General features: G+C 40.0%; 1 protein-coding gene across 1 annotated transcript; it reads right to left on the bottom strand.

Moving 5' to 3' along the window:
• Nucleotides 1-25,147: 25,147 nt before the first annotated feature.
• LOC132822093 (NUAK family SNF1-like kinase 1) lies at nt 25,148-63,297 on the bottom strand. Its single transcript, XM_060835118.1, has 7 exons — nt 62,614-63,297; nt 36,488-36,608; nt 35,135-35,286; nt 34,007-34,072; nt 28,625-28,744; nt 27,989-28,121; nt 25,148-26,298 (listed from the first exon to the last, which is right to left on the bottom strand). The coding sequence occupies exons 1-7, from the start codon at nt 62,833-62,835 to the stop codon at nt 25,190-25,192; spliced, it is 1,923 nt and encodes a 640-aa protein (XP_060691101.1). The 5' UTR covers nt 62,836-63,297; the 3' UTR covers nt 25,148-25,189.
• Nucleotides 63,298-72,089: the final 8,792 nt, after the last annotated feature.

Genomic DNA, 72,089 nt, shown 5'->3' with positions numbered 1-72,089 from the left:
TGTGGCTTGATGTCAAATACTGCTTTATAACTACATGTGAAGTGCCTTGAGTTTTTGTTCATTACATTAAAACTGCTACATAAATCCTAGCTGTTGAATACCTGAAACTAGCAGAGTATCTAGGACATTAATTTTGAATAAAGAATTGAACAGTTTCACAACTTGGGTGTCTTAAGGGAGATTTTCTGCTTCAGTACATGCATGCCATGATTGTAATCCACTAATCAGAGCAGACAGCAGATCATGGGCTGAAGTGTGAGATTTTCAATTGATACTGTAGGTATTGAAGTGGAAAATCATCTCGAGTGTTAACACAAGTAGAAATTAATTCCAGCCCCTGAATTTGGCTCTAAGGTAGGATTTAATAAGAGGAGAGGTTGCAAATGGGCACCTTGTTATCCTTCCATCTCAGGTAGGTCCCATGTGATAAAGTTCAAGAATTACCTCCCTGCCCTGACACCAATTGAGATTCTTATGTATACAATTAGTGTTCTATTAAGGGGTTCATACTGGCTTTTAACTGGCAACAAGTGAGGGAATCGTGATTCAGGGATCCCAATAAGCAAGCTCTTTTATGGTTGCTTGCAGGCTCCTAGTTGGGTGCCTTGCCCAGTACTCTGTGCCTGATTAAAGGATCTGGCATCAAAAAGTGGAAACCCACCGAGAGCCATTTTTTTTTTAAACCCTCCTCCCCCTACCCCGCTCACTCAAACCAGTAACCTCCTTCCACATTTATGGACCAGACCAAACCACCTCAAAATATATTCAGAAGAGAGGGTTTAGACCCTAACTTTTTTGAAAGGCAAGGAAGGTAATGTGGCCCAGATGCACTTCGGCTGGTCAACTACCAGATTTGAAGCAAAATTTTATTCATACACTTTGGTTAAAATACAAAAGAATGAGGAAATTGGAATAATTTCACTCTATTGGAAAACCTAACAGAATAATAGATTATTTAACTACTAAACTTTAACTGTTTCAATATAGTAATGTCTCATAAACACACCATTGGCAAAAGGGAAGTTCAGAAAAATAGATTGTCTCACAGAAAATTCTCTAGTCCAGCAGGATAAAACATAATGAGAAAATCCTGAGTGTGTGTGTAACAGAGAGAGATGTCGTGCAGCTTCCAAACCCTGCTGAGGCCCTAGCAAAAACTGCTACTGAAAGTTAAGACTAAAAATCCTGGTTTGATGGGAGCTTGCCCCATACATTCAGGCTGCTTTTGTTACTCCTACTTTTTAAGAAAAAAACCAAGCTCTCTCAAGCTGTTTACATTATTGGATCCAAATAGACAGCTCTTTACCTGTCTTATAACCTCTCTTCAAAAGAAACCAAGGTCAAATTGAATCTGTCAAAAAGTATTGTCATACATGGTACTCCCATTCTACCCTCACTGCTCTATGGCTTCAGCCCTCACAGATCCTGGATTTTTAATAGGCATATTGCCAATAGCCATGACCACTTTCTCAGTTGCATTGAGTATTGGCCCTCAATCCCATGGAACACTCATCAATGGTCACTTAAGTGCCTAATTGGTATTTAATACAATGACATTCCTTAGTGGGGGAACATGACACTGCTGCCTTTCCAGCTTGTGAATGAGATCCCAATGCCTGCATTAAATTCTACACAAAGTATATTGTCAGAAACATTGAGTATCAACTTCTACCTCTGTTTCAGATACTCCCTAAAATTAGATACCAAAACTCCCACAAATAAGATACTGTTTGGCCAAGAACTTGATGTTTTCTCTAATTTCTCCTCATAAGAACTTGCATCAAACTTTGTGAATGGTCCTGTGAAGAACCTTAAAAACATAAATAGTAGCAGAAGTAGGCCATTCATCCATTCAAGCCTACCACCATTCAATAGGATCGTGGGTGATCTGTCCTGGCCCTCACCTCTTTTGTGCCAGCTCCTCATAGACCTCAAGTGCTATGTTTCAAAACTCTATCTCCCTCCTGTTTAAACATTTTCTGTGGTCTAGCACTTTGATTATCTGGTATCTTTGGGATATTCATAGTGGCTTCCACTGTGAAATTTGATGCAAATTATTGGTTTAAATTAGCTGTAATTTCTGGGTCCCCTATTACTGATTCCGCAGTTGCATCCTCCACTTGTGTTAGCTACTCTTTTTCTCTACCTATTGAAGCTCTTGATATTTGTTCTTGTATTCCTTGCCAATTTATTTTTATACTCAATTTTCTCTACCTTTATTAGCTGTTTAGATATCCAGCTCTGGTTCCTAAAAGAAAAAGTCACTCCTCTGGTCTACCAATAGTTTTCATCATTTTGTATGCCTTACTTTTGATTAATTATTCTCCTTGAATGCCTTGTTCACCATGAGTGGTTCATCTTTCTCATTGAGACCTTTTTGATCAAATTAATTTTTTGTTAAAACTTATAACATGTTTGCTTAAATGTCTGCCAATGCTCATCTCCTGACTGCTTCCTCATCTATTTTTCCAGACCACTTGCGACACCTTTTTTCACATCTCCTATAATTATCCTTATTTAATTTGAGGATTCCAGAATGTCACAAATCCTTGAATATTGGATTCACAGTCTTAGTCACCCTGCAACCATATCTCTGCTTTAGCTATCAAGTTATATTCACTTATTTCTATTTGTGCTAATAACTCATCTAACTTATAGAAAATGTTGCATGCATTCAGATTAAGAGCTTAACCTTTTATCATTATTACTTACTCTGGTTCTAATTTCTGCTACACTCTTGTGCTGTATTTCTTCTATGTTCTATTTTTTTTCTACCCACCCTATCAGATTTTGATCATTGTTCACCTCTTCAATACTTGTACATTTGCTCTCATTGCATTTTAATTTTTTAAAACTTATTCTTCAATTAAACCCTCCCCCACCCCCTCACTGGTTAATTTAAAGCCTTATCTACAATCCTCTATTATTTACCAGGACTCTGGTCCCAGCATGACTCAAATTAAGCCTCATCCAAAGGAACAGCTCTTTTCCTTAGTATTGGTGCCAATGTATCATAAATTAGAATCCATTCTTCCCCACCAATATTTGAACCACACATTTACCTCTCTAATCTTTTATACAAATTTGCATATGGCTCAGGTAGTAATCTGGAGTAATTTGTGGTTGTGTTTTTTAATTTAGCCCCGAGATGCGAGAGATCCCTTAGCAGAACTCTTTTTTAGGCCTATCTCTATCATTGGTAACTTCATGATCTATGACAACTGGATCCTTCCCCTCTCCTTCCAATGTCGTCTCTAGCCTACAAGAAATGTCCTGAACCTTGACACCAGGAAGGCAATATGTTTTCAGGCACCCTGTCTTTGTTGCTGAGAGCAGGATCTATTCCCCTAACTAAGCTTTTCTTTATTACGATTATGTATCTTTTTTCTCCCCCATTTGAATGGCTCTCTGGACAATGGTACTGTGGTCAGTTCACTTATTCTCCCTGCGGCCTGCAACCTTGTCCACACCAGGAACCAGAGTCTAGTACCTATGGACAAAGACACTGGCTGAGGCTTCTCCAAAGGTAAATACCTACCTCATTCATAGTCACTCCCTCCTATCTCTGATCATAGATGACATTTGATGTAATTAATATAATGGTTGCAACTGCCTCCTAATACAGTGTCCATGTACCTTCCCCTCTCTAAACTGTTACAATGTCCACAGCCCAGACTCCAGCTCATCAATTTTGAGCTGAATTTCCTTTAGCAGCGAACACTTGCTGTATATCATCACAGATCACACCAGCATCTACTGGCTTCTGCATACAGGTAGTTCTCTTTAATGTAGTAGTTGCGCTCCAGTGCGACACCATGTTATAGAAAATTGTGTCATTTTAACAAGGCCTACGAGAAAAAGAGGTTTAGGAAATTGAACAAAAAATAGTTAGCCTAACTCAAATGATAGCGCAGTTCAAGTATATTTTTAAAATCAAATATTTTCATGAAATAATACAGTAAATTTAACACTTTAACATTAAAAACACTGACTACAGCACTGTTCCTTTCCTGAACCTTCACCAGAAAATGTGCAAACTGACTGACCACGTGATGCTGACATGGAAGTCCAGTCCTTCTCAAGATTCTGTCCCAGTTTGAGATAAAGTTCTTTCTAAATGAGGCTACAGTTCCCAGGTTCAAGGTAAGTTTCAAGACTTGCAGAGCTGACTGCATTTCCTGTTTTAACTCAACACACCGAATTTGCATTTTGCAGACAGAGGATCCGGAGGCTGGGTTTTGTTGTTCAGTTAGTGCCGGGGATGGAATCATCTAACAGCAAACAGGAGTTAACTTTATAAAAATAAAGTCAACATTTCATGAATTGCGCTACAACCAAATTGTGTTTCATAAATGCACGTTATAGGAGAATTATCTGTACTACAAAAGTAATGCCTTGCCTGCCATGCTGTCTCTGTTCTATTTCATTAATTTGCACGTTGAATATTTTACAAGTCATTTTTTAACTGTACTCTTCTGATGCAGTAACATCTGATTTAAACCACTTGGCTAATCAAGAGAGACATAAAAGAAATACCCATCTGTTTTCCTGTGATGTAGCACTTCAGCTGTGACAAGTTGAAATGAGTTAAAGGGCTCTCCTTATTTCTCACCACTGCTGCCTTTCTAAGGCACACATGCTGTTTTCTTTATGTAGCTGCTGTCCCCATGTGCTTTTGTGCTCTTTGAAGCTGCTATCTCCACTCTCACCATATCAAAAACAGGTGTTGGGTGCTGTTTGTTGGTGAGTGCAGAGTATGCAGTGCTCAGCGAAGCACTCAGCCAGTGACACCTCCCCTCAGCCTAACTGGTGACAGACAATGCAGCTTCTAGCATAACCTTAGCCTGAGAGTACTGCATGTGATTATGTTTCTTTTAGTGTGTTACAAATTGGTTGTTATTTGTAAAACATTTGAGTGAGTACCATACCCATGTTTTGAGATTCTGGTGAAGACTATTGTCAGGTCGGCCAAATTGTTTGTCACCTGGCTATAATGTTTAAAAGACATTTGGATAACTGTATAAGAAATGTTTGGAAGTATATAGGTCAAGTGCAGGCAGGTGGGTCTAGTTTAATTTGGGATTATGGCCACCATGTATTGTTTGAACCGAAGGGTCTGTTTCTGTGCTGTATGACTCTATGACCCTACTAAAAATTAACAGAAATTGATAACCCAAGCATGTTCTTTTTAATACTTAGGAAATCAAGATGATGATCTTAATACCTTGAAAGACCATCCTTAATTAATTCACACATAAAAAATAGGATCAGGAGTAGACAATATGGTCTATTGAGCCTGTTCCTTCACTCATTATGCTTATGGCTGATCCTCAGTTCCAGTTGCACTTTCCTGCACACCCCTTCATATACCTGTGTTCTCTGAGGCACCAAAAATCTGTCTATTTTAGTCTTAAATGTATTTAACAAGGGAGAATTCCAAAGATTCACTACTCTTTGAGGAAATTTCTTCTCGTCTCAAAGCTGCCACCCAAGTTGATAGAGTTGTCAAGAAAGTGTATGGTGTATTGGCTTTCATTAGCAGGGGATTGAGTTTAAGAGCTGCAAGGTTACGCTGCAGTTCTATACAGCCCTGGTTAGACCACACTTGGAATATTATGTTCAGTTCTGGTTGCCTCATTATAGGAAGGATGTGGAAGCTTTAGAGAGGATGCAGAGGACCAAAATTGCACACAGTGCTGTAGGTGTTGCCCCACCTGGTACAATAAATGGAAGACATCAATCCCCTTGCACCAAAAGCCAATATACAATTTGTCTTCCTAGTTCCTGTTGTTTCTGCATGCTAACCTTTGACATACCTTGCATAAGCACACCCAAATGTCTTTGCACCTAATTACTTACAGGCTTAACACTTCGAAAAAGGTATTCTACTTCTCTGTTTATATGACCAAAGTGAATAATTTCGCACTTTCGTACATAATAAACCATTTGTCATCTTGTTGCCTACTCACCTAACTTGTTCATCTCTTTTTGCAGTTTCTTGATATTCTCCTCAGCTTACCTTTCCAATTTTCTATCATCAGCAAACATAGATTCTTTGTCGTTCCAAATAAGTCATTCATATATAAATTACTGAGACCTCAACACTGACCATTGTGGCACTCCCTTGTCACTTTCTGCCAAGTTAAGAACGCTCTGTTTATGCCAGATATTTGCTTTTTATCTGTCAACCAAACCCCATCCCATACTAATATATTACTTCTACCTTGAGATTTCTTTTTACCTGTTAACCTTTTGCATAGCACCTTACCGAATACCTTTGGAATCCTGGTATATACACCTACGGGTTTCCCTTTATGTACTTTACTAGTTACAGCTTCAGAATTCCAATAGGTTTATCAAACATGATTTTCTTTTAGTAAAACTATACTGACATATTCTAATAGTCCTATGGTTTTTAAGTGCTTTTTCAAGACTTCCTTAACAACAAATTCTAGCATTTTCTCATCAATAATAAGCCCGTAGTTCTCTGTTTTTTCTCTACGTCCTTTCTTGAAAAACAGTGTACAATTTCCCAACTTTCAATCTAATGGGACCATTCCTGAATATGTGGAATTTTGTAAAATTGTGGCTAGTGCATCCACCATTCCTGCAGCCATCTTTTCTAGAGCTTTTTTAGGCCACTGTGTCCCAGGGACTTGTTGGATTTCAGCTTTTAAGTTTCTCCAGTACTTTTTCTGTGATATTAATTTCCTCATTTTCTTTTTAGCCCTCAGGCTACCATCAATTTCTTAAACTAAGCATTTTCTGCTCTAAAGACAAACACAAAGTATTTGTTCAATGTAGCCTTTTTGCTGTTTTCTAAAATCCTCCCAATCCTTAGACTTTTTTTGTTATAGTACAGGTCTGTCTCTTTAAGTTTCTCAGCGAGCCACATGAGTCTTTCTTGATGAATCATAACTTTTTCTTCAAAGGAATTTACTTTTGAACATATTGAATTGTTCAGTTAAATGTTTCCTACTGTTCATTTCAGACATAGCTTTTAGTCTGTATACCCAACTTACCTTAGTCAGTTTTCTTCCCATACCTGTAGTTGGCTTTGTTTAAGTATGATTGTTGTTTGTATTTGGAGTATGTCACTTTCAAACTTAACATGGAATTCAATGGTTATCAGGATCACTGTTTCCCAGAGGATTTTGTTTTCCTATAATGTTACCAATTAATCCTCGACCTAATATAGTATCATCCCTAGTTAGTTATATATGTTCCAATAAATTGTCATGAAAGCTTTCTAACAATTCATCTTATACAACACTGTTATCAATTTGATTGTCACAGTAAAAGATTGAATTATCACTTTGCTTTTGGTTCAAGCTCCAATAATTTCTTGGTCAATGCTCTGTCCAGCATTATAATTACTATTAGAGGGTACTCCCACCAATGGTGTCTGGCTCTTGCTATTCCTAATTTCTAACAAACCTATGGTTTCCTAAGTGTTCTTTTGCTTAGCATTGTGACTGATACTCATTCTACTTCACAATCTTCCAAGGCCAGATCCTTTCCAACTAATGCCTTCATATCATCCTTTACTACTTCTCCTCCTTTGCTTTTTTGCATTTTTCCCTGAAATATTGTGAACCATGGAATATTTACTTCCTATTCTTGATCATTTTGTAACCATGTCTCTGTAATGACAGTTAGGTATACATAATTTATGCCTACATGTGCCATTAGTTTATTTTATTGCAAATATTTCATACATTCAAATAAAGAACTTTTATTCTTTTGTCTTTACAATGATCTCATTTACTAATGTACAATTTCTGTTAAACATTTTGTTCCATCCTGTCACACTCCACTTATCCTTTCATACATCCATATACTGTTCCAATATTTTGGCCTTTCTGGATTTCAGAATCTCTCTTTAAAGTTGAAAAGAAGTTTAGAAAATGTTGAAGATTATGATGCTGGTAAGGTGGAGTGGGAGGATGTCTGATAGTTGACTACAATCTTTCTACTCCCTTGTAGAATAAAATGTATCATACAGACAAAACTATTGAAGCAAACCTAATCAATAATTGCGAAAAGCTCAACAGAATCAATGGTAACTGTGGACTGACTTGTGAACAGAAGGCTCTCATTAGTAAATAAGACATTGAGTATTACAGTGCAGTCATATTTTTAATTCGCAAACATTTGTCAGTCATAATCCCTCAGCATAATCTGAATTTCCGGACTTTGTTACCTTTGTTTTGGTAGTTCTTGTTTTTTCCACTTACAATGATTTCCTTAGAGCAGAGAAGGTTAAGAGGAGAATTGATAGAAGTTTTTAAAATGATTAAAGATCTGGATTGAGTAGATAGGGAAAAGCTATTCTTGTTCATAAAGGATCAGGAGTGAAAAGACACCATTTCAAACTGTGATGTGAGTAACAAATCTTTTCACCTTTGCAAAGAGTTAAGATAAGGAATGCACTGCTCAAAGTACGGTGTGGATAGATTCAATTGAGGCATTGAAAAAGATATTAGATAACTATTTGAAGAGAAACAATGTGCAAAGATAGAGAGAAAAGAAAGAAGAATGGCATTAAATCATGATGCTCATTTAGAGAGCTGGTGTAGACATTGAGTCAAATGTCCTTCTGTACCACAACCATTCTGTGATTCTGTAATATGTTTTTCTTACAATATTGATTGAAGTATAAATGTTAGCTTACTACAGATAGTCATTTTGTTGTTTAAAATAATGCACCAAAATCTTTTATGCCCAGCAGCAAGAGATGACAGGGTCGTAATTAACGATTCTTTAATAATGCAACCCTCTCATAGTATTACAGTAAATGTCAGTATTGATTTTTGTACAAAGTTGTGAATTGGAACTTGAACCCAGAACATTGTGACTCAGGCTACTGAGTGCTACTTTATGTTACAAATTCATGAGCTTTGGATATTGCACAAATGTGACATTAGTTTCCAGATTTATCCTCAGTTACTGCTATATCAGTTTATATTTGATCATCTGGAAAGTGATGGAAAGGGTAGTTGATAGTACAATCAAGTGGCATTTGCAAAGAAAAACCTATTCACTGGTGCTTAGTTTGGATTCCACCAGGGCTATTCATTTGACCTCATTACAGCCTCGATTCAAATATGGAGAGAGGTGTGAAGTTGCAGTGGTGAAGTAAGAATGACTGCCGTTGACATCAAGGCAGCATTTGAATCAGTATGATATTAAGAAGCCCTCACAAAACTGAAGTCAGTGGGAATTGGGGAAAATTCTTGCTGCTTGGAGTCATTACTAGCAAAGTAAAATGATTGTGGTTATTAGCGGTTAGTCATCTCAGACCAAGGACATCACTGCAAGACAACCTCAGGTAGTGTCCTAGGCCCAAGTACCTTCAGCTTTTTTGTCAATGATCTACCATCCATAATAAGGTCAGAAGTTGGGATGTTTTCTTAATGTTTAGCGTTATTTGAAACTTCCTCAGATATTAAAGCAATTGTATCCATATGCAGCAAGACCTAGATAACATTCAGACTTGAGCTCACAAGTTGCAAGTAATGTTCTTGTTGCACAGTGCCAGGCAATGACCGTTTGTAATAAAACAAAATCTAACTATTTCCTATTATTGTTCAATGGCAGAACCATCACTGATTTCCTCACTATCAACACTCTGGTGATTGCCATTCAGTAGAAATTGAACTGGACCAGCCATATAAATACTGTGGCTTCAAAAGCTGGGTAGAGGCAAGGAATTCTGTGGTAACTCACTTCCTGTCTCATCATCTACAAAGCACAAGTTAGGAGTACTCTATTGCAGTGTTTCACCAGACACGCAACACGAACTGTTAGGGGCCAAACAAAGAAAAGGCTTTAGCTGCCATATATATGGGGATACAGCTTGAGAGAAACTGTTTGCTGTATGCCAATGGTCATGTGATCATAATAGTATGAAAAAATTACAGTATTGATGTCTCATTTGCAGGCTGGATATGTCCCCATTTAAAATAAATGCTTTGCATTGTAAAGTTAATCACATTTCCACTGTGCCCACGACCAGTGACCATGTCTCCTTGAAAATGCAAACAGATTCCCATTTACAGCAATAATCTATTTGTGTTGTTAGACAGTTTGTACTTTTACATATTATTGTGATTATGTATCTTTGTATAGCTAAATGACTCATCCATGTTCGTGCAGCCATTAACTAAGCTTGCATTCAGTGTGTTTTTCTTTAACGCCTGAGGCACCAACAAGGATTACCTTACACCAACCTCCCAGCCTGTCATAAAGCTATATAGGCACTACATATTGATCTAGATGTCGAACTATTTCTGTATCAAATGGTTACCCACACTCTCCACTTGCCTGGGTCAGTGCACCTCCAACAATACTCAAGATGTTTGACTTATTTAGGAGCCTGCTTGATTGCCAACTCATCCACTCCTTCAACATTCACTCCTTTTTCTGTCATTGCACATTGGCATCAGTTTGTACTGTGAACAGGATGCATTGAAATAACTCACCAAACTTCTTCAACATTATCTTTAAAACTCACAACCTCTACCATCTACAAGACAAAGGGTAGTAGTTGAAAATGTGTTGCTGGTCAAAGTACAGCAGGTCAGGCAGCATCCAAGGAACAGGAAATTCGACATTACGGGCCAGAGCCCTTCATCAGGAATGAGGAGAGTGTGCTAGGCAGGCTAAGATAAAAGGTAGGGTGGAGGGACTTGGGGGAGGGGCGATTGAGATGTGATAGGTGGAAGGAGGTCAAGGTGAGGGTGATAGGCTGGAGTGGGGTGGGGGCGGAGAGGTCAGGAAGAAGATTGCAGGTTAGGAGAGCGGTGCTGAGTTCGAGGGAACCGACTGAGACAAGGTGGAGGGAGGGGAAATGAGAAAACTGGAGAAATCTGAGTTCATCCCTTGTGGTTGGAGGGTTCTCAGGCGGAAGATGAGGCACTCTTCCTCCAGCCGTCGTGTTGTTATGTTCTGCCGGTGGAGGAGTCCAAGGACCTGCATGTCCTTAGTGGAGTGGGAGGGAGAGTTAAAGTGTTGAGCCACGGGGTGGTTGGGTTTGTTGGTCCGGGTGTCCCAGAGGTGTTCCCTGAAGCGTTCCGCAAGTAGGCGGCCCGTCTCCCCAATATAGAGGAGGCTACATCGGGTGCAGTGGATGCAATAGATGATGTGTGTGGAGGTGCAGGTGAATTTGTGGCGGATATGGAAGGATCCCTTGGAGCCTTGGAGAGAAGTAAGGGAGGAGGTGTGGGCGCAAGTTTTACATTTCCTGCGGTTGCAGGGGAAGGTGCCGGGAGTGGAGGTTGGGTTGGTGGGAGGTGTGGACCTGACGAGGGAGTCACGAAGGGACTGGTCTTTGCGGAACACTGATAGGGGAGGGGATGGAAATATACCCCTGGTGGTGGACTACACCTCCTCTCACCCTGCCCCCTGTAAAAACGCCATCCCATATTCCCAATTCCTTTGTCTCCGCCGCATCTGCTCCCAGGAGGACCAGTTCCAATACCGTACAGCCCAGATAGCCTCCTTCAAGGACCGCAGATTCCCCCCAGACGTGATCGACGATGCCCTCCACCGCATCTCCTCCACTTCCCGCTCCTCCGCCCTTGAGCCCCGCACCTCCAACCGCCACCAAGACAGAACCCCACTGGTTCTCACCTGCCACCCCACCAACCTCCGTATACAGCATATCATCCGCCGTCATTTCCGCCACCTCCAAACAGACCCCACCACCAGGGATATATTTCCCTCCCCTCCCCTATCAGCGTTCTGCAAAGACCACTCCCTTCGTGACTCCCTCATCAGGTCCACACCCCCCACCAACCCAACCTCCACTCCCGGCACCTTCCCCTGCAACTACAGGAAATGTAAAACTTGCACCCACACCTCCTCCCTTACTTCTCTCCAAGGCCCCAAGGGATCCTTCCATATCCGCCACAAATTCACCTGCACCTCCACACACATCATCTATTGCATCCGCTGCACCTGATGTGGGAGACGGGCCGCCTACTTGCGGAACGCTTCAGGGAACACCTCTGGGACGCCCGGACCAACCAACCCAACCACCCCGTGGCTCAACACTTTAACTCTCCCTCCCACTCCACCGAGGACATGCAGGTCCTTGGACTCCTCCATTGGCAGAACATAACAACACGACGGTTGGAGGAAGAGCGCCTCATCTTCCGCCTGGGAACCCTCCAACCACAAGGGATGAACTCAGATTTCTCCAGTTTTCTCATTTCCCCTCCCCCCACCTTGTCTCAGTCGGTTCCCTCGAACTCAGCACCGCTCTCCTAACCTGCAATCTTCTTCCTGACCTCTCCGCCCCCACCCCACTCCAGCCTATCACCCTCACCTTGACCTCCTTCCACCTACCACATCTCCATCGCCCCTCCCCAAGTCCCTCCTCCCTACTTTTTATCTTAGCCTGCCTAGCACACTCTCCTCATTCCTGATGAAGGGCTCTGGCCCGAAACGTCGAATTTCCTGTTCCTTGGATGCTGCCTGACCTGCTGTGCTTTGACCAGCAACACATTTTCAGCTCTGATCTCCAGCATCTGCAGACCTCACGTTTTACTCAAGGGTAGTAGTTGTATGGGAACACAACTACTTTCACATTACTCTTGAAATATTATACCACCTTGACTTGGAGCCTTCTGCACAGTTACTGGGTCAAAATCCTGGAACTCCCTTCTTAAACAACACTGAGTGTACCCACACCCAAGGACTGCAGCAATTCAAGAAGACTGTTAATCTCCAGGACAATTAAGGATGGGTAATAAACACCAGCCTAGCCAATGACACCTATGCCCTATAAACAAATAACAATAAATCTCAAGCATGTGTTCATGTAAAAGTGTTCATTTGTTTGCTGGTGAGAATTTATTCTGGAATTCGATTAAATAATAGCAGCATAGGCACTGCAAAATGTTAGAAAATGAGCTGCAATTAATTCTAATTTATGAGTGCAGATCTTGTACATCTGAGCATCATAAAATTTCAGGATTAATGTTGCATAAGTTCCCTCCTATGTAGTCAATTAACTTCCCAGTTGTCAAGGTCTTCCAGGATTAAAGCAATTAATGAATGATTAATTACTTTGAAATGAAATGTAGTTTTTTTGTTGACAGTTTGCACACAGTAAGATTTTGAAACTGCAGAAGACACAAATGACAGGTCAACTTTTATTGTCATTGGACAGGACAATTCCCAACTTTTCAAGCACTGCCAAGGGATTTATTCATGTCTGAAAAGGCCATTGGAATATTAGTTTTGCATGTCATCAGGATGGTATCTCTGACAATGCAATAACTATCCCAAATTTGCTACACATTAAGTTGAAAATGTGATTTGTTTGTAAAAATTTAACTGACCACTTATTGGCATCATGCTATCCAGTTAAGAATTTATAACAGCAGTTAATAGTCAGTTATTAAAGTGGGATTCTACCTTCCTGCCTCGGTCCAATTTTTTTTTCAAAATTGGCAACTTTATTGTTGTGATATAAAGGTAAAGCTGCTGTATTAGAGTTAGGGTTAACAATTCAACATCAAGCAAAAGCAGCTTTTGTGGGTTTGAATTCATCAGTAGGATGGAACAGTCACATTCCTAAGGATTTACTGTGTGTAAAGGTGAACAGAACCAGACATAAAGAGGATGTCCAAAGCAGATGCTTGAAAACATGACATGAAGAGCCTAAACATTGATTATCACATCTGGGCATCACTAGTTATAAGCAGAGGATTTGTTTTTGTTCCTGGGCTAAGTGTGTCACTGACTAGACTAGCAAATATTCCCCTTACCTAATTGTGCTGGAAAAGGTGGACATAAACTGCCTTCTTAGGACTACTCTGGTAGGTACGTCCACAGTATTGTTAGGAGGGGTGTTTCCAGGATTTAGACTGATTAACACTGAAAGAGGCTAGGGTATATTTCTAAGACAGGTTGTGAAGTGGCTTTTTAAAAATGTATTCATGGGAAATGGACTTCGCTGGCTGGGTCAGCATTTATTGCCCACCCCTATGTTCCCTTGATGGTGAGCTTTGAGAAGACCTTTTGGTAGCTGAAAATGTGTTGCTGGAAAAGCGCAGCAGGTCAGGCAGCATCCAAGGAACAGGAGATTCGACGTTTCGGGCATAAACCCTTCTTCAGGAATGAGGAAAGTGTGTCCAGCAGGCTGAGATAAAAGGTAGGGAGGAGGGACTTGGGGGAGGGGCGTTGGAGATGCGATAGGTGGAAGGAGGTCAAGGTGAGGGTGATAGGCTGGAGTGGGGTGGGGGCGGAGAGGTCAGGAAGAAGATTGCAGGTTAGGAAGGCAGTGCTGAGTTCGAGGGATTTGACTGAGACAAGGTGGGAGGAGGGGAAATGAGGAAACTGGAGAAATCTGAGTTCATCCCTTGTGGTTGGAGGGTTCCCAGGCGGAAGATGAGGCGCTCTTCCTCCAACCGTCGTGTTGTTATGGTCTGGCGATGGAGGAGTCCAAGGTCTTTCTCACTGGAGACCTGTGACAAGTGGAGTGCCACAAGGGTCGGTGCTGGGTTCACTACTTTTTGTCTTTTATATAAATGATTTGGATGTGAGCATAAGAGGTATGGTTAATAAGTTTGCAGATGACACCAAAGTTGGCGGTCTAGTGGACAGTGAAGAGGGTTACCTCAGATTACAAGGGATCTTGACCAGATGAGCCAGTGGGTTGAGGAGTGGCAGATGGAGTTAAATTTAGGTAAATACGATATGCTGCATTTTGGGAAAGCAAATCTTAGCAGGACTTATACATTTAATGGTAAGGTCCTAGAGACCTTGGAGTGCAGGTTCATAGCACCTTGAAAGTGGAGTTGCAAATGGGTATGATAGTGAAGAAGGCGTTTGGTATGTTTTCCTTTATTGGTCAGAGCATTGAATACAAAAGTTGGGAGGTCATGTTGTGGCTGTACAGGTCTTTGGTTAGGCCACTTTTGGAATCTTTCATCTAATCCTGGTCTTCTTCCTATCAGAAAGATGTTGTGAAGCGTTTTGCCAGGGTTGGACGATTTGAGTTATAGGGAGAGGTTGAATGGGTTAGGGCTGTTTTCCCTGGAATGTCAAAGGCTGAGGGGTGACCTTATGGAGATTTATAAAATTATGAGGGGCATGGATAGGGTAAATAGACAAGGTATTTTCCTTGGGGTAGATGAGTCCAGAACTAGAGGGCAGAGGTTTATGGTGAGAGGGGAAAGTTAAAAAAGAGACCTAAGGGGCAACTGTTTTACACAGAGGGTGGTGCATGGGTGGAATGAGTTGCCAGAGACAGTGGTGGAGGCTGGTACAATTGCAACATTTAAAAGACATCTGGATGGATGTTTGAATAGGAGAAAGTGAGGACTGCAGATGCTGGAGATTAGAGCTGAAAATGTGTTGCTGGAAAAGCACAGCAGGTCAGGCAGCATCCAAGGAGCAGGAGAGTCGATGTTTCGGGCATGAGCCCTTCTTCAGGAATGAGGAAAGTGTGTCCAGCAGGCTAAGATAAAAGGTAGGGAGGAGGGACTTGGGGGAGGGACATTGGAAATGTGATAGGTGGAAGGAGGTCAAGGTGAGGGTGATTGGCCGTAGTGGGGGTGGGGACGGAGAGGTCAGGAAGAAGATTGCAGGTTAGGAAGGCGGTGCTGAGTTTGAGGGATTTGACTGAGACAAGGTGGGGGGAGGGGAAATGAGGAAACTGGAGAAATCTGAGTTCATCCCTTGTGGTTGGAGGGTTCCTAGGCGGAAGATGAGGCGCTCTTCCTCCAGCCGTCGCAGCGCTATGGTCTGGCGACGGAGGAGTCCAAGGACCTGCATGTCCTTAGTGGAGTGGGAGGGGGAGTTGAAGTGTTGAGCCACGGGGTGGTTGGGTTGGTTGGTCCGGATGTCCCAGAGGTGCTCTCTGAAATGTTCCGCGAGTAGGCGGTTTGTCTCCCCAATATAGAGGAGGCCACATCGGGTGCAGTAAATGATGCGTGTGGAGGTGCAGGCGAATTTATGGCGGATATGGAAGGATCCCTTGGCGCCTTGGAGGGAAGTAAGGGGAGAGGTGTGGGTGCAAGTTTTGCATTTCTTGCGGTTGCAGGGGAACCTGCCGGGAGTGGAGGTTGGGTTGGTGGGGGGTGTGGACCTGACGAGGGAGTCACGGAGGGAGTGGTCTTTTCGGAAGACTGATAGGGGAGAGGAGGGAAATATATCTCTGGTGGTGGGGTCCGTTTGGAGGTGGCGGAAATGACGGATCATACAATGTATATGGAGGTTGATGGGGTGGTAGGTGAGGACCAGTGGAGTTCTGTCCTGGTGGCGATTGGAGGGGTGGGACTCAAGGGCTGAGGATCTGGAAGTGGAGGAGATGCAGTGGAGGGCATTGTCGATCACATCTGGGGGGAAATTGCGGTCTTTGAACAAGGAGGCCATCTGGTTTGTATGGTATTGGAACTGGTCCTCCTGGGAGCAGATGCGGCGGAGACGAAGGAATTGGGAATATGGGATGGCGTTTTACAGGGGGCAGGGTGGGAGGAGATGTAGTCTAGGTAGCTGTGGGAGTCAGTTGGTTGTATGAATAGGAAGGGTTTGGAGGGATGTGGGCTGGGTGCAGGCAGGTGGGACTAGATTAAGTTGAAATATCTGGTCAGCATGGACGAGTTGAATTGAAGGGTCTGTTTCCATGCTGTACATCTCTATGACACAATGACTGTAACTACACCTCCCCCAAACTGCTTACAGCCTCTTAGACCCTGACCTGACAATCCTACACGACCTGACCCCCTAAGGGTGCCATCTTTATTGGGGTTAGGGTCCCAGGAGAAGGTTCCAACCAGGTAGGTGAGACTTTGCCAGGGAAGTAGAGTGCCAAGTGAGTAGGGGGGCAGTGTGTACATCAGGAGGGATGCAAGCTGACTAGGATTTGGATCCCAGATGAGCAGGGTGCCAGCTAGTTCAAGGGTAGGGTGCTGGGGTTAGTGTAAGATGGTTACCGAGATGGGTAGGTAACGTCAGGCTCTAGGAGGGCTTGAGGTTGTCACTCTTTGGAAAATCCAGCTCTATCATTCTCCTCGTCTAGCAGGGCCAACAGGTTATTTTAAATCAATGCACTGTCTTTGAAAGAAGCCATCTTGTGCAGACACACAACGACACTAACTTCCTCAGAACAATGGCAAACCTGACTTCAGTCCTGGGCAGGGACTTATAAGGGGTTGAACAATGGGGTCTATGATGGATTTGTGCCAGAAGTATGTGAGAAAGATTATGCAGTCTATGTCGATGTCGGGAGCAACTTGCTGCATCTTTTACACATCTCTCAGATATCAAGGCAAGTATCTCGCTAGGTAGTAGCAAGTGGTCTATAAAGGGGATTAATGCTTATTAATTACCTTATTATCAGGACATCATACTGATTGATATTCAGCTTCCTATTTTACCAAATGCACCAAAAAAAACTAGGTGTCAAGAATTCTTAACAGGAAAGTCAGATTGGATATCTGGTGACTTCAACTTGCTGCTGCTCCAAAGGGCTTCCATGTTGGACACCAGACACCAACATTCAGGACACACAACATGGGTACTGGCCACATACATGTGACATCCATGGATATTGGTATCCGATATGTGTCAGATTCTAAGAACCCTCATGCCATATCTTTGGTCTACTTAAAGTACACTTCTCTATTTCAATGCAGCACCTTGGGCTGCACTGGCAATTATTAATTACAATTAATGTTGCTGCACTCAGGGACACACATCCAGCTCATAGATTAAGTCTACATTTCTGGCCAGTTCACATGCTGTCATAACACTTGCTCACTCTGAGCCTACTTAGATGTTCACAGCATCCTTGTTTTGCTGTGCCTTTTTGTGCTTTGACCTTTTAGCCAGAGATATGTTCACAGTACTACTGTATTGACAACTGCATTTAGTCCAGATAGAAAGCCAGGAAGCATGTCGTGGTTGTCAATATGGGCAAGAGACAGAAATGAGGGGCATAGACAGGGTTAATGAGAAGGAACTTTTTCCCCTTCGAGATCAGTGATCATGGGCATAGCTTTAAGATAAGGTTTAGAGGGGACGTGAGAAAAAATCTTGTCAGCCAAAGGGTGGTGGGAATCAGGAACTCACTGCCTGTAAGGGTGGTAGAGGCAAAATTCCTCACAACATTGAAGAATATATCATTTTACTTGCATGGCACGTAACCTTTTGTTATAAATTCTGTGTCTTGTGGTCCTACCCACAACCACCTGAAGAAGGAGTGGTGCTGTGAAAGCTAGTGCTTCCAAATAAACTTGTTGGACTATAACCTGTGTTGTGTGATTTTTAACATTGAAGAAGTATGTAGAGTGTGCTTGCAATGCCAAGGCAAACAAGGCTATGGACCAAGAGCTGGAAACTGGGATTAGAATTGTTCGGTGGCTGTTTTTGACAGGCACAGGCTCAATGAGCCAAAGGGAATTTTTTTGTGCTATAGGCCTCTATGATTCAGTCAAGTCAAGGGGCTAGCTTTTGCTTGATGTTTCCCAACACACTAAGTCAATAGCTTCTCATACCATTCCAGGCCCTGTTAGGGGTGGTTAGAGTCAGGATTCTCTCCACATAAGGGTTAAAGAGCTGAATGACGGGCTGCATATTCCCTGCCTTGAGTATTTCTAATTGGGCTGTTTTTCTTCAGGAATGAGAAAGAAAGGCAAGTATTAAGAGAGATGAAGATAGGTGGCACGTCTTTTTTTTGGTGCAGGTAGGGAATTGTTCCAAGCAAATGAGTAGGCAATGAAGAAGGCATGCAGGATTAGTGATGTTTGAGGTTGGGTAGGTGATAGAGTGAGGGAGAATGCTACAGGCAGTAGTGAGAATGTTACAGCATGAGACTTGGTGGGAATTAGGTACAGTGGCAGAAATAGACAGTGTGAGGTATCAGTGAGAAGACTACCAGGGACTGGGAACGCTGTGCAGCAAGTCAGAAACACTGAAGCAGTCATTAAGTCAGAATCACTGTGAAGGACTGGGAGGAGGATGTAGTAGTCAAGATCAATACTGTCTAATTTCCTATTCAGTGCGCAGATCTCAAGATCCGTGTACTATGTCAACTTCTGAAATCAGAAGTCAATCCTTTGGGACAAGATTGGCGTGCACAGAACCTCAATGGAGCACCCCAGTGCAGCTTAGAGGGAAAGTTGTTCAGGGTCACTGTAAATCAAACTGAGAGAGTGGACCTGAGTAGAACTCAGGACATAGACTAGAACAATCTTAACTTTGTCTATAGCTTAGTCTGATTTGAAGAGGAGCCAGTCAGAGCTGCAGTGGAGTAGAGCAAACCTCGGGGCAAATGGTGGTAGCAAAGCTTCCCTACAAAAGCCTGAGAGACATGGCATAGATCAACTTCAGTTGGAGCAGCAGCTGAAATCCAACATGAATCCTGTGGGAATTTGAAAACGCTAATGAAGGTGCGTCAGCAAAAAGCAGTGAGATCACGGGTAGATTTTTTTGTCCACTTTAAAACAGCATTAAGAAAAGAAACTGCATTCTAGATTATTTTTCTGAAAAGAAGTGTTAATTAATTTTCTACTTAATTTATTTTAATGGAAGATTTTATATTTAGTTAAAGGTATGGCAGGGGGTCTCAGTCCCATATATTGCCAGCCTGGTCTATGTGGGAAATCTTAGATGCTCCTGGCAGTCTGGTCGTCCACATCTGCAGGAAATGTCACTGGTTTGATCAACTTGAGCACTGGGTTTTGGAACATGAGCATTGGTTGGTGATACAGCAGTGCATCTACAAGGCTGACTGTTACATGTTTTTAGACATGGTCATCCGACAGATTAAGGAAGTACAGTCAGAGAAGGAATTGGGTGACCGTCAGTCAGAAGAAGAGAGATACGTAGGAAGTCTAGAAAGCTTCAAAGTGCAAGTCACTCCAGAACCGTTTTCTTTTGTGTTGGAAACCAATTAGATTGACAGTTCATCTGGCGAATGCAGTCAGAGCCCAACTCTACAGCCAGGGGGACCAGACAGCGAGGGAGAGCTATAAAGGTAGGAGGGGTACAGACAGGCATTTCTGTAGCTTCAGTCATGATTCCAGAATGGTGTGTTGCCTCGGTGGGCCAGGGACAAAGATGTCATTGAACAGCTACAGGGCATTCTGAAGTGGGAGAGAGAACAATCAGAGATTGACGGTTTGGGACGTGCAACATATGTAGAGAAAAGAATTATGACTTGCGACAAGAACTTAGAGAACTAAATAGGAGATTGAAAAGCAGGACCTCAAAGTTTGTAATCTCTGGATTACGCCTGGTGCAAAATGTCAAGAAGGGGGGCAGTCAGGACCTAATTTTAGGAAATGAAGCTAACTAAGTGGTACAAGTATCAATTGCAGAACATTTCAGTGATTGTGACCATAGCTCAGTAAGATTTAAAGTGATCATGGAAAAAACAAACAAACGTAGACCAGAAATAAAAGTTTTGAATTAGGATAAAGTTAATTTTAATATGATAGGACAATTACTGGGAGCAGCTTGTAGGAAAATCCACATTGAAGCAGTGAAAGTCCCTCAAAGAGGAAAGAGTGAAATGTGGATGGCCGAAGTATTCTTGTAAAGGAGAAGAGTGAGGTAACTAAAACCAGGGAATCCTGGATATTGAAGAATGTATAGGATAAAAGACAAGTTTATGGTAGGTAGCAGGACTCTGAACAACCCAAGCCCTATCTGGATGTAGAATATGCAGGACCTTAACTAAAATATAAATTAGGAAAGCAAAGGTGGGGGACACATGAAAAATTAATGGAAGCTAAAATAAAGGAAATTACACAATTCCTTTTATCAGCATATTAAGGGCAATTGTTTTCAGGTGCTTGGTGACTGGCACAGACATGATGGGCCGAAGGGCATCTTTCTGGGCTGTAAAATGTGATAGTGGCACTTACATTGACAGTGTGGAGAAAGTCAGTGTTGCTGTGCATTCCTCCAGATGGTCGAAACTGTATTGACTCAGGTGACAACAGGCTGACATGGCCTCCTCTGCAGATCCTGGGGGAAAAAAAACATCCTAACTCTATACCATGCTGTTCAACAGGGCATGCATTTGCATGCCTGCAAAACAGCACATCAATTTTCCCTTTTCTGCCATGACTGGGAAAACTTCAGGAAATGGGCAGTGGAATTCCAGACTGATAGCGCTTGTCTGGATGCACAATAATCTTTTAAAGATAGCACCAGTGCAAGGATTCTGAGGTATTCTGGCAGTGGTGAGTTCTCCAGGAATAGTGCAAGACACAAATGAGACTTAGCCAAAAAATAGGTTCAGCCCAAACACAGAGGATGCTGGGAAAACACTGGAGGTCTGACAGTATCTGTGGAGAGAGAAACTGATTAACATTTCAAGTCCAATGTAACTCATCTTTAGAACTGTTATGAATTCTGAAGAGTTCTAGTTGAATAAGCACAGGGCGACTGCTGTATCTGTAGAGTCAGTTTCTGTGGTTTCAGTTACCTGCAGTTTCCCACGGCTTAAACATATTACATGGAACATTCCAGAACCAGGGACCAGAGAACTGCCAGGGAGGTACATTTCCCACTTAAACGAATAGGTTTGCTACTATCCGCAGTTTCGCGCTTCCACGGTAATTCGTGGAACGTATCACCTACAGCTATGGGGGGCTACTGTAATTATAATCAATAATGCATAAGGATTTTTTTTATTAATAGCTTTATTAAATGTCTGTACTTGAAAATGACTCCATTCAGCCCGTGAGAAAAGAACAAAGTGTCTCCAGTTTTTTAGTAGCTAATACACGCTATTTATTTGCACTAAAAATATAGTCACATTAATAATTGGAAGACTGTCTATTGTAAGCACAAAATAGACAGCTTTAAGCTTTCATTTTGTCTCATGTTTTCGGTAATTTGTGCAGATAGGAAAATCCTATCAGATCAACCATTACCACATTATTAGCAAATTGGATTTCAACAGTTATTAATTTTGTGGTGGGTGGTCTATCTTGTAGGGACTCTTATATGAAAATTGGCAGCATCATATTTTTAGAGGGTTCGCCAAATTAGCTAAAGGTTTTGAAATGTGGTTTGCAATAAATCTGAGAACTTAAATCAATCAGTTGTCAGTGCTGTCAATTTTCAGCGTGAATCAATCGGGGATATTTTAGAAAACATGAAAACTGAACACATTTTGTTCTTGAGGTGGGAAAATAATTTCTGTCCAGCATTGAAGTCTGTCTTGTATAATGATAAGTATAACTTTTGTGTGTTTTTGTTGGTTACTTAAACAGTCTTCAATTGTTAGATGAGTGTATTTTTACTTAATTATACTGAATAAAGCTTGATGTTAGTGTTCTATTTCTCTGCCAAAGTTAGTGCATTTATAAAGGGGTTATTTCAAAACTTTTAATTAGGGTTGTGCAATCAATTATAATTAATCTAAGATATCAAAACATCCTTTTAGATGATAAATGTTTTAGGTGGGATAATAGTTCCAGCCTCTGAATAAATTATAATTAATTGTAGAAGTGTAGAACTGCCCAGATTTATCTTGCGTGGAAACTGGTAAGTATATCTTGCAATGTTATATGAACAGCACATAGTTATTTGAGATTTAGTTTGACCACAGAAGCATACAATACATATGTTACTCTCTTGGCATCATACAATACACATGTTATTGTCTTGGCTATATTGTTCAGCATTCTATTTGTTTTTTTACGAAGATCTTTGACCTTGAAACAGTATAGTAAGGAAAGTCGTAGTTTCTTTAAACATGGCTAGGGAATATGTAATTGTTTTTAAGAATGTACATCAATTCTAAAGGGATCATTTGAAATTTTCTAATATTAGTCTATATGATATGGCCACCGTCAACCTGGAAGCAGTACCAACAGGAAGGAAGTTAAAATATGGATGCCATATGACCAGAGATGAAGAAGCTGCAGTAAGAAAAGAATATAGAAGTACATTTACAGGGAGCTCTGTACATGCAGTTAAAAGAGACAGGAAGCTGTAGAAAAGGTGAGAGCAGAGATTGCAGTTAGGATAATTCCATTGGTAAAATTCAGCTTTTTTTAAAGAGCTGACCAGATTGTTCAACAGGATTCATTAAAGAAGTTTATAAAGGAGTTTCCGGAAAACCTGCCCCATTAAGATAATTGTGATATAGCCAAGTAAGTTCTACAAGAGCATAACATTTAGGAGATGACTTTCTAAGGAATACAGAAGAAATGAACAACATAGGAAGTGAAGTTTCTGTTACAAGTGACTTGAGGCCAAGTCTTTGGGTAAAGTGAGAGGCCTGGTGTACCTGAAGCAGATTTGGAAAGATTGAGAGAATGCATGTATTGCCCCATTTGTGTGGAGAATATGTGAATGTTTATAGTCATAAGAGGTAGTCTTCATTGTTTTATGCTATTCCCTATGTTACTTACAGTTCATACTGACTGGAATTTGCCTGTTGATCCATGCTCAATTTACATCAATTCTCATTTGTGTTAAAGTAAACATTGCAAAAAGTGAAATGTTGTTGCCAATTTATTCATTGGGAGTAATTTTGGTTACTTTGGTTATTCAGGAGAAGACATTCAAAATAAAGGTCACTGAACTTGAAACATTAACTCTGTTTTCTCTCCATACCTGCCACACCTGCTGAGTTACTCCAAAATTTCTGTTTTTGTTTCTTTTACAACTTTGGAGCCAGGGGATACCTCACCTTAGTGGGATCCATTGTGGAAATAAAATCAACACTGAATAGGTATGTCCGTAACAGACTAGAAGGATCAAAAAGGATGTTAAGCACTGACCATCCAGCAAAATGACCTCAAGAGATGGTTTATGATCATTGATAAGGGCCATCAGATAATGGATAATAGTGAAGGGCTTGGTACTGCAGTCATCAGAAGGACAAACCATGTGAAAGATTGTAAGTTACCATCCATGTTTGAGGGGTATTGGGGATGAGAAGTTGCTAATTTAAGGCTAACAACCAAATTCAAAAAGGATTTAGCTGAATTAAATAAAGTTTAGGGTGGGGAAAATGGGGTTTTGTCTGTGGTGTGTCAGCAAAGTTATTTTTAACCTAAAAAGTTGTGATGGCTTTATGTGTTTTGTAGGGTGGGGCTGAGGTTAAATTATGCATGGATTTAAGTTGGAAGAACGAGTTGGGGTGTTGTGTCATTTAAGCCAGTTTAATATGTCAGGAGGATTTTATATTAATAATGAAAATTTTTCTACTTGAACCAAACCACATTTGTGCATTTTTGTTGTCTATAAAAGCTTGAAGTTTAAGTACCATTTGTAAGGGAGAATGGGAACAGCAATTTCAGCAAATTAGTTTTGAAGTCTAGGCACACTATTTCATGTGCACTTGGAATGTTCTTTAAAAAAAATTGAAACATTTGTTAGGTAACCTCTTCCCATCCTGTTTACTGAAAATGTGTTGCTGGTTAAAGCACAGCAGGTCAGGCAGCATCAAAGGAATAGGAAATTCGACGTTCCGGGCATAAGCCCTTCATCAGGAATCATCCTGTTTACTCCCAAGTATTGAAGTGAGAATAAGGGATTTATAGATGCCTGTTTCTGCTTTATTAAAAGTCTTACCTGGACCTTTAGAACAAATCGAGGCAGAGTAGCCTATTTTGAGGATGAATAATAATTTCTTGTACTACTATTACAATATGACAATCATAGTCAACTTCTCAGTGTATTCAAATGCATGGAAGATGATCTGATGTGGTACTGACCTTTGTGTAAGTAAAGAGCCATTTTGAGTAATATGATTGTACATTCAGGACTCTATGCTATGTTTTTGGAAAAATCACTGATTTGGCCTGATTCTCAAATCCAATTCTGCTTTCCATTCAGTGAATATTAAGAATCCAATTTTTGCAAAAAAAAATTCATGGAATTAATATACAGAACCATTTAACACTTCAGCCTTGTCATAAACAACGAACACTAAAAAAACAATTTTGCAAAAAACATGTAATTATTGCACAGAACCATTTAACATTTTAGCCTTGTAATAAACATAAACTTACTTTCCAGTAGCAAATATTCTTATGCTCAAGGAAAAATGACAATAAATTTAATTATTTTGCTATAACACTTTCTTGATAATCTTCATTGAAGGAATCTTCCTCATTGATTCAGTGGAAATAATTTTTGGCTACAGTTTATGGAGACTCAGAAATATAACCCATTAATTTTCCTTTAAATAATTACACCTCTCTTAGGCCTTATTATAAATATCTTGTGTATCTTCAAATTCCATTATTGAGAAAATTCTCCCCATATTGTCTTTTCCAGAACTTCCATTTCTTCTGGCATTTTGTGGATCAACTTTATCTGTGTTATCCAGCTCCAAAAAGTCTTCCTCTGAAGCTGAGCTATAAATGTTGCCATGTTTATTTTGAGTAAAGAGTTTTCTTTTGCTTTCTGCTGTGAGATCTAGAAGGTCAAATGAGTCACTAGAAAGTATGCTATCATCACTAATGACACTAGAGGGGCGGCTGTCTTTTTTCTGATGTCTCCCATTTGATAAGATCAGGTCCTTTAAAGAAGCAGAAAGCTTTAGTGATGAGCAATCATCGGGCAGATCTAAACTGATGGAAAACTTTCCATTTCGTTTTAGAATTCCTTTTTTCCTATATTTTACCTCTCTTGTTGAAGGCATTTCTGACAGTTTGCCACATGTTTTGGAAGGAATTTCAGCTGTATCCCTGCCTCTCGTTTCACTGCGTTCTGGAGAAGAGGAATAGCCAGACTCTCTGTGGTAAGAGTTCTTCAGGATTCCTTTCTTTGGTGTACTAGTTAAGACTGTAGTTTGCGCAGTGTGCACCTTCTGAAAGGTGTTTGTAGATTTTGTGATGGTTGTGCTGGTTTCAGTCCATTGTGATTGCAGTTTCATGTCTGTAGATGAAAGAAGGTCATTGTCAAAGCTAGATTTTAGGATTCCCTTTGGATTTTCATTTGCATCTTTGGACGTGGGTTTCTGCAATTTCACATCCTGTTGTGGTTGTGTCATGTCTTTTTCTTTCTTTGACTTCTTTAAACAAACCATTTGCCTATCCTCTGTTATATGGGTAGAAACTTGATGCCCAGTACTCTCTATAGCTTGTACATTTTTAGCTTCTTTCGTCCTTTGATTTGCACACCCTTCCCTGGTTTTCCAGTCGATGCAACGGGCCAGCAGTGGTGAGTGACAGTCTTTTTCGGAAATGCAGTCACAAATAGATGTGTCATAACCCAAGTTGACCCACCAATGGTTTGCAATATCTTCAATTGTCGCACGTTTGTCTGAGTCCACTGATAACATCCAGTCAATCAGGTCACAAGCATCTATTGGTAAAAACATGCCAACATCTTAGAATTAATTAATACAAGGCTTTCCAATTACATTTAACTAGGAAAATGAAAAAAAAAGCCATCAACATTCATTGTTAAAAACACTCCATTCACATCTTACCCATCACCCCTTCAAATTCTTCCATTGTTTAACTTGAAAAATCTGAACAGAATGATTGCTGAAATAATATTGACTTACTGCTGACAGGACCTTTATAGGAAGGCAAGCGCAAAGATATTTACTTTAATTGTTCAGTGTGGATTTATTATATCGTATTTAAAAAAATCTTTCCTTGCTGTCTATTACTTTCTTTTCTCCTGTAACATCTGTATATTGTAAATTTTCTGGTGTAAAATTCACAAATCAAAGGCTATAATCAATTTAAGTACTAGAAAAAATATTTGCATGAAATTGTACTCCTTAAGTAAACTTGGCCTGAGTTTTACAGAAAGCCAATAGTAACATCAATGTGATTAGAGCAACTGATCTGTTGACCTGGTATATTTGTTCTTGCACAAAACAATTAAATGTCATTTTTACTCAGTAGATATCTCGAAGGTAGAAGATTGTGAGTTCAAACGCAGTCTGGACTTTTAGTACATAATCTAAGCTGACACTTTAATACTAATAAAGGATGTAAAGTTTCAATTGTCGATTGAGATTAAAAATCCCAATATGTTTTACAACATGAATAGAGTCTTATGGTGTCTTTGCTGGCATTTATCTTTCAAAAAACGTCATTAACATCTTAGTTGGATTTGGTTTCATTTGCTGAATATAGGAGCTTGTTGTAAGCAAATTGGCTGTCATGTTGACTCCAAAACAATGCATTGGTTTTAAAGTGCTTTAGAATATCCTACACCATATAAAAATCCTACGTAAAATGGTACATAAATTCATTATCAGGTAGCTGTCATTAACTTTTGAAGATCTGCTCTTGACCAAGGCAGTACCAGCAATGCAGCATTTACTGCTCATCTCTAGTTGTTTCGAGGGCAGTAAGAGTCAATTGCATGATGACTTAAATCACATTGGAGTGCAAATTTTCTTTACTGAAAGACATTAATTAACCAGTAATGTTTTTAAAACGGTCTGGTAACTCTCATGCATTACCTGATTACCAAATCAATTTAATTTTACTAGATATTAGTCAGTAGTAAATGTAGAGTAAAGGAATGAGTCTGGGTGGGTTACCCAAAACAATATTTGGGGCAGCACTGTGGATCAAGTGGTTAGCACTGCTGCCTCACAGCATCAGGAATCCAGGTTCGATTCCAGCCTTGGGCAACTGTCTATGTGGAGGTTGCACAATCTCCCTGTATCTGCGTGTGTTTCTTCCAGTTTTCTCCCACAGTCCAAAGATGTGCAGGTTAGGTGAATTGGCTGTGCTAAATTGCCCATAGTGTTAGGTGCATTAGTCAGAGGGAAATGGGTCTGGGTGGGTTATTCTTCGGAGGGTCGGTGTGGACTTGTTGGACAAAGGGCCTGTTTCCACACTGTAAGGAATCTAGTCTAATCTATATTAGCAATCTTTGAACTGAAGTCTTCTACTTTAAAATTCAGTATGAGAAATACTAGGCCAGAGATGTTTATATGGAAATCTGCTATAGTGTAATCATTGTTCGTTCAAAAATCTCCAGCTACTTTGTGAGATGGGTTTGATGCAATCTCATGATTCCTTACCAGAAGTCAGGTGAGGTTTCTTGTATTCTCCACAACTGATCTGCTGCGTTAAAGTTTTGTAACTCCTGCTATCAAATGGCATTGTTCCATACACCAGTGTATAAAGCAGAACTCCCAGGGCCCAGCAATCAACCTAGCACACAATGTATCATAATCAATCCATTAAACATAGCAAAGAGTGTCTCAAATAGTATTAGTTAATGCCATTTCAGAGAATATCTGATGTGTTCCTTTGCATTAACTGAACAAAACAATGGATTTGGTTCTTGATAAGTAATGATTAAAGTGCCAGTCAATTTTCAAAATTGTCCACTTTCTAACTGACTTATGTTGAAATAATGTCACGTTAACTTTTTGCTCTTTTGGGATAGATCTACACAGCCAATATTTGAACATCCCCAAAATGGGAGGTGTGCTGGATTCACTCAATATAAAAAACCTGGAGTTTTGATTCACCACACACTTCGCATGCAAAGTGGGAAAACCAGATAGATATAGACATATTGCAATTTGAGACTACATTTAGTCAAAATCATTATTTTGGACTATGTAATAATTGTTTTGTAGCATCTTTGGGTTGTGGGACAAAGCTTCTTAAAAAGCTGATGACTTATTCTTAATTCATATTTGTCGTACCTCAGGTCCTTGATACGGAAATCCATTCACTATTTCAGGTGAGGCATAAAGAGGACTTCCGCAGTATGTCTCCAATAGCTGATCCTTATGATACAGGTTTGATAAACCAAAGTCAGCAAGCTGAAAAACAGCCACAAGAAATTAGGTAACAGGATGACATGATAGCCATAGTAAATTCAATTGTTCATTAAGATTTGAGGTTCGAGAGAAAGGATTATTTAATATCTCAATAGTTGTGTGAAAGAGATATTCCATATATGTCAGAATTTTTACACATTATTTTGTGGTACACACTGTGAATTGTAAAGGTGATTCATAAAGTACATGGAGGAATTGAATAGAGGAATATGGATCCTGTAAGTGAAGATGGTTTTAGTATGCAAGGGTAAAATGTGTCGGCACAGGTTTGCAGGGCAGAAGGGCCTGTTCCTGTGCTGTATTGTTCTTTGTTCTGATTGTAAAGTCAATGATTACACTGATCACATTACATCAAGCCTAAGAATTAAAATGCAAATGCTAGTGTAGAAACCTGAGTCACAGTACAGGAGAATGAAAACGTCTGCTATTTTCAGCAACATGCTATCATTTTTATTTAGGATACACGCAGTTTTTGTGCCAGTGAGTTGATACCTTAATATCCAAGTAAAATTCAAAATGGTATGGAATTTGGGGCTATTTAAAACACTGTTTTACTGGTCTCTTGAGCTAGTTGTCGCAGGTTTTGTGTGAGTGAATGAAAACTGAAATTAGAAGAATTCTTATTGCTGAGGTACGCATTATGAAATTTAATAGCAGAAAGGATATTTACAAGATTTGAATTCTTCAAATTCCACTTACTTATTTTAGTTCTGAAGTTCCTGCCAAATAAGGTATTGTATTCCTTACTCTTTAAATATTACTTAGGGACGTCTGGAAGCTGACATAATTTTTGTACTTGATTCAAATAGTTAAACTTATTGGAGAAAGCTAGAGATCAAATAATGGCCAAATTTCAAATTAATCTTCTTCCAAAACCTTTTATACAGCAATATATTAAACATCTGCCACATTTAACAACTTAAATTATATATTTATTCTTCAAGGTAAACAAGGAATATTATGGGTGACATTTTCCAATAATTCTTGTTTGCTTCCCTCTTAACTGCCCTTAAATAAGGTTCCTGGCAATCATGGAAAACCTGGAAAAATCATGACATTTAATAAAAGATAAAACTTTTTTGACTTTGTAGATAGTTCCAAGCTTCTCCAATGTTTTTCTGACATCCCCTCTCTTTGCATGCTCAGAATCCAGTATAGGTTTTGTCTTCTCCTGCCTCATCCTGCTCATTACAACTGCTGATCAGTTATTTTGGTGCCCTCCAGAGCAACAGCAGTAATTGGCTGAGCTGTACGCATCAGATTCCCAAGTACCTCCAACACTGCTCGTGTGAGAGGAGTTATATTTGTTGATGTAAGAGTTTTGGTCCTGAAGAGACAGGGAAGGCGCTTTCTTCAGAATGCAAACACAGAAAACTAAAATGTAATTGGATTGTCTTGGAGTGTCATGGATACTACTTTTAAGAAATATGCAGGATCACCATCAAAATATTAAGGGCTTGTCTTTCAGTTTTTATCCAGTTTTGAGAATTAAATTTATTAATACTGTTTTGAGGAATGGCCATATTTTGATAAGATAAAATTTTGGTTTGAGTGGGAAATTGTTTGGACATCATTTAGTAATTCTGTCTTTCACCATGTATTCAAAATTAGATCCTTGGCTTTTCCTCCTCTCTTTGTGAATTCTTAAAATAACTTTAAGAATAATCTGACTGGAAAATTAGACAGAGATATTATAACAGTAAAACCACATCAACTGAAAAGTAGCTAAATGGGCACATGTATAAGAGAACAAATGGTAACCAGAATGTTTGGAATAATTTGAATCACCTTTTCAAATAAATAGGATAAACCTATAGGACACAACAGCTGAAAGAATAAATGCTATAACCTCCTCAAGAAAAGGATTATCAGATTACCTGTAAATGCATTAATTAGATTAATTAGATTAATGGGCAGTACGGTAACTCAGTGATTAGCACTGCTACCCCAGAGCACCAGGGACCCTTGTCTGACTCCACCCTCAGGCTGCCTATGTGTGTTTCCACTGGGTACTCTGGTTTCCTCCCATAGTCTAAAGATATGCAAGTTAGGTGAATTGGCCATGCTAAATTATGCGTAGTGTCCAGGGATATTCAGGCTAGATGGATTAGCTGTGGGAAATACAGGGTTACAGGAATAGGGAAGTGGGGTGGAGCGGGTGGGATGCTCTTTGAAGTGTTGGTGTGGGTCTGCTGCCACTCTGTAGGGATTCTATGATTCTAAGTTCTGAAGGAAAGTATTGTTTTCAGTGGACAGATTCATAGTGGTTTACTGAACAAGTATAAAGTAAAAAAAAAATCAAAGAAACCAAAAATATACAATGTTTTGTTGCTGAAACCATAAATATCTCAGAACACTTAATTAGGAGCTGGCTGTAATTCTCCCTTTTAACAGTGGGACTATAAGCTAGACCTGCTGGACCCAGTGACTACTGTAAAGGGAAGCATTTACTTTGCCCTATATAGAACATAGAACATAGAAAAATACAGCACAGTACAGGCCCTTCGGCCCTCAATGTTGCGCCGACCAAATCCTACCTAACCTACACTAGCCCAATAACTTCCAAATGCCTATCCAATGCCCGCTTAAATGACCATAAAGAGGGAGAGTTCACCACTGCTCCTGGCAGGGCATTCCATGAACTCACAACCCGCTGTGTAAAGAATCTACCCCTAACATCTGTCCTATACCTTCCACCCCTTAATTTAAAGCTGTGTCCCCTTGTAACAGCTGACTCCATTAGCGGTAAAAGGTTCTCAGTGTCTACCCTATCTAAACCCCTAATCATCTTGTACACCTCTATCAAATCTCCCCTAAACCTTCTTTTCTCCAATGAGAACAGCCCCAAGTGCCTCAGTCTTTCCTCATACGATTTTCCTACCATACCAGGTAACATCCTGGTAAACCTCCTCTGCACTCGTTCCAATGCCTCCACATCCTTCCTATAGTATGGCGACCAAAACTGCACACAATACTCCAGATGAGGCCGCACCAGAGTCTTATACAACTGCAACATGACCTCAGGACTCCGGAACTCAATTCCTCTGCCAATAAAGCCCAGTACACCATATGCCTTCCTCACAGCACTATTTACCTGGGTGGCAACTTTCAGAGATCTGTGTACATGGACACCAAGATCCCTCTGCTCATCCACACTACCAAGTAGCCTACCATTAGCCCAGTAATCCATCTTCTTGTTACTCCTACCAAAGTGAATGACTTCACACTTAGCTACATTGAATTCCATTTGCCACCTTTCTGCCCAGCTTTGCAACTTGTCTATATCCCGCTGTAGCCTGCCACATCCTTCCCCACTATCCACAACTCCACCGACTTTTGTGTCATCCGCAAACTTACTCACCCAGCTTTCAAGCCCCTCCTCTAGATCATTTATAAAGATAACAAAAAGCAATGGTCCCAAAACAGATCCTTGAGGTACACCGCTAGTAACTGCACTCCAAGATGAACCTATACCATCAACTACTACCCTCTGTCTCCTTCCAGCCAGCCAATTTCTAATCCAAACCTCTAATGCACCCTCAATGCCATACCTCCGTAGTTTTTGCATTAGCCTACCATGGGGTACCTTATCGAACGCCTTACTAAAATCCATATACACCACATCTACTGCTTTACCCTCGTCCACCTCCTTAGTCACCTGCTCAAAGAACTCAATAAGGTTTGTGAGGCACGACCTGCCCTTCACAAAAGCCTTTAGGTTATTTTCCTGCTGTTAGTTATGGCTATAGGATTTCATGATTTCACAGTTGTCCTCCTCTCATGGATTTGCTCTAATTTAGTGCTGAAACTGATCACCTGATTATATGCAAGTATCTGTGGACAAGATTTTTCAGATTGCAGGATTTCCCTCTCCGCCATCTGAAGAGTTGGCAGCAAACCCAGCCCTGTCCATCACCGCAGCCTGACAGCCATTTGAAGTTCCAAGGAGTTTCAACTAGCTGGAAATGGGACCAATACCCCTCACTTGGACAGAGATCCCACCTCCGGGAACTGCCTAAGAAACATGCAGGGGCCAGGTCAGCCACATTCTAAGTCCTGGCATCCAGAACTAGATAAATGCTCAGAATCTCATGGCAGAGTGGGGAGGTGAGGCCCAGGAGAATGGGAAGTGGCTTTGGGACTCTTGATGGAGAGACCAAGGGCAGGAAGCACCATGGGTAAAAGACTCTGGGGAGGAACAAAAGATGGAAAGACAGCCTTTGTGGAAGGCACTCCCTATCACCTTTCTACCAGAGGCCTAAGTAGGGTGACCTGGTGACTTCCCCTGTGCCTCAACTCCTCAAAGTTTAGCCTGCATGGAAACCAGCACTTCAGTGGTCCCTAAATAGTTAGTGGGGACCCATTGATTTTTTTTTCTCAGCCAGTTGTGAAAGTTATTTAATATTGGGTAGATATTTAACATATAGGACCACTGATCAGGATATCGCCATTCATAATTTAGAAGTTCAAATTATTTTAGACATCAGGAATGAATCAATCTCCATTTTGCTCTTCTTACAAAGTGTGGCAGCAATGTCCCTTCAAACCTGCAACAAGTGTTCAAAATCAGCCATCAATGGAATAAAGTCTCCTCCATAATAAGTGACTTATTATGTGCTAGGTGCCTTCCTCTCGGAGTTATATTATACTTCCAAATTGAGAATAAAGCTAATAATTTGCTTTAAGGAATATTAGCAGATCAAAATCCAGTGCATCTTATATTCTTTCATGAAATTCAGATTAATTAAGGATATCTGGTAGGCATGGATGAGTTGGATCAAAGGCTCTGTTTCCAGGCTGTACAACTCTCTGACTATATGTGGGCACTGCTGATAAGATCAGCATTTGGCATTTGCTGTCCAATCTTAATGATTTAAACGGAGTGGCTTGCTAGGTGATTTCAAATGATCTAGAGTCACTTATTGACCTGACAAGGATGATAGATGATTTCCTTACCCAAAGGGCATTAGTAAACGAGATGGGTTTTTGAGGACAATAATAATTTCATGTATATCATTATGAAGTCTAACTTTCAATTACACATTTCTTAATTGTTATTAAATTCCTCCAGCTGCTCAGGTGAGGTTTGAACCTCTGCACCAGAGGATGAGCTTTGTCCTCTGGCATACTAGTTTAGAGACATTACCACTATGCTACAGTGTTCTACTATCTATGCAAAAATGTGTGAAGCAAGTCAATCAACAATACAAAAAGAAAAAAGTGATATATTTTTAAAAATCTAACCTTTACATTAAAGCTTTCATCCAGGAGAATGTTTTCGAGTTTAAGGTCACGGTGCACAATTCCTTTCTGTAAGGGATAGACAAACTTCAGAGTTAATCAATTGGAACAGATTTGTTTGGTTTGGTTCAAATGTAAAATATAAAAATCTCAACCCCAAAATCCTACTCACATTGAAGCTGGACCATTCTGCATTAAACAAAGACAGGGAGGGAGCTGGATAATGAACTTGCTCCTAGGCTACAGGTTCATTATTTAAATATTAAAATAAGTCTGCCTCAGATTTTATCTTCCTCATATTTTTAACCCTGGCATTATGGGTTTCCCAGATCTCAATAAATCCAGCAGTTGAAAGGAACTATAAACAGCTGCATGCAACAGATAAGTGACTTTTCAGCAAACTCTCATGTTATCCACGTTTCCATATTCTAGTTGCAAATCTTTTGTTTCTGTTGACACAATTATAAGTTTTATGGTTGTATGTGTTGTCATAATTATGCATATTGAGGGGCAGTAGTAGTGTCCCTATCTCTGAGTCAGGAGGCCTGGTTTCAAGCCCTCTACTGCAAAGGGGTGTAATGACATCTCTGAACAAGTTCAATGCAGAGGAGGACAATTATTATACAATGGAGTGTGTATTTACAATTTACAATGTTGCATGTATGAATGTGTATTGTTGGATGTATGTAATGCTGTGTTTGCTTATAGCTGTTTACGTTGCTGCTGGAGAATTGTACAGCTTAGGGTGTAGTTACATTGTTGTAATTAAGGCTATGACCATTGCTCTTTCTGGTAACTGCAACATTTGCTGTAGGTGTGCCAATTGTGTTGATCGTGCTGATTGTCCATATCAATGGTTGTATATAAAAGTCAAGGTGGGTTTATATGTATGGGTAGGACATTATTATGTAGACCACTGAGAGGATTATTTTGGTGGTGAGAAAGGCAGGGAACAGATAGATGGAACTATTCCATTGTTCTTCAGTAATCTGGAATTTATATAGTCAGTTCCTATAATCTATCACCTCCAGTTCCATCAATCCTCTGGGCAGCAATATTATTAATATGCAAACAATTATTGATATGACAATGTCAGCAGGCATCATCAAAATAGTATGGAGTTTTTTTTACCTTATGACAGTAATGAATTGCTGAAACAATTTGCCTGAAAGCTCTGCGTGCTTCATTCTCAGACAGCCTATGATGTTCGTTTACGTAATCATACAATTCGCCATTACTGCAGTAGTCCATTACAATTATAATCTTATCCTTATTTTCAAACACTGCAGAAAAAAAACATAAATGATCACTGAATCTGGAGCACATTGTTTTTTTTTTCAGTTTACTCGTGGGACATTGGTGTTGCTGGCTGACCAACATTTATTACCCATCCCTCGTTGCCCTTGAGAAGGTGATGATGAGCTTCCTTCTTGAACCACTACAGTGCACATGCTGTAAGTTGTCTCATGCCCTTAGGGAGGACATTCCAGGATTTTGATCCAGTGACAGTGAAGGAATGGCAATATATTCCTAAATCAGGAAAATCAGTGACTTGGAAGAGAACTTGCATGTGGGTGGTGTTCCCATGTAGCTAATGCTTTTTATCACCTAATATTATTGATCATAGGAAGGTAACCCACAGGATTTTAAATGTAAACTCCATGTTCATTTCTATGGAATTGTGTTCAAAAACAGAAGTAGGAGTAGCTATTTGGCCCTTCAAGAGCCCTTTGTGCCATTCAAAAAGATTATGGCTGGCGTGACTGTGGCCTCAACTTCACTCTCCTGTCTGAACTCTGTAAACCCCTTGGCAGAGGTGGGTACTGCAGATGCTGGAGATAAGAGTCAAGAATAGAGTGGTGCTGGAAAAGCACAGCAGGTCAGGCAGCATCTGAGGAGCAGTAATGATGAAGGGCTTTTGCCCGAACTGTAGATTTTCCTGCTCCTCAGATGCTGCCTGACCTGCTGCGCTTTTCCAGCATCACTCTCATCTTGACAGCAATACAGTATCACCACAGTCACAGGTATAAATTAAAACTGTCTCTGTAAATTATGACAAGAAGGTAATATTTGCATTTTTGAATCCCATTGGTAGTTAGTAATAGGTTCAGCCCACATGTTGACCGTAATATCTCTCAATTGCATTGATATGTGCATACCCTTACAAGCTTACTTTAACTTTTGATGGGTGTGGAAGACAGCCAATAGCAGATTGGTTGTCTATCATTTACCCAGCTTGAATTTCTTTTCTGTCGTAGTTCTGTAGGAACATACAGACAATGTGCTACCATTGGTTTTCTAAAAGTTAAAATCTATTATTTTTCTCAGGCCCGCTGACTGATGCTCACAATCTGGGGATCATTGTCACTTCCTGACTGGTAATATGGTAGACTATGTGTTGAACAAAACCTTTTGTGTAAAATATTGTGCTATATGAGTATGTGTCACCCATTAATTACCCCCTTAATTCATGATGATACCCACCTTCATAAATACGTATGATATTAGGGTGGTTAAGAGACGACATGATTTCCATTTCCCGTTGGATGTGGATACGATCCAGCTCCTCTTGAAACTTATCCTTTCGGACAGATTTAATGGCTACCTGTGAACATGAACCCATCAGGAACATCAAGGGGACAACCAAAATTTCAGTTCAAAATCACCAAAAGGAAATCAGAGCAAGGGCATATGAAGAATAGGGCTTGGATTAAAGTAATCATTTATTTCAGGCCCTCTGAATAAGCGAAGCTTGTGATTGGAGATGGAATTATAGAGGCATAGCATCAGAGTCATGCAGCATGGAAGGAGACCCTTCAGTTCATGCTGACGAAGTTTCCCAAAATGCACTAGTCCCATTTACCTGCATTTGGCCTATATCTCTCTAAACCTTTCCTAATCATGTATGTGTCCAAATGTTTGGTAATTGTACTTGCTTCCACCATTTCCTCTGACAGTTTGTTTCATATACGCAACACCCACTGGATGAAAAGTTGCCCCTGAGGTCCCTTTTAAGTCTTTCCTCCTCACCTTATACCTATGCCCTGGAGAAAAAAAATTGGCTGTTCACTTATCTATGTTCTCATGATTTTATAAACCTCTATAACGTTATCCCTCAGCTTCAGGAAAAAATGTCCCAGCCTATCCTTATAACTCAAATCCTATAGTCCCAACAGCATCCCTGTAAATCTTTTCACAGAATCGTGGAATCCCTACAGTGTGGTAGCAGGCCTTTCAGCCCATTGAGTCCACATCAACCCTATGAAGAGCACCCCACTCAGACCCAGCCCCCTCCCCCTGCAACTATGCATTTCCCATGGTTGACCCACCTAGCTTGCGCATCTTTAGATTGTGGGAGCAAACAAAGCACCCAGAGGAAACCCCACACAGACATGCAAAGACCACACAGCCACCAGAAAATGGAATTGAACCTGGGTCCCTGTCACTATGAGGCAACACTGCTAACCACTGAGCCACCATGCTGTCCTGAACTCTCCAGTTTAATAACATCCTTCCTCTAGCAGGGGACAGAATTGTACGCAGTATCTTGTATATCTGCAACATGATGTCCCAAGTCCTACACTCAACGCGGTGAACGGTGAAGGCAAGCATGCCAAACATCTTCTTCACTATCCTGTATACCCATAATGCCACTTCCAAGGAACTATGTACCTTCACGCCTAGATCTCTCTGTTTGACAGCACTCTCCAGGGCCTTACAGTTTACTGTATATGTCCTGTCCTGGCTGTCTTATCAAAATGCAACACCTCACATTTATCTAAATTATACCTCCATCTGCTACTCCTCGGCCCATTGGCCCAGCTGATCAAGATCTTGTTGTACTCATAGATAACCTAATTCCACTGTACCACCAATTTCAGTGTCATCTGCAAACTAACTTACCATGCCTCCTATATTCTCATCTAAATTGTTTATATAAATGGCAAACAACAGTGGACCTAGCACGGATCCCTGCACACAACGCTGGTCACAGACCTCCAGTCTGAATTCAGCCCTCTACCACCACCCTCTGTCTCCTACTATCAAGCTACATTTGTATCCAATTAGCTACCTCTCCCTGGATCCTATGTGCTCTAACCTTATAAACCAGTCTACCATGCAAAATCTTGTTGAAGGCCTTATTAAAGTCCATGCACATACTAGAATTGCTTGTGCTTTTGCCTCTACACCTGTTAGAGCTTAGCAAAATGAAATTTAGGACCCTGGATGGGATCATGAGGTAAACTGTTAGGCTTGTAGTCTCCTGAGGCAGTATTGGCCATAATGGAGCTCTGACTGAGTTCTAAGATCTATGTTTCCACTGCAACACACAAGCATTGTCTGTCAGGCCCTGGTCACTCCACAGTTCTGATTGAGGAGTTGCAACATTTTCAAGCCCTGCATAAGGGTTACAATAGGAAAAGGTTTGTGAAGCATTATATTAAAGAATATTTTGTAAATACATTGTTTCATTAAACAGAAAGAGCAGCTCAAAAATTTGGGGCAGTAGTGTTGACCAATGTTAATCAGTGAGGAAGAGTCTCAACTGAGCGCAAAAAGCTATTTGATTCCAAAGTGCACAAGTAGCCATGTTTATGAGACATTGTGTTTTCACTGGTAAACTATGCTTAAACACTCATGTACCCTTTGGGGCTAAGATCTGCTGGTGGAAGATCGTAGTGGCATCAGACCATATTTTTAATATTCCCTCAGGTTTTGGTATTTCCAGTGACATTTGAGATGTTTTTATAATTTGCTTGAAAAACAAGCAAGAATATTTTGCTTGAATTGTTCTTTCTAAGAACTAAAGGAAATCAACCTCATTTTGTCTGAGTGTCAATTCTTCATTTGTACCCATGCACAAACATCTATTGTAATGTAGCACATTACTAAAGCACGTGGAATGTGCATTTACTAAAGCACAAGTGCTTGGTTTCTTTGGGATGCTGTTCCTAGCTCCTCTATTTGTTTGACAGAACTGAAGCGTTCCAAATTCTGATTTAGTGCTGTCATTTTGAATTTTTTCTTTGGTCCAGTCAAGTTTCATGGAAGGAGATAAAAACGACTCAGACTCTTTATCACTGTCAGACACAATTCATAGTCTCGAGCAAGATAACATTGTTTTCAATAGGACTTCACAGATTTCTGATAAGTTTTATCAGACAGTGTGTGGTGTTAGACCATTCCAGTTTATTTTTATTCACAAAGTTATCTATTGAGCAAAAGGTCAAAACATGCAACTCTACAATTTCAGAAATGTAGAAGGATTATTTAAAGAATACCTCACTTCAGGAATGTTTGCAGATGGCATTGCTGCATTTCAGTGTTGGAGGTCATGAACAGCACATGTTCAGCACCAATACTCAGAAAGTCTCAAATAAGTTTTGACAAATGGTGAAAAATAACTGTAAATATAAGACTCTCTTTTGACTTAATGGACGTTTCCACAATTACTGTGCACTCAATATACCCGACAATAACTTAATAAATGTCTCTACAATTACTGTGTAAGTAGTACTGTCAGACACTTATCTTTCTAATCTTCTGCTTTTCTGGAGCACTCTGCTGCACTGTTTTTTGAAGGTTTATTTATTCTAACGCTTGGTATCTTAGATTTCTCTTGCAAAGCAATGTTCCCCCATCAACTTGCTATGTCTATGAATAAATCTGAAAAATAACATTTCCCTTATAAATGTAAAGAGTGGCTCAGTTCTTGGCATTTTTAACTCTTATTTACTCATCTTCTGTCTTTCCTATCAAACCTTTACTTGACAATACAACTTGCTGTTCTTCATTGCCTCTGCTTATTTAGCTCTTTCATGAGTTTCCTTATCTTGCTTCAATTCTCAGTTCCTTTGCCCACTTTGACACACCTCTCTTATAAACTTGCTTTCTGTCAACTCCACATATATGATGAAATGTATAATTTAAATACAAGACAAAAATATGCATGTATTAATAATGTTATTAATGTACAAGTATTCAATATGTACTGTTGAATTTTCTAGATTTGCTATTTTAATGAGATATGAACCAATTTAACATAAACAAATTGAAATTTCACAATCTTTGTGCAAAAAGAAGATTAAATTAGCTGCAGCTAATAGTGAAGTATTGGGTTGATATCAAATCATCTGTCTATTTTACATGATACTCAAATTTCTCTTCCATTAAATTGACCAATCCCATTGCCAGTGTGCTTCAAATGAGAACACAACCCTTTGTATTTTGCTGTACATTAAGTTGCTACATATTTCATTTACATCATATTTGACTGTGATTTAATTGTTATGCTTTCAAAGAGCTAGATGGGGAGAGGCTATAGAATGATTCAAATAGAATGATGTAAAATTTAAAAATCAAAAGAACTGCAGATGCTGTAAATCAGAAACAAAAACAGAAATTGTTTGAAAGGCTCGGCAATTTTGAGTGAAGTAATGGGCTGGTATCAATTCACTTGTTTACTTTACATTACATGTGAAGTTCTTTTCCATTAAATTGACCAACCCCAAGGTCTGTTCTGAGGAAGGGCTACTCGACCTGAAACATTAACTCTGATTTCTCTCCAGAGTCATAGTGATGTACAGCACGGAAACAGACCCTTCGTTCCAACTTGTCCATGCTGACCAGATATCCCAACCCAATCTAGTCCCACCTGCCTTTTTGGCTAAGATCATGTGTAGCTCAGAGATCATGTAAATTTCATTTGAGATGTTGAAAACCAGGAGCCAATTTAGACAAATGAGCACAGGGATGCTGAATAACTCAGATCTGGGTGGGATAGAATATGAACAATTAAGGTTTTGAATGAGTGCTGGGAATAAAGAATGGAGCCAGCCAAAATGACACTGGAATATAATGACTTGCAATTATCTAATACCTTATATGACCTCAAGATATCACAAAGTGTTTTATTTCTTGTAATGAATATTTACACCTGGAAGTGATTTTTAAAATATATTTTCACCATTGAACTCAACTTTTACTGCATTACTACAAGTGATTATGGCTCATCCAGAGTGTGGATGTTTCTTGCAGAGATAACAGTAATGACATTAATGGGACCACGTTGTAGCGAGATCACAGGTCAAGCAAATGAACATAAGGAAAAGATCATTCAAAGGGGCCAGCACAGCAGTGAAATTATTGGACAGAATGTTAGGGGATTTGACATAAATATTAAAAATACTGCAAAAAGAAGTTGTTGAATAGAGGCTGAGGGAAGGAAGAATAGAATAAAAAAAACTTTTGAGGTGATAATCTAGAGAAATTAGTTAGGATTTTAAAGGTAAATCAAAAGGTGGAATATGCTCAGGTGTTTGAGTGAGAGTAAAATGTCAAAGGAGTCTGGGACAGACCAAGTTGTGATTTGCTGTTGGAAGGCATTTAGAAACTGTTAAAAATCGCACCACACCAGGTTATAGTCCAATAGTTTTATTTGGAAGTACGAGCGCTACACTGAAAGCTTGTACTTCCAAATAAACTTGTTGGACTAAACCTGGTGTTGTGTGATTTTTAACTTTGTCCATCCCAGTCCAACACTGGCACTTCCACATCACATTTAGAAACTGTGGTAGACAGATCATTGTGTTCTATAGAACATTGTACCAGATGGTTTGTCTGGTTGTAGTCGTCTTTATGACAGGCAAAATATCAGTCCTTTCCAAACATGACCAAAACACCAATATCAGAACACACAACTGAGCTATTGTAATTACAAAATTTCTGCTCCTGGACATTTACATTTTCTTGCAATCAAAATATATAGCCTACTATGACTGTGTACTACATATTCTTTTCTGACCTTATAGTTTTGCCCAGAGTCATAGGAGTAGCATTGTTGTGTTTCTAAAGGATCTGGAGCATAATTTATTTTGACATCATTTGACTTCGTAGAACGTGTGAAACATTAAAGGCTTTGTGTGTTTATTCCAATGGAAATGTTCTTTTTGACATCTTGTTTAGATAATTTAATCTGTTTCTTTATCAGAAGTTCCTCATCATTTGCACATTTCTCAATACCACCCTCAGAACACGCAAGCCACAGATTAACCATTTTCAGAATTTCTTTTCACTTCAATGAAACCAATGTTCTTGTTCTAATTCCTGACTTGAGCCACGTGCCTCAAGCTGGTAGAAGATTAATGACAGTAGACAGACTGAGGGTGAGTACTGGGGGGAGATCTGTACTACTAAATCCTTTCATTCTCATGTGCTTACACAGATAGTTTTTCTCTGCACAGCAACAATGACTGCAGACAGAAATTAACACAAGAATCATTGGAACTTTTTCTGAGGAGAATAGTTTAGTACATATTGTTCAGCAGTATCTTACTTCCAGTTGCTGTGGTTTCAACATTTCATCATGTTGCAGTAACACATTTTATTAGGCACTAAGAGCATTCACTTATATTAGGAAAAAGAATTAATGTAGTAATTGTCATCAGTATTAAAAATAGGAAATTTGACCCGAGGTTTAAAACAAATAAAAATCATGATTCATGTTTTCTGACAAAGTTTTGTATTTCCCTTTTAATAGCAAAATGCTTCCAGTTTTAATCTTTTGGGTACTGTATTTTGTCCTTTGGACCATATATATTGCCATTTTGATTGTGTCATCTTCATCATTATTGGCTATTGATAAACAGGACAGGCTACAAATGCTCATGCTGTTTTTGTTTAAATTCTGGTTATCAGATTGGTAGGGAACCATGCAATGGCCATGTTAGGTTGGCTGGTTTGTATCATAATTCTGAGATGCCAGTGTTGGACTGGGGTGTACAAAGTTAAAAATCACACAACACAAGGTTATAGTCCAACAGGTTTACTTGGAAGCACTAGCTTTCGGAGTGCTGCTCTTTCACCAGGTGGTTGGGGAGTATAAGATCATAAGACACAGAATTTATAACAAATGTTTACAGTGTGATGTAACTGAAATTATAGATTGAAAAAGATCTGGATTGTTTGTTAAGTCTCTCATCTTTTAGAATGACCATGTTGGTTTCATAGAACAATACAGCACAGAACAGGCCCTTCGGCCCATGATATTGTGCCGAACATTTGTCCTAGCTTAAGCACCTATCCGTGTACCTATCCAATTGCCGCTTAAAGGTCACCAATGACTCTGACTCTGCCACTCCCACAGGCAGCGCATTCCATGCCCCACCATTCTCTGGGTAAAGAACGTACCCCTGACATCCCCCCCATACCTTTCACCCTTCACCTTAAATTTATGTCCCCTTGTAACACTCTGTTGTACCCGGGGAAAAAGTCTCTGACTGTCTACTCTATCTATTCCCCTGATCATCTTATAAACCTCTCTCAAGTCACCCCTCATCCTTCGCCGTTCCAATGAGAAAAGACCTAGTACTCTCAACCTATCCTCGTACGACCTATTCTCCTTTCCAGGCAACATCCTGGTAAATCTCCTCTGCACCCTCTCCAAAGCTTCCATATCTTTCCTAAAGTTTCAGTTCTTTCATATGTAAATTGCAAAACTTTTTTAAAAGTTACATTTTCAAGTGAACTTTAACAATTGGTGTCATGTCGGCCTAAATAATGCATTTAAGGTGTGAGCTGCCCTGTGTGAGACTGTCTGTGCCACAATGGTCAGACTGATTCTAGTCTAAAACGTCTGAAACAAACATGGTAATTCTAAAAGACAAGAGACTTAACAAACAATCCAGGTCTTTTTCAATATATAATTTCAGTAACATCACACTGTAAACTTTTGCTATAAATTCTGTATGTTACGATCTTATACTCCACAACCACCTTATAAAGGAGCAATGCTCCGAAAGCTAACGCTTCCAAATAAACCTGTTGGACTATAACCTGGTGTTGTGTGATTTTTAACTTTGCATCATAATGACCTTGTAATAAACATGCATCCAATAATAAAGGTGAACTTACAGGACTTACAAATCTAAACTGATCGATATCTGGGATGCACTGTCTACTTCCTGTTCATGTGCAAATGGAGAAATTTTCACTTTGCTCCATGTGTAATGAAATAGCTGTCCTAATATAGGGGACAACATTTTGGAATAGAACATAAAAACATGAGAAATAGGAGCAGGAGTAGGCCACCTGGCCATGCTAGCCTCTTTTCTTGGCCTCAGCTCCACCTACCAACCCTCTCACTTTAATTCTTGTATTGTTCAAAAATTATCTATCTTAGCCTCAACTACTTCATTGGACAGTAAATTCCACAGATTTACATCTTCTGGTTGAAGAGGTTCCTTCTCAGTTTGGTCCTAAATCTGCTCCCTCTAATCTTGAGGCTATGCCCTCTTGTCCTAGTTTCACCTGCCATGGAAACATCCTCTCTACCTCTATCCTATCTATGCCCTTCATAATTTTATATGTTTCTATAAGATCCCTAAATTCTTCTAAATTCCAATGACTATAATCCCAGTCTACTCAGTCTCTCCTCATAAGCCAACCCTTTCAATTCCAGAATCAACCTAGTGAACCTTATCTGCACTTCCTCTAGTGCCAGTACATCCTTTCTCAAGTGAAGAGACCAAAAGTGCATGCAGTATTCCAAAGTGTGGACTCATCAGCACCTATTCAGATGCTTTTAAACTCAATCCCTTTAGCAATGAAGGACAACATTCCATTTGCCGTCTTAATTACCTGTTGTACTGGCAGACTAACCTTCTGTGATTCATGCAGAAGGATATCAAGGCCCCTCTGCACATCAGCATGCTGCAGTTTTTTACCTTTCGAGTAATAGCCCTTTTTACTGTTACCAAAATGGATGACTTCACATTTATTAACATTGTATTCCCATCTGCCAAACTTTTGCTCACTCACTATGTCCCTTTGCAATGTTTCACAATCCTCTGCACACTTTGCTCTACCATTCATCTTAATGTCATCTGCAAACTTTGACACACTACACATGGCCCCCAACTCCAAATCATCTATGTAAACTGTGAATAACTGCAGTCCCAACACTGATCTCTGAGGCACACTATTAGTCACTGTTTGCCAACCAGAAAAGCATTCTTTGCTTCCTGTTAGTTAACCAATCCTCTACCTATGTGAATACATTGCTCGTCATGCTTTGCATCTTTATCTTATGCAGCAGCCTTTTGTGCGGCACCTTATTCAATGACCTTTGGAAATCTTGGTACGCCACATCTACTGGGTTCCCATCGTCCATCGTGCTCATAATGTTTTCAAAAAACTCCAGTAGATTAGTTAAGCATGACCTGCCCTTCATGAACCCTTCTGCATCTGACCAACAGGATAATTTCTAACTAGACGACTTGTTATTTCTTCCTTGATAATAGACTCAAGCATTTTCCCTTTAGACAAGTTAAGCTAACAGATCTGTAATTCTCCATCTTTTGTGTACCTCTGTTTTTAAACAGTGGTGTCACATTTGTTGTTTTCCAATCTGCTGGAACTGTCCCAGAATGCAGTGAATTTTGGAAAATGACCACAAGTGCATTTGCTATTTCTCCCACCATCTTTTTTAGTATCCTAAAATGCATTCTGTTAGGGCCAGGAGACTAGTCTATCCTTAGCTCCATTAGCTTTCCCAACGCTACCTCTTTCATGATAATGATTATTTCCTCATCTATCTTCATCTCTTTGTCAATTACTGGCATGTTATTTGTATCTTCCATTGTGAAGAGCGACACAAAATACCCGTTCAATGCCTTGGCCATTTCCTCATGTCCCATTACTAAATCCCCCTTCTCATCTTCTAAAGGACCAAGGTTTACTTTAGCCACTCTTTTTCGTCTTATATATTAATAGAAAATTTGCTATCTGTCTTTATTTTCTGAGCTACTTTATTCTCATAATATATCTTAAATTTTCTTTATTGCTTTTTTGTGCCTTTCTGTTGACCTTTAAAGCTTTCCCAATTTTTTAGTTTCCTGCCAATCTTGGCCACTTTGTATGCCCTCTCTTTCAATCTGATAGCATCCCTTATTTCCTTAGAAACCATGGCAGGTTACCCTTTTTTGCTACAGTCCTTCCTGTCCACTGGTATATACTTCTGCTGAGTACTTTGAAAAATTGCTTTGAAAGTCCTCCCCTGTTCATCAACTATCCCACCATAAAGTTGAGAGTGTAGTGCTGGAAAAGCACAGCAGGTCAGGCGGCATCCAATAAGCAGGAGAATCAATGTTTCGGGCATAAGCCGTTATTCTGGAACAAGGCTTGTGGGTTGGGGCTAAGAGATAAATGGGAGGGAGTGGGGTTTGGGAGAAGGTAGCTGAGAAAACAATAGGTGGATGAAGGTGATAGGTCAGAGTGGGGAGTGATGGACAGGTCCGGAGGATGGTGCCGAGTTGGAGGCTTGGGGCTGGGATAATGTGGGGGGAGGGGAAATGAGGAAGCTGTTGGAATCCAATTTTAGCCTGTGCAGTCGCAGGGTCCCAAGGCAGAAAATGAGGCATTCCTCCTCCAGATGTCATGTGGTAACCATTTGGTGGTGGAGGAGGCCCATGACCTTGACAGAGTGAGAAAGGGAGTTGAAGTGTTCAGCCATAGGACAGTGGGGTTGGTGACTGCAGGTGTCCCAGAGATGTTCTCTGAAACAATCCGTAACAGACGTCCTGTCTCCCTGATGTAGAGGAGACCACACCAGGTGCAACAGATGCAGTAGATGACATTGGTAGAGGTACAGGTAAATTTCTGACAGAAGTGGAAGGATCCCTTGCGGCCTTGGATGGAGGTGAGGGGAGTGGTGTGGGCACAGGCTTTGCATTTCCTATGGTGGCAGGGAAAGGTGCCAGGAGTGGGGTGTGGTCTGGTGGGTGTGGATCTGATGAGGGAGTTGCGGAGGGAATGGTCTCTTCGGAACACTGATAGGGGTGGGGAGGGAAATATATCTCTGGTGGTGGAGGTGGCGGAGGATGATACATTGTATGCAGAGGTTGGTGGAGTGGAAGGGGACGACCAGGGGGTTCTGTCCTTGTTGCTTTGGGATGATTGTGCTTCAAGGGCTATGGTACGTGAAGTGGAGGAGATGCGTTGGAGGGCATCATCTATCACGTGGGAAGGGAAGTTGCAATCGAGAAAGAAGAAGACCATCCTTCCTTTGGAGGGGCATGTTTAGGATAAATAGACAAACTATTTTCCCTGAGGTCGGGGATCCAGAACTCGAGGGCATAGGTTTAGGGTGAGAGGGGAAAGATATATAAAAGAGACCTAAGGGACAACTTTTTCACGCAGAGGGTGGTATGTGTATGGAATGAGCTGCCAGAGGATGTGGTGGAGGCTGGTACAATTGCAACATTTAAGAGGCATTTGGATGGGTATATGAATAGGAAGGGTTTGGAGGGATATGGGCCGAGCACTGGCAGGGTTGGGTTGGGATATCTGGTCGGCATGGACAGGTTGGACCGAAGGATCTGTTTCCATGCTGTACATCTCTATGACTCTAAGTCGAAGATGGCCTCCTTCTTGCACGATTGTAACTTCCCTTCCCACATAGTTGACGAAGCCCTCCATCGCACTTCCTCTACTTCACACACCACAATCCTTGAACCCCACCCTTCCCAATGCAACAAGGATAGAGCCCCCTGGTTCTCACCTTCTACCCCACCAATCTGCCCATACAACTTCTGGCACATTCTCCACCTCCAAACGGACCCCACCACCAGAGATACGTTTCCCTCCCCACCCCTATCAGCTTTCCAAAAAAGACGATTTCCTCCGCAACTCCCTCATCAGGTCCACACCTCTCACCAGCCCCTCCCCAACTCCAGGCACCTTTCCCTGCTGCATCAGGAAGTGCAAAAACTGCACCCACACTACTTCCCTCACCTCCGTCCAAAGCCCCAAGAGATCCTTCCACATCCATCAGAAATTTACCTGTACCTCTACCAATGTCATTTACGGCACCCATTACACCCGGTCTGGTCTCCTCTACATCGGGGAGACAGGGCGCCTTCTTGCAGATCATTTCAGAGAACATCTCTGGGACACCCTTCAACCCCACTGCTCCATAGGTGAACGCTTCAACTCCCCCTCTCACTCCATCAAGGACATCCGCGTCCTGGGCCTCCTCCACCACCAAACTGTTATCACCCGTTGCCTGGAGGAAGAAAGCCTTTGGACCCTGCAACCACACAGGACAAATGTGGGTTTCATCAGCTTCCTCATTTCCCCTCACCCCACATTATCACACTCCCAAGCCTCCAACTCGGCACCACCTTCCGGATCTGTCCATCACTCCTCCCTCTGAACTATCACCTTCTCCATCACCTTCATCCACTTATCGCTTTCTCAGCTACCTTCCCCCAAACCCCAGTCCCAACCCACAAGCCTCATTCCTGATGAGGGGCTTATGCCCGAAATGAGGATTCTCCTGCTCATCGGATGCTGCCTGACCTGCTGTGCTTTTCTAGCACTACACTCTCGACCCTGATCCCCAGCATCGGTAGTTCTCACGTTCTCCTATCCCACCATTAAGTCTTTGCTTCCAGTCAACTTTAGCCATCTCCTCCCTCATCCTATTGTAGTCTCCTTTGTTTAAGCACAGGACCCTGGTATTGGATTTCATCTTCACACTTTCCATTTGTATTCTAAATTCAACCATACTGTGATCGCTGCTTCTAAGAGGATCCCTGACTATGACATCATTAATTATTCCTGTCTCTTTACACAGGACCAGCTCTAGGATAACTTGCTCCCTCATTGGTTCCATTACATATTGTTCAAGAAAACTATCATGGATAGATTCAATAAACTCCTCCTCAAGGCTACCCTGACCAACCTGGTTCTACCAATCGATTAGATTAAAATCCCCCATGATAATGGCTGTATCATTTTTAACAAGCATTAGTTAATTCTTTGTTTATTGTCCACCCCAATGTGATATTATTTGGTAGCAGGGAAGAAATTATGGTCAGGGAATCCAAAGGGTGGAATTCTCTGAACATTGTAGAGTTTCTTTGCAGCCACAATTAAGTAACTTTTGTGAAACAAAGACAGAAAGTGGTTAAGAAACTCAGCAAGTCTGGCAGCATCCATGGAAAGAAAATCAGAGCTAACATTTCAACACCAGTTTTTAAATGATGAGTCGCTGGACTTGAAACAAAAACTCTGTTTTTCTCTTCATAGATGCTGCCAGACCTTCTGAGTTGCTCCATCACTTTATTTCTTTGTTTCAGACCTCCGGCGTCTACTGTTCTTTGCTTGACTTAAGTAATTTTTGTGTTTGTGGGTAGACATCACCAGTGATGTGAGTTGAATACGGTGAAAGGAGTCAGATGGAAATCACTTGAGGGATAGTCAGAGATCAGGGAAGATTGTGGACTGTGATGTTGAGGTTTGGTGATAACTGGGATGTTGGGGGAAATTATAAAGCTGAATAGAACATTTACACCTAAGCTTGTTCTGCCAGGACGGAATTCTCATGCTCCGACAGCCTGCTACAAAAAAAAGCATTTGCCTTATGGATCACACTCTTCTTGCCACTTTTTGTCACTGGGTGTTGCAAGGCCCAGCAAATGAATCAGCATGGGTTTAGAACAGAAACAATGCTAAATTAGAGGCTTCCTTAAAGGCTTTCAATGACAGGCACATCTTTTAAGAATGGGTTGATTGCGCCTCCCCTTCTTCCACTCGACTTCCATTAGAATCATTGCAGGCTTAAGAGACAGATTGAACTCCTGTTTCAGATTCTTAACTTACTCTTGACCAGATTTATAGTTTCCTTGAAATAGTACAAATCAGAAATCAGCCACCACTCCTTATTGTAGTGATTGGAATGAGGTCAGTCAGTTAGACCTCATAGAATATGAGTTCCATGACTTGGGGCTTTTAACCTGGTGAAATCAGAGAGTCCTGAATGACAAATATGAACAGGAATGTCAGGGATTCACTTAGGAACCAGCTGTAAGCTAGCTGGGTCAGTGTCTTGTACTATGCATACGTAAATAAAGGGTGACTAAGTGACAGGATACTGGCGTTCATGGAGTTATTTCACTTATGGTTAGTGAGTGTAACAACTTTTATACAACATGGTATCAACCTGTCAAAGTGTTTTATGTTTCTATATCAGTTAACATTACAAATTAGGTCTAGATTCTAATTTTTGGTTTTAGTTTTCCATGATATATTTTCATTGATCATACATTACCTTTGAAGTGAAAACCTTGAATGATTATGCTGCCAATTCAGACGCTCACACATTGTCTTTTTATTAAATGTTCTCCTATTATTAAGTCCCACTGGACCCAGTTTTCTTAATGTTATGGCATAAACATATAGTTCCCCTCAAGGGAAACAATATAGTGAAATGAAATGAACAGATGTTTTGTCACCATCAGAACAACAACTGTGCACAAGATATGGTGCCACTTTGAGCTGATGTTAAATTTTGAACAAATACTAATGAAGCTCAATTTTAACTCCCCTTTAAAATCATTAGTTATTTTGAACTTTGGCATCAGATAAATCATAGAAAATGATGGAATCCAGAAAAATCTTCCAGAGGCTCAGTTACAGCTGTTGCAAACTGAAGTTAATAATCCACTGACATGGTTCATTCTCCACACCTACATTTAACATCTTGACTCCAAAAGCATTTCTCCCATAATATGCCATAAATTCTGGATGGGTCTCAAACAGACACCAGGAAAATACATAAATGGTTATGTTGCTAACTCAGGTGAAAAAGGAAATCATTCAAATTGCAAGGTGAGAGGTTAGTCTGTTCCGATCTCAATTTTAATTATTTCACTACAGAAGTCATTACTGATTCACATTTGTGTCTGAGCAAAACTCTCATAGTAAGGTGCTCATTTCTAGCAAAATGCTGTAAACTTTATGAAAGAAGGTCCACTGTTGGAAGTGCATCAAACATTTACAATTTGTCTTATTTAAAGGTTGTCAAATATGATAAATTATATTATTTAGCATTTGAAACTATGTTTGCCAATAAAGCATGATATTTTGTGTGTAAATTAACATTAGCAAGCCATTTATTTAGGTAAAACAAAATGATCACTTTGAAGTTTTCAAAATTACGAAAGAATTTGATAACATTGTTCTGCAGGAATACCTGTTAAACATTTGGAAAGTTTAAGAAAGAATGTGAAACCTTTTCATCCAGCAGCTAACAGATATAATGAAAAGTTTCAGAGAATGCCAACCAAACAGGCTGAAAAATTCAATAAAGACAATATAGTGCATTTCTGGAAAAAGGTATTGAATGGTAACATGAGAAAGATGGCAGGTGAGGCCAATCTTTAAAAAGAAACAAAATTACTTTTGGTTCTAGTTGTATTTTCACTTCTAAAATATTCTGGTGTTCTTAGTTTGGTGGCAGAGAAGCAATATATGTACCACTGTAATCATGACGTGGCCCATGGAATTGCTCAACAGTAATAAGTTATATATTAAGTTTTGCTGATGGCTTTTACCAAGAATATCAACATTTGCAAAAGAACTCAGTGAACAAAGAAAAATATCTTGGGTCTTAGATCACAAAATTTTGAACAAATACTGATGAAGCTCAATTTGAACTCCCCTTTAAAGTCATAAGTTATTTTGATAAAGATGATCATTACTCTGTGGAGTCAAAAAAAAGCATGGAATAATAACAAACTAAGGAATTTGCACCAATTTCAATTTTTGAAATTAACTCACACGTAGCCAACAAACTCATTGATGTGAAAGAATTTTGACTTCAACTGTTCAAAAATTTGTTCAGTACATTTCTAAACATTTTTCACCAGTGAAAATGTAAAGGCGGGAGGCAAATATGTCTATTTCACCAGACTGTTAATTTTATAAATGACATAAACTGGAAGGTCTTTTCCTTTAAGGAATCACTGAGGATGCGGGCATTGTTGGCAAGACAAACATTTACTGCTAGCCCTAGTTATTATCATCATAGCAAAAAATGGAATCAACTTCCATCATCTGATTGTTAACTTGAGGCCCTTCATGGACTAAAAATGTTTTTAAAAAGGACAAATACTGACTTGGCTGCTGTGATCACCTCACCACAGATTTAGACAAGTCCAGAGATTTGTAAACTAAACAGTCTGAATTGGGATTACCATGTTATCTAGAGAGTCAAAACACCCAACTAAGTCAGTGTCAAGACATTTTACATATCTTCTTTAATTCATACTTGTATAATAAATTTACAAATTGGGAGAAGAAAAGCTGCTTGTGGTTAGAAGGACAATAAAGCAAATTTAAGAATATATAAATGAAGACTTAGATTGACCAATGTAGTGCCATTATTTAAGAAAGGAAAAGTCAGGAAACTATAGACCGGTGACCCTTGTGTCAGTGATGGGTAGGTTGTTGGAGAGGATTCTGAGGTACAGGATTTACATGCATTTGCAAAGGCAAGGACTGATTAGGAATAGTCAACATGGCTTTGTGCATGGGAAGTCATGTGTTATTAACTTGATTGAGTTTCTTGAAGTGGTGACAAAGATGAAGGCAGAGTGGTAGAAGCTGTCTATATGGACCTCAGTAAAGGTTTGACAAGGTTCTGCATGGTAGACTGGTTAGTAACATTAGATCACATGGGATTCAGGGGCAGCTTGTATTCATGAGGTAGAAAACTGGCTTGAAGGTCAGAGACAGAGGGTGACGGTAGAGATTTTTGATCAGACTGAAAACCTGTGACCAGCAGTGTGCCACAAAGTTCAGTGCTGGGTCCACTGCTGTTTATCATTTATATAAATAATTTGGATGATAATACTGAAGGTATGGTTAGTAAGTTTGTGGATGGCACCAAAGCAGGTGGAATAGCGGACACTGATGATCTCAGACAGGTCAATGGACTGAGGAATGGTGGATGGAGTTTAACTCAGGTAAATGTGAGGTGTTGCATTTTGGTAAGTCAAACCATGGCAGGACTTATACAATTCATGGTAGGAACCTGGGAAGTGTTGCCAAACAAAGAGACCTAGGGGTGCAGGAGCATATTTCCTTGAAAGTAGAGTTGCAGGTAGACAGGCAAAGAAGGTGTTTGGCATGCTTGCCTTCATTGGTCAGAATATTGACTATAGGAGTTGGGACATCATGTTGTGGCTGTACAGGACACTGGTGAAGCCACTTTTAGAATACTGAATACATCTCTGTTTGCTCTTCAATAGGAATGATGTTGTTAAACTTGAGCAGATGCAGAAAAGGTTTACAAAGATGTTGCTGGGACTGGAGGGTTTAAACTATAGGGAGAGGCTGAATAGGATGGGATTTTTCTCCCTGGAGTGTCAGAGGCTGAGTTGTGACCTTATAGAGGTTTATAAAATCATGAGGGGCATGTATAGGATCAATAGTCAAGGTCTCTTTCCTGGGGTAGGAGAGTCCAAAACTAGAGGGCATAGGTTTAAGGTGAGAGGGGAAAGATTTAAAAGGGGCCTAAGGGGTAACGTTTTCACGCAGAGGGTGGTGCATGTATGGAACAAGCTGCCAAAGAACATAGTAGAGGCAGGTACAATTACAACATTAAAAGCATCTGGATGGATATATGAACAGGAAGGGTTAGAGAGATATTGGCCAAATGCTGGCAAATGGGACTAGGTCAGATTAGGATGTCTTGTCAATGTGGACAAGTTGGACCAAAGGGTCTGTTTTCTATGCTGTACAACTCTCTGACTCTATATCACTATATCCATTTAGTTAGATATTAATTAAAGTATGATAACTGCATGTGAAAAATGATATGGAAACACAATTGTTGCAACCATCCAAGAGATGTTTAAATAGGGAACCAATTTCTCTTCCTCACCTGGTGGTAACATTGCCCTGAAAAGATGATGATAAATTTTCTTGCTGACTGTTGCATTCTGTATGGCTAAAGCACTTGGAAGTTGATACAACTATTCATCTTACTAAGTCACTTTACTTGGCAATTAGGAGCCAATTACATTTGTATGGGATTGGAGTCACATTTTGACAGAGCCAGAATCAGCAATGAATGATATCGAGTTACGTATTGACAATACAGTGTAAGGACAGCAAATTTCCTCCCAACTTAGTGAACCAGTTGATTTTTTTTATCATATCCATTAGCTTCATGATCATTTTTGCTCACTGACAGCATTTTATTTACCATGTTATTTTAAAGAAATAATGAATTCAAGCTCTCAACATAACATAGTGTAATTTAATTCATATTGTTTGGGTTATTAGTCCAAATCTCCAGATTACTAGTTCAGTAACTTAAAACCACATGCACGTAATTATATTGTCATCAAACACAGAACTATACACGCAACAAATGCATGCCTATGCACAAATTTGACATGAAGTTGTATGTGAAACATTTTCAAAATTACCTAAAATATGCAACTCTTTACCAGAGTTTAGGTAGCTGAAGGTTTTTCTTCTGTAACTAACCACACTTTTACCACACTCAATGCAAGAGATGTCTCTACAGGGAGGTTTGCTGCAGTGAAATGGAAAATATGTTAAATTTGTTTAGCAGCAAGCCACAGTTACATAACTTCAGCATCTGTCTGGAACAGTTTTTTTTAAACTTTTACATGTACAGTGATTTCCACAAAGTGTGGGTGCTTAACGATTTGATTGTGCAATGCCCACAAACTTGCACAAGTTTGGAGCCTGACGAATTAAGCATAGGAATTGGATAGGGATTGAGAGGAAAGACTGAATAACTATATGAGATGCTACAACTGCAGTATAACATAGTTAAATTGGTTATGATTTTCTCCTGTCACTTTTCTTGTGGTCACAACAGAAAGTTTTCTTAAGTTTACTGAGTCTGCTGTAAAACAAAACTTAAGCTTGTAGGTACACCATTATTGTATGTATTTTATGTCCTTATTTCTGACTGTGGGAGAAATGGCATGTGCTGGTCTGATATGTAGGCTTGCCACACCTGTAGTGAGAGTTGACCTGGCTCATTTTCTCAATGGAAGTGCATTCCTGTCGTTTGAATAGGCTACAAATATGGATCACAGCATTCTGCAGAAAGAGATTCACTCTATGATTGTCAGCCATGTTTCAGTTGGCAACACCCTCATCTCTAACCATCTGGGTTTAAGCTAGTGCAGTACTGAGGCAGTGCGGCACTGTCAGAGGTTCTATCTTTCAGATGAGGTATTAACTGAGGCCTCACTCGAGTGGATGAACATGATTACTTGGCACAGTTTTGAATAAACAGCCAGAGAGTTCTCCCCAGAGTCATTGTCAATATTCTTTCCTGAATCGCTCTCTGGTCGTTATCATATTCAGAGTATGGTAATTGCTGTGAACAAATTGCCTACCATGTTTTCTACTTTACAACAGTGACTATACTTCAAAAGTACTTTGAAACATTTGAAGGTTGTAAAGAAACACCATACAAATGCAGGTCTTTCTCTCTTTTATTGTCCTTAGCTTAGACCATTTTGTGGTACTATAGGAGGGAAATAGACTCAAGCCAATCCACTTCATGTATTGTCAATAATATTTTGTGCTATATTTCTAACTTTGTATTTTAAAATTTCTCCCATCACAGCTCAATTTTGAAACTCTGAGTCTTGCTGCGTCTGAACTTGAAACAAAATGCCATTGATATAACTTACACCAGAGAATGAGTATACTGATTACAAATATGAATCCAATTGGATCAACAGACTACAGTCTGTGAAAAATCAATTTAAAATACTTAACTGCACACCAACTAACTTATTGAAAACTGAGGTCCAACTCCTGCTGGGCTCCTAAGTGCCATGAAAATTGTTGTGGAAAATTCTAGTGTGAATAATGGAATAACAGATAATTGAGGTTTTGCTGTAACCATACACATTTCACATTCCTAGCAGTGTACCTCAGTAGCAACAATATTATATCACTAGCTATAAGATGACAGTGCAATGGAGCCCAGATGGAGAAAAAGGAAAATGGCTGCCTCTAGGTGGAGAAAACTGGGAGAAGAAATCACCGCTCTCTTGTGCTTAAGTTTTTAAACAGTAGCAAGCTAGAGATAGAGTTAGGAGAAGTTACAAGTTTTGAGCACAGGTTGGGAAAGATAGAAGCCCTAAGAACAAATTTGGAAGGAAACACTAGGATAGGATAGGTCAGGAAATGCTACCAGCTGCAAATTCTCAGACTGTAAGGAGGAGTGGCTGATATGTGCAGCTAAGCCCAATTTTGGGAGCATCAAGTGCACGAAGGATAGGAGGAGGGGTGTAAGGAGTCTGGAGCTCAGACAATTGGAGATCATATGGAATGGATAAGAGCTTGGAGGTTGAGACATAAGGATGGAGTTGGATGGAGGGAATGCTATTGGTTGTAAAAGGGTGCTGTGTGGCAAAATCTATAAGCCCATTGCTCCAGTAAAGGAGATTAAGAAGTCTTAGCTTTCACAGCAGTCTGGTGAGATATATTAGCCATTAAGAATAAATTTTCTAGGGATTCCTGTCCTGGGGAGTTAAGTTGCAAATAATAGCAACCAGCCGGAAGTTGGAAACAATTCTAACCACAAAGATTGAGGGTGTTTGACAAAGACAGAGCTGGAGAAAATATCAGTCTCTGAGAATTGAAATTACAAAAGATAATCAGTCCTGAGACAGGCTGGCAGCCTGCAAATATTGGCTTCAATCCAAAGTCATTAAAACAAATCTGGAAAGATCCCCATCCCTGATACATTTTTAGCAAATTTTACTGGAATACAGTTTCCAAAAATAACGTAATATTGTCTGAGGAAATGTGAGGAATGCAGTTCCCGTGCAAATTAACCTTGTATAGAAGTATGGAAACTGACAACAGGCCAGAAATATTCGCTCATGTTATTGTCCCGGTTGAAAGCACCAACGTACAGAGACTGTCTGGCACTGAAAATGTAGCTGAGTTCTGTAAATCTGAGAAGCTACTAAGCACGTACGCTATGACTTTGAAAAGAGGTTTGTGATTACCTGAATCTACCTTGTCTTCTTTATTGAGGTTGAAGTAGCCATGATCAATTCTTGTTCAACTAAACTAACATAAATATACCAATCACATTTATCTGTAGAAATGCTACAACTTCAATTCAATTTTCTTTTGACTATTTCCAGTTAAGTCACAATACTTTGAAGAAAAATGGTAGCCTGAGCACAATGTTTTTTTTGTAATAAAGTTTTGGAAATTCTGTTGTATGCATTTGGCTAAAGATAAGCAATTGGGTCAGGTGGTCAGTAATTCTAATTGAAGCCAATTAGTAAAATAAGTAATTAATCCCTGACAAAAACAGAAATTTCTGGAAAATGTCAGCTGGTCTGCCAGCATCTGTGTAGAGAAAGGAGAGTTCAGTGACCCTTCTTCAGAAGATGCAGCCAAACCTGCTGACTTTTTCTAGCAATTTCTGTTTTTTCTTTTGATTTCCAACATCCACAGATCTTTGATTTTTTTTTAAATTAACCCCATATCCCAAAACTATGGAAATAACTGGAACTATTAATTCAAGTTCATGTACTCCATTCCATTAGAGGAGTACAGAAAAAACAGTATTTTAACACAGAAACATAGAAAATAGGAGCAGGATTAGGCCACTCACCATGTTGAGTCTGCTCTGCAATTCTATATGATCATGGCTAATCATCCAACTCAGTACTCTGTTCCCACTTTCCCACCTACCCTTTAATCCCTAGGCCCCAAGAACTCTATCTAACTCCTTATTGAAAACATTCAATGTTTTAGCCTCAACTACTTTCTGAGGCAGAGAATTACACGGTTCACCACTCTCTGAGTGAAGAGACTTCTCTTCATTTGAGTCCTAAATGGCCTGCCCTACATTCTTAGACTGTAACTCCTGATTCTGGACTGTTTGGTTATTTGGAACATCCTTCCTGTGTTTACACTTTGTAGTCCTGATCTGTAGGTTTTTATGAGATACCCTCATCCTTCTAAACTCCAGTGGCCAGAATACTGATCCGCTCTTTTTTCTTAATATTAATAATTTTGATAAAGTTTGGCACCAAGCAACCCTATCAAAACTGTGGTCAGTGGAAATCAAGGAAAAACCATTCTAAAAGTCCTGTTAATGTAGCAGTACAGTACAGTTTTGATTGGATCTGTTTATTGTGGGATAAGTTAGCTCTATCTATAGCTTGGTGCTTCTACCATTTAGCATATAAGTAGTCCTGTGTTGTTAGAAAGAGAATTACAGGTTTTTGAACCAACAATACTGAAGTTACAGCAATATATTTCTAAGTAAGCATGATGAGTGACTCGGAGGGGATCTTGCAGGTACTGGTATTCCCATGAATCTGCTGCCCTTATCCTTTTAGGTGGAATTGGTTGTGGATTTAGAAGGCACTTTCTAAGGATCTTTGACAAACTTCTGCAGTGCATCTTGTAGATAGCATCCATGATGGAGTGACTAACTATTTGCGGATGTGGTGCCAGTCATGCAGGCTGCTTTGTTCTAGACGGTAAAAATAAGGACTGCAGATGCTAGAAACCAGAGTCTAGATTAAAGTGGTGCTGGAAAAGCACAACAGGTCAGGCAGCATCCGAGGAGGAGGTAAATCGACGTTTCGGGCAAAAGCCCTTCTTCAGGAATAGAGCTCTATTCCTGATAAAGGGCTTTTGCCCGAAATGTCGATTTTCCTGCTCCTTGGATGCTGCCTGACCTGCTGTGCTTTTCCAGCACCGCTCTAATCTTGTCCTAGATGGTGTCAAATGTTTTGAGTGTTATTGGAGCTACACACACCCAGCCAAATGGGGAATATTCCATCACACTCTGAACCAAAAACCAAAGAGCTGATGATGTTGGAAATTAGAGAGAAAAACAAAAATTGCTGGAAAAACTCAGCCACTCTGGCAGCATCTATGGAGAGAAAAGAGTTAACGTTTTGGATCCAGTGACCCTTCTTCAGAACTCCTAATGTATGCCTGGAATTATGGAATTCTCTTCTTAACAGCATTGGGCTGCAGCAGTTCAAGAAGGCAGCTCATTTCAACCTTCTGAAGGTCAACTAAATGACCAATAAATGCTGGCTCATCTATTGACAGCCATATCTCATGTGTGAATAAAAGTTCCAAGTCAAGTTGATGTATGGCTTGCAGCACAAATGCAAATGGTGGTGTTATCATGCACGTGCTTCACTTATTCTTCTAGACGGTCCAGTTCACAAGTTTAGAAGGCGCCATTGAATGAGCCTTGATGAATTGTTACAGTGCATTGTTTAATTTGGTACCCATTTCTTCAACTGTGCGACAGTGATGGCAAGAGTTAATGCTGATGGTGGCAGATAGAATTTTCTGCTGGATTGCGTAAAGTTTATTTAGCTCTCTTGGAGCTACACTCATTGAAGCAAGGGGGGAATAGTCCATCACTTTTGTTACTTGCGCCTTGTAGGTGATTGGCAAACTTTGGGGATCAGCATAGGTGAATTAATTGCAGAAGAATTCGTACCTGCTGTTGTAGCCACGGTATATATGGCTGACCCAGTACTGTTTCTGGTCAGTAGCAACTCCCTAAGATGTTCATTGTGAAGGATTCAGTGATGGTAGTGCCATTCAATGTCAGGGGAAGATTTTCTTTTGTTGAAGACTTCCATTGCCTAGTACTTGTGTGGTACAAATGTCATTAGCTATTCATGAGCCCAAACTTGAATGTTGTTCACTCTTGTTGCAGACGGACATGAACTGCTTCAGTATCTGAGGAGTTCTGATTGTTGTGAAACATTGCACAATCGGTAGTGAACATCCCACTTTCAGTCTTATGATGGAGCGAAAGTCATTGATGAAGCAGTTGAAGATGATTGTGTCTAGGACACTACCCTGAGGAATTCCTACAAAGGAGTCCTGGAGCTGTGATGATTGACCCCCAACAACCACAACTCTTTGTGCTAGGTATGACTCCAAACAGTGGTGGGTTTTTTTCCCAAATTTCCATTGACTGCAGTTTTGCTAGGACTCCTTGATGCTACACTCAGTCAACAACTCCTTTGATGTCAAGAGTAATCACTCTCATCTCACCTTGAGTTCAGATTTTCCATCCATATTTGAAGCAAGGCTATATTAAGGTCAGGCCCTGGCAGTACCAAAACTGAGCATCAGTGAGCAAGTCATTGCCGAGGATATGCTATTTTAAAGCACTGCCAATAGCTATTTCCATGACTTTGCTGAAGATTGAGAATAGACTGATGGGGTGACACTTGGCCAGTTTGGATTTTCCCTACATTATGTTTGTGGATAGGATATACCTAGGCAATTTCCCACATTTCTGCAGCTGTACTGAAATAGTGCAGCTGGAGATGTGACAAGTTCTGAAGCACAAGTCTTGGTCCCAGCAATATCTTTAATGTCACTTCTACACCTCCACCTCCTTACTTAAACATATACAACTATTCATTCATCATTGGTGGATCCAAAGTCTTGTAACTTGACTTTGGGGGATCCGTTATCAGCAAAAAAATGTTGCAGTTCAAAGAAAGGCTCCACTGCTGTCTCCTCGGATAAAGCAGGATTTAGAATTAGAATTAGATTTTATTGCCATGTGTGCTCAAGTACAGAAGTACATAATTTCAGTGAAAAGTGAAATGTTGCCATTTCTGGTGCCATCGTAGGTATAAAGGTACCTATGTACAAAATCTTAGGTACAAAGTATAAAAATAAAGAAACAGAGTTAAAAATTAAACTTTGTAGCCATTCTTAGTATAAACTAGAAAAATAAAGAAATAAAGTTAAAAATTCAAACAGTCTTGAGTGCTTAACCATGAAAGGCTCACACTCCCTTCAAAGGCTCAATCTCCTCTGCTATAGCCTGCTCACCGGGACACCTCAAGCTGCCTGCTCTTGCCACCACCATAGATGTATCAAATGGATTTAGTCAAATATTCCTTATAGTTTAGTCAAATATTATCTATCCTGAAAATAAATGTGAACAACATCTAGTAGATTTGGCAAGGCAAAAGGAAATGCTGAAATTGGTGCTAAATGGAGTATCAACGAGTTCTGGAATATAGACAGTGTTAACCCTGCGAGTAGTAATTGGATGAGTTGTAATGTCTTAAATCATTCGGATTGAAAGCAAACTTACTGTAAGTTAGTCCAAACACAAGCTCATCCCAAAAAAAAGTCCATGTACCTTTCTGTTCAAATCTTTTTAATAGTTTGTGCTCACTGTATTGATTTTCAATTAATTATGTTGAATAATAAATGACTGACTTGATCTGCAACTATTAATGGAAATATATTCTAATAATGAAAATGGATATTGGAGTCATTGAGTAATTATTGAACACCCACATAAGCTCATGACATTTTATTTGAAAATTGTGCAGTGCTGACATAGATTAATGCATGATTGTGTCTGGATATAGAATTGTTTTCCAGTACTTTTATTGTTAGTTCTAATGGCATCAATGTACTTTTTAAAAAGGCAGAAAAAGCAAACAAGGCTTCTCTTTTACCCACGCTCAGGTTAAAGTTTATTTGCTTTTCACCACCTATCACCACACTGGTACATTCCTTGCTAACTCTCTAAACCAGACTTGTTCTCAACCCCATAATCCACCCTAATATAGATAAAATGAAATGCAACTAATCCATGCTGAATGAAGTGGCAGCTGAACCTTACAAATGTTAGAGAAGTGTGGGCAAAATTGGCTTGAATTCCATAGCTGCTGGTCATTGTGTGGGTGAAGTTTGGTCTCAGTAACAATCCCAAGTATGTAAATTAGCTTGCAGTTATGAAGAGGTAGAAACTGTTGTGTGTAAAATGCTGAGTGTAAAACAGGCATTAATATTTTGACATGTATGGGCCACTGTTAAATGCTATCATCTTTATTCTTCACCCACTACCAGAAAGTATTAATCTATGACGCTGCAGGACTCTTTCCAATTCCTTAGTCACCATGATCATTCCAGGCTGCCACTACACTGGAACCACCTCTCAGAGGGTATGTTCCCCAGTGTCTGCTGGGAGGTGGGAGTAGGCATCCAGTTTTTGCACATAAAGTGTGACTGAGACCCAATAGTCTGGAGCTTTGCAACAATGAAGCTAACAATCTTAAATGCGCTCATGCACAAAGTATCAAAAACATCCAGCACTGTACTCCAGCAAAGTGGGGGAATGGGGAGGAGGTAGAAGTGGCAAGGCTATGCACATATAAATACAAACAGAGATCCAGAAAGTGGAGGGAGATCAAGTTCAGTTTGGGACATTAACTTTCAAGTTTGGCTGTGAGGATACAAATGACAACGATGATGTCGCACTGTGCTGTACCCTTCCTTCACAGAGGTGTAATCAAAAAACATGTGAATAACATCCTGGGCATGATTCGAGTTCTAGTCCTCTTACTCTGCTACACCAACTCCAGTTCACTTAACTTGCGTGGCAACTTTTGGAAACAAGATTACGCATATTTGCATATATATTAGGAAACATGCATCCCAGGTACCTCGCTGCTTCCACTGTCCCTCCCTAAAAAATGTGTGCTGTCAGTACTCCCACTGGACTGCCAGGTTTTTATTTTCGGACTTGCTATAACTTCTGAAGCCACACGTGGATCTTTAAACAATTAATGGAAATCCAATTCCACAAAACTCCAGTATTGAAGTATCCCTCGCTGATCCTTCCAAATAACCGGAAAAGCCATGCAGTTTAAGGCAATTGTAAGAAATGTTATCTCCACATTGTACACAGAGATTAATTCAGTAAGATTAGCACTTACCGTCCTGCCGGTCGCAGTCTCCAGTGCTTTCTGGACTTTGCCATAGGCTCCCCTGCCCACTGTCTGCAGGATCGCATATCTGTGCTTCAGGTTGTGTTTATGCTGGTGTTTCTTCACAGTGCGAGAGAATTTGCTGCCTGGAGTTTCTTTCCAGTCCTGCTCCTCGGGATAGTATCTCTCCCTGGTTATCATCTTGCCTTCCTGGCACCTCTCTTTCTTCATCTTTCCCTAATCGCTTCCTTCATCTGCTGGCGGCAGCCTCTCCGGGTGACAGGCAATCACTCGGTTGGAGGATTAGCGGGCTCTTTGCACAGACATCAAACTGACTCTCTCCTCCAGGAGTTCTCCTCAGACAGCTGCCAACGTTTATAAGGTCAGAGTCAGGGAAATTCAAATCAGTTCACAGCTTATATTCAGAAAGTGCGCAGTGGCAGCGGGGGAAGTGATCCTGTCTTGTCAAATGAAAATAACACCCTGGGGAATTACGGATGACCCCTAGATGTCTCGTTCTGTGTCCTGCCCCCTTTATCCTGCTACACTGCCCTCTGTTCACTATGAGGTCAGAATACCTTCATGTGAAGTCAGAATACCTTCCGTGAATGCCCCGAAACCTAACTTTCAAACACGGTCGCAATAAAATTGGACCTGCCTGTCAGCCATCATTACCATTGGCCCGGGTCAGGAATCAGTCCACAGACCGGTTTCAGACACCAGCTCCTGGGTAATATCTCCGCTCGCACCCTTTCCTACAGCTAGACAAAGCCACACAACACCGTCTCTTCCATCCTGCCTTTTATCTTGGCTTGTGTTTGCCTCATGATCCGTGTCCCCGCCTCTTTATCTGCTTCAGTCTCACCATGTTCGCCATCTGTTTGTCAGCCCCGTGTGTTGCTGCTCTCTGTGAGTCTACCATTGTTTATCTGGCAGTAACGCTGCCTGCTGGATCCCCATGCTTAACAATGGTGTTACCACATTCCCAACGTCCATCTGCAGCTATCCCTCTCTCTTTCTCTGTTCCTTTTTTAAAATGATTTGGAGGTACAGGTGTTGGACAGGCGGGGACAAAGTTAAAAATCACACAACACCAGGTTATGGTCCAACAGGTTTATTTGGAAGCCACTACCTTTCCAAGTGGTTGTGGGACATGACCATAGGACACAGAATTTATAGCAAAAGAGTTACACGGAGTTGTAAATGCTTACTTTTGAATTATAACAGCAACTCACTTCGAATCCTTTTCTCTCCAGGTTTGATTTTGTCTCTATTCAAAATGTTATATTTTTGTTCTGAAAGATTTAAATTATGTTTGGTCATGTTTAATTTCTTCCAAGTTGGACCTTTTGTATCCTGATATTTTTATTAATTACTTTTGGTCTGTTTGGTTTGTGGAAATGGGGATGAGAGAAAATTGACCAACAACGATGCTCTGAAAGAGCCAAACACCCTCAGAGCTGCACTTTAACACAGTGGAGATCAAGCAAAATCTAACTGTAAACAGTAAAAGCTGTTTCACTGGCCCACATCGAGTCCAGTTGGGTAGCTTAGCCCCCTTTAACCTATTTGGTTGCCTTGCTCTGTGACAAAAATGAAACATTGCTTGTTTTGTTCATTTGATTTGATTTGAGTTATTATTGTCATATGTACCTAGGAACAGTGAAAGATTTTGTTTTGAATGCAGTACAAAGCAGATCATACCATGGTTCCACTCAACGTCCAATAGCTCTGGGAAATTACATGTCACGAAGAGAAATAGTAATACATAAACTGCATAATTGCGTATATTGCACTATTGTTTATTTCAAGAGAGGCTCCCAATTGGTTTGATCCAGTGGGTGGGGGGCAATTTAGTTTGCCTTTTGATAGCATTTGCTTGTAGATTTCTGATAAACTATTTACACAGGGATTGAAATGGGGCAGACTCCTATCTTATCAACTTGAAGACAGTATCTAGGAAGCTCAGGCATTTTCTATGACATCCTGGGGATTATTGACAGCCAGATACAAACAAGTTTTCTTTTGTTCATCAGTTCGACTTCAAAGCTTTCGTTTCAAACAACTTTTATCTTTATTCTGCAATCTGCATGAAGCTGTCAAAGCTGGAGAGGCAGGATATTCCAAGGATGCCTGGCAGTAAAACCCCACATGTGAAGTCATGAAGTAGTTCCTAAGCTCAGAGATTACTCACCTGTTTCCAACAAGACCAGAATTGCAAAGGGTTAAAGTGTCAACAGTGTGGCAGTGGGGAAAGACCACCATCTACGTTATTTCTGCCAAAGAACAATGGGGGTCTGTTCTGTTGTCAGACCCTCTTGTTAGCTGAAATGTAAATGTATGTAAATAGTGTACATTATAAGTAAGAAATGTCTTTGGCCTTTGAAACAGCAGGGAATGTCAGACTCAAGATTTGTTTTTTTTTGATATGCGAAGATTGTCTAGATCCACTCTAGTGCCTATGTGCATACATTAAGAAATTTTAACGAGTAAGTATATTTTTGCAATAAAAATAAATAAACAGTTGTGGGAGTGACCTAGACATACCATGAACCACTGTGACCAGCCTGTTTTCCAACTTGAATATGGGGGTCTGATGCAGCCATTCAAATCCTTGTAATATTTTGATGGTTAGGCCTGGTGCAGCAAGCCAGAGGATTCCCTCAGAAGGTATATTTGCATATTACATTATGAGTGAAAAAGTCGACCTTGGCTTCCCCTCTCTTCCCTCACTCTGATTCCCTCAGTACCCCTCTCAAATGCACATACTTTCTTTCTGAAGCATCTTCCTGCCACACTTGCCCTACCCACCAGCTTCACATCTTTGGAGCCAGATTTGGGATGAAAATCAGGACTAGTGTATTTAAATGGGAGCCAGGTATTAAAAACAGCTTGGACCATTTATGTATGATTTGAGATGAACCTGATGTTTCCCCTTACTAAACACTCATCCAAAGTTAAAATTGGAGGTTAGAATCGAGATGAATTTTTGTGTGCGGCATGTTATTATTTTCTATACTTTGAGCAAGATAATGATTAGAGAAGTGCAATTGTATTCTTGGTGTACTGGCTGGCTTGTCATATTCATGAAATCTTTATCTCTGCTGTTAAGTGTCTGAGTGCAGTGTGTGCCAACCATTAAACAAACATAAATTAAAACATGCTGTGATGCAGCTGAAAATATATGGATTTATGGAGCTGTAGGAGAGCCAGCTATTGAAAGAAACCACAAAGAAAAAGTTTTTTAAAATCTGCAACTTTAAATTGCAGCGTGACAGAAAATGACTTAAAACTTTCCATTTCCTGCTGCTATAGAAGTGAAGAGATATGAGACAGAAATTGAACCTTTTCCACTCTCAGTGACAAAATTACAAAACAGCTCTCAAATTAGTTAAACAACCTAAGCAAAGAAGAGTGCAAATCTGCTATCAAGAATTAATAATTAGAATTACTACAGTGTGGAAACAGGCCACTCGGCCCAAAACGTTCACACCGATCCTCCAAAGGTAACCCACCCAGACCCATTCCCCTACCCTCTTATCCTATATTTACCCCTGACTAATGCACCTAACCTGCACATCCCCAACATTACGGGCAATTTAGCATGACCAATTCACCTAACCTGCACATCTTTGGACTGGGAGGAAACTGGAGCACCCAGAGGAAACCCACACAGACACAGGGAGAACTCCACAGATAGTTACCTGAGGTTGGAATTGAACCCAGGTCCCTGGCGCTTTGGTGCTAGGAAACAAATGCTACAAACTGCATTAAAGCCTACTGAAGAATAGAAAAGCCAAACAGAAGAGATTCTATATGGCTTGAAGATGCTGTTTGAACCTCACCGCAATGTACTTATGAAGAGTATTTTTTCAACATCTAAGCTTAAGGGGAGAGGGAGATAATTAATCAGAACATGACTGCATGATACAGCTAGCTGAATCCTGTGCGTGTAGACAAGTGAAAAATTACCATCAGAAATAGTATCATCTTAACATGATGATACTATGGGGAACATATTTGCTAAGAGGGTAGAAAATTATGAGCAAGAATGCTATCAACATGTGCAGAAGCTCCGAGAGTGTCAATCATCAGCTAAAGCACATTATGAGAGAAACGAAGTAGTTTTCTAATATGCTGAGATACATTCCAGGCTAAAGGAGAGCAATGTCATAGATTCACGGAATCCCTACAGTGTGGAAGCAGACCATTTGGCCCATCGAGTCCACACACCCCCTCCAAACAGCATGCCACCCAGACTCACCCCCTCACCTTATCCTGTTAACCTGCATTTCCTATTACTAGCCTAGCCTGCACAACCCTGGACACTTTTGGCAATTTAGCATGGTCAATCCACTTAACCTGTACAACTTTAGACTGTACAGAGAAAACCAGAGCACCTAGAGGAAACCCACGCAGACACAAGGAGAATGTGCAAACTCCACACAGACAGTCGTTTGAGGCTGTAATCCTGTGAGGTAAAAAGGAAGAAATATTTGCAGAAAAGCAAGCAGAGGACCTAGACTAGAGTGCAGAATGTAAACTTAGTGAAGGACATCATCCAAATAAAACAAAACATATACAGCATGAGGAATACAGTCCCCTAACTGCAGAAAAGCTGCATCACTTTGCCCATAAATGCTTATCTGGAAGAATGTGAAAGAAGACAGTTGCCTGCACCATCACTGATGGAATTAATAAATGGTTTGAAACTGTTAGAACGGCAACTGCCAAGATGAATACTGAGTTACTGTGATGGTCAGAAGATATAAGGACTTCGTGCAGCATTACAAACTTCACAGATGTGTGTGAAATTGAGAACATTGCTGAAAATGAACCCTTCAAAGATAAGGTTGAGGCTCTATGATGGATCAATACTCATCCCAAGTGGAAAAATAAAACTACAGCCCAATGCAATGGGAAGGATAAAAATCTGGAGTTGCAGATAATAGACGTTAAGCAAAATCCACTTATCTGCTGAAGCAAATATAAAGAGGACTAGTCATTCAAAATATGCCAGAAGAGATTCACAGTGCTTTGCAGGTCAGTAAGCATTGACAGATCCTGAAGGATTACAAAGATATTTTTACAAATCTTGGATGTCTTCCTGGTGAAAATTATCCCAAAATAAGTGATAGTGTGAGACAAATGCAGCATCAACCAGGGGGAGTTCCAGCTGCCCTCAAGACAAGTCTATTGGACAGGATAGAAGAATTGGAAAAGAAGGGAAACATCAAGAGAGTGGCAACTCCCACAGACTGGATTGATCCAAAAATCCATGGGGTCTCTATAAAGATTTGAAGGGATCGTGCTACCCTATGCTATCCATCGAAGAAATGTTGCCACAACTTACAAAGTCTAAACTCTTCACTACATTCTTTGCTCTGCAAATAATGAAGACTGGCAAGTGAAGCTGGAAGAAAGTACCAGTTTACTAACTATTTTCTGGACACAATTTGGGATATATACATAGTGAAGCATATTGTTTGCTAATTCTATAACTTAAAAATGTGTTGCTGGAAAAGCGCAGCAGGTCAGGCAGCATCAAAGGAACAGGAGAATCGACGTTTCGGGCATAAGCCCTTCTTCAGGAATTCTGATCTTCAGATCTGCAGTCCTCACTTTCTCCCTGCTATTTCTATAACTCTGGAAGAGTGTTAATGCAAGATAGTCAGTGATCTTCCTGTAGTCAAAACTATTATGGACATTCTGCTAGTCTACGGATTTGGAGACACAATGGAAGAAGCCATTGTAGAAAATGACAGAATTTGGTGTGATTGCTAGACAAATTCTAGCCCGGTGAACTTCAAGCTGAATAAGAGAAGAGATGCAATTGTAAGAAGCCTGACGTTATATAAATAATGAACATTGTTGGGCATGTACGGACAGAAATAAGACTTTGGCTAGATCCTGACAAGCTAAGAGCTGTAGCAAAGATCTGTCAAGCAACAGGTGTGAAAGCACTACAATGATTTGCCAGCTGTGAATTATTTACAAGATTTCTCATCTAATTTGAGACCAAATTGTTGGGACACAGAACAAGAAGCAGCTTTCACTGGAATCAAATAACTTGTGATTACAATGCCCATGCTGAGGTCAGTGGTGGGATCACCCTGTGATGTGATGGAAATGAAACAGGATATGGAAGAACCCTTGTGCAACAAGGACAACCAGTTGCATTTGCATTCAGGTCATTGATACAAACTGTGTAATGCTCTGGTCAGATAGAATGCTGTTTGAGAGAAATAAATGCAAAGACAGAGTGTGAAATCCTCCACTAATGAGAAGAAATAGCTCGACATGCTTCAGAGGTCATCAACCCAGCAGAAACATTAAATCTGAAAGACAAGCATCTTTCCTCAGATCAAACAAGCTAAGCAACAAGATGCAACTCTCTAAGTGCTGTGGGAAATAGTAATGAAAGGATGGCCCAAAAGCATTAAAGATACAGCTGTTGCTATAAGAGAGTATTGGGCATACAGAGATGAAGTATTAGCCCAGGATAGCATCTTATGCCAAGGAAATAGAGTCATTATCCTTAAAGAGATACTGCAGCACATCTAGGCAAACCATCAAGTTATTATAGTTAGACTGAGGAAGGCAAGAGAAGTGCTCTACTGGCCAGTCATGAACAATAAGATGAAGACCACATCAGCAAGTGCAATGCAACACTTCTAAAGAAAACCAAACTAATCAAGCTAAAGAGCTACTAGTCAGGCACAATATCCCAAAAAAGATGATGGGTGAAGACTAGAATAGATTTTGTCACTTTCACAGAAATTGGTTACATTGTCACTGTCAACTATTATTTTGACTACTAGAGTATGATTAAATGATTTCAATGGCTACTAGTGAAACTATAGAATGCTTGAAAGCATACATAAGTGTTACTGCTTTCTCCAGACTTTGCGTTGAGTTACTATGCCCCTCAATTCATGAGTGAAGAATTTAGCCGCATCCTAAAGGACTGGAAAATCAAAGCCACACTATTCTGAATAAAATGGAAAGGCTGAGGCAGCAATGAAAATTGTCAAAGGAACCAGAAAACAATAAGCAAGTCCAGCTCAGACAGTATGAGGCAATCTTGAGTGGAGTAATACATACTAAATTCATGAAAATTATTTCGGTCCAGAAGTAATGTCATGACCACTCAAAATTCACTTCCAATAGAAAAAAAAACGGCTGAAGTCAGAAGTAACAACTGGCATGAATGACAAAATCAAGGTGAAATAATAGAAAGCTAATCAATGTCAGAGCTGAGTGTTGGAGACCAGTCAGAGTGCAGATATTTAACACTCTCAGTAAAAGCTATCATTTAGAGTGCCATCACATGAAGGATCCTGGCGAAGGAGCACTGTCTTCAAACGCTCATAATTTCAAATAAACCTGTTGGACTATAACCTGGTATTGTGTGAATTCTGACTCTCAATTAAAGTCAGCCATATCCTGAATCATATGTTATGAATGTGGATGACCAGGTATATCACAGCAATCACAGGCATCAACATATAATTGGAGAAACTGTATTTTCATTGCAGGTAATGGATCAGGAAGAAGTGATCTTACTGTCTGTACAGACTACAGAACGACCATCAGTCCCACAGGTCAACTGTTCTCCAGAAAAGAAATGGATTCGCAACATTTACTGTGGCAACAGAATTCGCATGGGAAAGACAGACCCTCCCCTGGAGAAGGAAAATCACCCTCGAAATGATGAGAGGAATAGCCAGCAACTAGAAGAACTGCACAATTTAAATAGTAAGTATGCAATTCATTTGCAGAGACTGACGAAGTAAAATTAATTAGAGTTAATAAACTATTATGTCAATGAATGACTGTTTTATTTGTAACTGCTCATATTAGATATCTTGAATAATATGTAACTCAAGTGATAGAATTTGTAATTTTATTTGAGTAGGTGATATTCTGAGAATTGCAATAATAGAATAATTCTACTAGCTGGCTTGCCATAATCATGTGATTTCTGCATATGCAGTAGGTGCTTTTGAGTGGATTCTAACAGAGCTATTAAAAACATATCGCTGGAAACAGTTAAGTTAACCCAATATCTGAAACAGGAATGATAATACAGTTTTATACAATTCAATACAGCACAAGAACAGGCCCTTTGGCTCAAAAAGTCTGCACTGATTCAAATCCTTATTTAGACCCGCTACTTATGCTCTCTTTATTATTGAAAATTTACAATATATCTTTTGTGTGTTCTCTTACTCACTCTGCACTTTAAAACTTAAGACACAACCTAAGTAGAGTTTTATTCTACAGCTTTTAAAGTTAGAGACCATGTGTTATCTGATATATCCAGTAAAATGGAAATACTGACGATATTCATTCTTTCATTTTATTCAAATAATTAAGATATTGACTATGCAAAGACGTACTTTGGTTAGTAAGGAGGAAGGACTCAATTGCAGTAATTGTTGCTGAACATAAACAAAACATAATTCGTAAAATCACAAATAACAACAGATTTATCCCAATATTCTAGCCATTATTTATTCCTCCAGTAGCACCACTAAAACAGATTTTCTGACCAGTTATCACATTGCCAATTGTAGGACTTTGCAGTTACATTGGCAGTTACATTAACCTCCACAGTGATTACCAACATTACCTGCAATTGCATGTGCAACAATCCAGAAGTTCCCGCATTGGCTACGCACAATCTAGCCCCCTTAGGTTATCATGCACACATAGCTATGCCAAAAAAAGCTTTAAGAGTTACACACTTAAGTAAATCATCCTTTGGTTCCAAAAATGAACTTAGATGGTCTGTTGGTGACTACGCTTCAAATTAAACCTTCTAAATGGCTGTAAAGTGGATATCCAAGTTGAAGAAAGTACTATGAACTCTGAAGAAAGGTCATTGGGCTTGAAATGTTCACTCTGTTTTCTCACCACAGCTGCTGCCAGACCTGTGGGTTTCTCCAGCAATTTCTGTTTTTGTTTATTTCAGATCTCTGCAGATATTTATTTTATTATACAAATTTATTCTGGGTTCTCTTTAAATGAGTGTAACTGCAATTTTTTCAATTAAGGAAGGGCAGGTTTTTTTTAAAAAAAAGTTTATTGTCATCATCTCCAGACTTTTAAAAGGTGAGGGATCCAAATGGGACATCATGTTTAACCAAATTGTTGGAGTTTTTTTGAAGGAATATTATACATTATAGATGAAGGGGAGCCTATTGACATATTCACCTTAGATTTTCAGAAAGTGTTTGTCAAGATATCATAGAAAGGATTTTGCCAGAAATAGAAGCACATTGCCAATGAGGGAACATGAGAGTATGGATTGATGATTGGCTGTCTGGGGGAAAACAGAAACTATGCATAAATGAGTTTTTTTTCTGATTGGTAGGATGTGATGCAGAAGTACATGCTGGGGCCTCAACCTTTTACAATTTCCGTCAATGATTTAGATGAGGAGAGTGAAAGCATGTTTGTTAAGTTTGCAGCTGACACCA

The sequence above is a fragment of the Hemiscyllium ocellatum genome, chromosome 14 (assembly GCF_020745735.1).
Source record: "Hemiscyllium ocellatum isolate sHemOce1 chromosome 14, sHemOce1.pat.X.cur, whole genome shotgun sequence".
Lineage (NCBI taxonomy): Eukaryota > Metazoa > Chordata > Chondrichthyes > Orectolobiformes > Hemiscylliidae > Hemiscyllium > Hemiscyllium ocellatum.
Note: the sequence above shows the minus strand (reverse complement) of the source record. Positions and strands in the feature narration are given on the sequence as shown.

Bases quoted from the DNA above. Each gene is read 5' to 3' on its own strand.
- LOC132822093 (XM_060835118.1), bottom strand. From the start codon at position 62,835: ATGAAGAAAGAGAGGTGCCAGGAAGGCAAGATGATAACCAGGGAGAGA. The intron at 35,287-36,487 runs GTGGGTATCATC...TTTTTTCTGCAG, and splicing joins TATCATACGTATTTATGAAG to TGTTTGAAAATAAGGATAAG. The intron at 28,745-34,006 runs GTTAGATTTTTA...GCTGTTTTTCAG, and splicing joins ATGAAAGCTTTAATGTAAAG to CTTGCTGACTTTGGTTTATC.